General features: G+C 47.6%; 2 protein-coding genes across 4 annotated transcripts; both read left to right on the top strand.

The window, feature by feature from the left end:
- Positions 1-26,842: 26,842 nt before the first annotated feature.
- Positions 26,843-39,459, top strand: LOC123038500 (putative disease resistance protein RGA3). Of its 2 annotated transcripts, XM_044462193.1 has the most exons (8): positions 26,843-27,124; positions 27,208-33,420; positions 33,505-35,553; positions 35,606-35,612; positions 35,754-38,361; positions 38,538-38,684; positions 38,994-39,091; positions 39,235-39,459. In XM_044462193.1, exons 3-5 carry the CDS (start codon positions 33,516-33,518, stop codon positions 38,353-38,355), a joined length of 4,647 nt encoding a protein of 1,548 aa, XP_044318128.1. In that variant the 5' UTR covers positions 26,843-27,124; positions 27,208-33,420; positions 33,505-33,515; the 3' UTR covers positions 38,356-38,361; positions 38,538-38,684; positions 38,994-39,091; positions 39,235-39,459. The 2 variants fall into 2 exon arrangements, with proteins under 2 accessions (XP_044318128.1, XP_044318127.1); XM_044462192.1 differs by lacking the exons at positions 27,208-33,420; positions 38,538-38,684; positions 38,994-39,091; positions 39,235-39,459 and having other exon boundaries at positions 33,505-36,183.
- An 846-nt stretch (positions 39,460-40,305) lies between these two features.
- Positions 40,306-54,958, top strand: LOC123038526 (uncharacterized). Of its 2 annotated transcripts, none has more exons than XM_044462195.1 (13): positions 40,306-40,646; positions 47,637-47,733; positions 47,987-48,093; positions 48,262-48,817; positions 48,904-49,075; positions 49,166-49,375; positions 49,463-49,555; positions 49,675-50,365; positions 53,199-53,247; positions 53,344-53,439; positions 53,525-53,599; positions 53,801-53,848; positions 54,194-54,958. In XM_044462195.1, the coding sequence occupies exons 8-13, from the start codon at positions 50,331-50,333 to the stop codon at positions 54,506-54,508; spliced, it is 618 nt and encodes a 205-aa protein (XP_044318130.1). In that variant the 5' UTR covers positions 40,306-40,646; positions 47,637-47,733; positions 47,987-48,093; positions 48,262-48,817; positions 48,904-49,075; positions 49,166-49,375; positions 49,463-49,555; positions 49,675-50,330; the 3' UTR covers positions 54,509-54,958. The 2 variants fall into 2 exon arrangements, with proteins under 2 accessions (XP_044318130.1, XP_044318129.1); XM_044462194.1 differs by lacking the exon at positions 40,306-40,646 and adding an exon at positions 47,445-47,463.
- The last annotated feature ends 16,488 nt before the right edge of the window (positions 54,959-71,446 follow it).

Raw genomic sequence — 71,446 nt, 5'->3', positions numbered from 1 at the left:
GGATTCCGACAAATGGCTGGAAGCCATGAAATCCAAGATAGGATCCATGTATGAAAACGAAGTATGGACTTTGACTGACTTGCCCGTTGATCGGCGAGCCATAGAAAATAAATGGATCTTTAAGAAGAAGACAGACGCGGATGGTAATGTGACCATCTATAAAGCTCGGCTGGTCGCTAAGGGTTATCGACAAGTTCAAGGGGTTGACTACGATGAGACTTTCTCACCTGTAGCGAGGCTGAAGTCCATCCGAATCATGTTAGCAATTGCCGCATTCTATGATTATGAGATATGGCAAATGGACGTCAAAACGGCATTCCTTAATGGTTTCCTTAAGGAAGAATTGTATATGATGCAGCCTGAAGGTTTTGTCGATCCTAAGAATGCTGACAAGGTGTGCAAGCTCCAACGCTCGATTTATGAGCTGGTGCAAGCATCTCGGAGTTGGAACATTCGCTTTGATGAGATGATCAAAGCGTTTGGGTTTATGCAGACTTATGGAGAAGCCTGCATTTACAAGAAAGTGAGTGGGAGCTCTGTAGCATTTCTCATATTGTATGTGGATGACATACTGTTGATGGGAAATGATATAGAATTCTTGGAAAGCATAAAGGCCTACTTGAACAAGTGTTTTTCAACGAAGGACCTTGGAGAAGCTGCTTATATATTAGGCATCAAGATCTATAGAGATAGATCGAGACGCCTCATTGGTCTTTCATAGAGTACGTACCTTGACAAGATATTGAAGAAGTTCAAAATGGATCAGTCAAAGAAGGGGTTCTTACCTATATTGCAAGGTACGAGATTGAGCACGGCTCAATGCCCGACCACGATAGAAGATAGAGAAAAGATGAGTGTCGTCCCCTATGCCTCGGCCATAGGGTCTATCATGTATGCTATGCTGTGTACCAGACCTGATGTAAACCTTGCCGTAAGTTTGGTAGGAAGGTACCAAAGTAATCCCGGCATGGAACACTGGACAGCGGTCAAGAATATCCTGAAGTACCTGAAAAGGACTAAGGAAATGTTTCTCGTTTATGGAGGTGACGAAGAGCTCGTCGTAAAGGGTTACGTCGATGCTAGCTTCAACACAGATCTGGATGACTCTAAGTCACAAACCGGATACGTGTATATTTTGAATGGTGGGGTAGTAAGCTGGTGCAGTTGCAAGCAAGCGTTGTGGCGGGATCTACATGTGAAGCGGAGTACATGGCAGCCTCAGAGGCAGCACAAGAAGCAGTCTGGGTGAAGGAGTTCATTACCGACCTAGGAGTCATACCCAATGCGTTGGGCCCGATGACTCTCTTCTGTGACAACACTGGAGCTATTGCCCTTGCCAAGGAGCCCAGGTTTCACAGGAAGACCAGGCATATCAAGCGTCGCTTCAACTCCATTCGTGAAAGTATTCAAAATGGAGACATAGATATTTGTAAAGTACATACGAACCTGAATGTAGCAGATCCGTTGACTAAACCTCTCCCTAGAGAAAAACATGATCAACACCAGAACTGCATGGGTGTTCGATTCATCACAATGTAACTAGAATATTGACTCTAGTGCAAGTGGGAGACTGTTGGAAATATGCCCTAGAGGCAACAATAAAATGGTTATTATTATATTTCTTTGTTCATGATAATTGTCTATTGTTCATGCTATAATTGTGTTATCCGGAAATCATAATACATGTGTGAATACATAGACCACAACACGTCCCTAGTGAGCCTCTAGTTGACTAGCTCGTTGATCAAAGGATAGTCATGGTTTCCTGACTATGGACATTAGATGTCATTGATAACGGGATCACATCATTAGGAGAATGATGTGATGGACAAGACCCAATCCTAAGCTTAGCTCAAAGATCGTGTAGTTCGTTTGTTGTAGCTTTTCTGAATGTCAAGTATCCTTTCCTTAGACCATGAGATTGTGCAACTCCCGGATATCGTAGGAGTGCCTTGGGTGTGCCAAATGTCACAACGTAACTGGGTGACTATAAAGGTACATTACAGGTATCTCCGAAAGTGTCTGTTGGGTTCTCCGTATGACGGAGAGGTATCTCTGGGCCCACTCGGTAATGCATGATCATAATGAGCTCAAAGTGATCAAGTGATTGATCACGGGATCATGCATTACGGTATGAGTAAAGTGACTTGCCGGTAACGAGACTGAACAAGGTATTGGGATACCGACGATCGAGTCCCGGGCAAGTAACGTACCGATTGACAAAGGGAATTGTATATGGATTGATTGAATCCTCGACATTGTGGTTCATCCGATGAGATCATCGTGGAGCTTGTGGGAGCCAACATGGGTATCTAGATCCCACTGTTGGTTATTGACCGGAGAGGCTTCTCGGTCATGTCTGCATGTCTCCTGAACCCGTAGGGTGTACACACTTAAGGTTCGATGATGCTAGGGTTGTAGAGATATTAGCACACGGTAACCCCAAAGTTGTTCGGAGTCCCGGGTGAGATCCCGGACGTCACGAGGAGTTCCGAAATGGTCCGGAGGTAAAGATTTATATATAGGAAGTCTAGTTTCAGCCATCGGGAAGGTTTCGGGGTCACCGGTATTGTACCGGGACCACTGGAAGGGTCCCGGGGGTCCACCGGGTGGGGCCACCTATCCCGGAGGGCCCCATGGGCTGAAGTGGGAGGGGAACCGTCCCCTAGTGGGCTGGTGCGCCCCCCCTTGGGCCTCCCCCTGCGCCTAGGGTTAGAAACCCTAGGGGTGGGGGCGCCACCCTTGCCTTGGGGGGCAAGGCACCCCCTTGGCCGCCCCCCTAGGAGATTGGATCTACTAGGGCCGGCTCCCCCCTAGGCACCCTATATATAGTGGGGGGAGGGAGGGCTGCGCACCCAAGCCCCTGGCCGCTCCCTCTCCCTCCCGTGACACTCCTCCATCTCCCAGCGCTTGGCGAAGCCCTGCCGAGATCACTGTTGCTTCCACCACCACGCCGTCGTGCTGCTGGATCTTCATCAACCTCTCCTTCCCCCTTGCTGGATCAAGAAGGAGGATACGTCTCCCAACCGTACGTGTGTTGAACGCGGAGGTGCCGTCCGTTCGGCACTAGGTCATCGGTGATTTGAAGCACGTCGAGTACGACTCCATCAACCCCGTTCTCTTGAACGCTTCCGCTCATGATCTACAAGGGTATGTAGATGCACTCCTCTCTCCCTCGTTGCTAGATGACTCCATAGATTGATCTTGGTGATGCGTAGAAAATTTTAAAATTCTGCTACGTTCCCCAACAGCAGCTTGTAAGCTGAGTGACCAATCTTCTCCAGGATTCTGAATGGTCCGTAGAATTTGGTCGCCAGTTTGAGGCCCATTCGAATATCAAATGCAGCAAGACGATAGGGTTGCATTTTCAAGTAGACCATCTCTCCTGCCTGAAATTGTTTGTCGGTGCGATTCATATCAGCATATTTCTTCATACATTGTTAAGCTACCAGTAAGTTGTGTTTTAGCTGTTGCTGCATCTCTTCTCTTTGCTGTAAGAAGGTAGCTGCATCCACATCACTAGGACCAGGAATTGAAACTTCTCCAAAGAGTGGAGGAGGAAATCCATACAGGCACTGGAATGGGGTGTACTTGGTGGCAGTATGATAGGATGTATTAAACCACCATTCAGCCATAGATAACCATGAATACCACTTCTTTGTTTCATTAAAAACCATACTTCTCAGGTAGGTTTCCAAGCATTGGTTCACTCTCTCTGTCTGGCCATCAGAATGGGGGTGATGAGCTGTACTCATATTAAGTTTAACTCCCAAGGACTTAAACAATGCTTGCCAAAGATTACTGGTAAATATTGTGTCTCTGTCAGTTACTATGGACACTGGTAATCCATGTAATTTCAACACATTGTCAATGAATGTCTGAATGACAGTGTTAACAGTGAAAGGATGTGACAGAGCAATAAAGTGGGAATACTTGGTAAATCTATCAACAACTACCAAGATCACATTCTTTCCTTGAGATTTAGGAAGGCCTTCCAAAAAATCCATGGAAATGTGTCTCCATGCCATATCAAGTATAGGGAGGGGATCAAGCGAACCTGGATAATGACAGTGTTCACCTTTTACTCTCTGACAGACAGGGCATTCCTGTATGAATTTTTCAATATCCTTTTTCATATTTGTCCAATAGAAGATCCTCTTAATTCTATGGTAAGTTGCTCTTACTCCAGAGTGTCCTCCAATTGGAGAAGAATGAAATGTTGACAGTAATTGTTGCTGAAACTCTGTGTCAGCTCCCACATAAATTCTATCTTTATATCTGAGTATACCAGCTGTGTAACTATACAGAGGAAGTGTAGTGGTTCCTGCAGTTAACTGTGCTATGAGATCTTTGCACTTTGTATCTTTGCTGTAAGAGTTTTCTAGTTGTTCAGTCCAACTAGGCACTGCCATAGATATTGCCAAGAGTTGAGGTTTCCTAGAAAGTGCATCAGCAGCTTTGTTTTCCTTCCCTTTCTTGTACTCTATTGTATAAGTGAATTCTAAGAGCTTAAGCATCAATTTGTGTTGGATGCCCTCAGAAATTCTTTGGTTAGTAATATACTTCAGGCTTTGATGATCTGTTTTAATGATCAGTGAAGAGCCTAAAAAGTAATGTCTCCACTTCTTGAGTGATTCCAGAATAGCCACAGCTTCTTTTTCATAAGTGGACAGAGCTGCTGCTTTAGGGCCCAAGGATTTGCTATAATAAGCAATTGGCCTATGTTTCTGCATGAGGACAGCACCAATGCCAGTACCAGAAGCATCACATTCCAACTCAAATGGAATAGTAAAATCTGGCAGTGCTAAAACTGGTACATGAGTTAAGCTGTATTTCAGTTTGTCAAATGCAACTGTTTGGCTGTTAGACCAGAGGAAGGAGTCCTTCTTGAGAAGATCATGCAGAGGCCTGCATATAACACCATAATCCTTAATGAAACGTCTGTAGTAACCAGCCAAACCTAAGAAACTTCTTAGTTCAGTTGTATTGGTTGTTGGGGATCGTAGCAGAAATTTAAAATAATCTAGCAACAAGGGGAAGGGGAGTGCATCTACATACCCTTGTATATCGCTAAGCAGAAGCGTTGCAAGAACGCGGATGAAGGAGTCGTACTCGTAGCGATTCAGATCGCGGTTGATTCCGATCTAAGCGCCGAACCACGGCGCCTCCGCGTTCAACACACGTGCAGCCCGGTGACGTCTCCTACGCCTTGATCCAGCAAGGGGAGAAGGAGAGGTTGGGAAAGACTCCGTCCAGCAGCAGCACGACGGCGTGGTGGTGGTGGTGGAGGAGCTCCAGCAGGGCTTCGCCAAGCACTACGAGAGACAAGGAGGGAGAGGGGTAGGGCTGCGCCAACAGGGGAAGAACTTTGTGTGTTGGGCTGCCCCTTTGCCTCCACTATATATAGGGGGAGAGGGAGGGCTGCACCCCCACCTAGGGTTTCCACCCTAGGGGTGGTGGCAGCCCCAATACCCATCTGGGGTGGCGGCCAAGTGGGGGGAGAGGGAGGCGCACCAGGCATGGGCCTTAGGGCCCATCTGCCCTTAGGGTTTGCCCCCTCTTCTCTCTAGGCGCATGGGCCTTGGTGGGGAGGCACCCCAGCCCACCTAGGGGCTGGTCTCTTCTCACACTTGGCCCATGTATGCCTCCGGGGCCCGTGGCCCCTCCCGGTGGACCCCCGGACCCCTCCGGTGGTCTCGGTACACTATCGGTGATGCCCGGAACACTTCCGGTGGCCAAAATCATACTTCCTATATATCAATCTTTACCTCCGGACCATTCCGGAACTCCTCGTGACGTCCGGGATCTCATCCGGTACTCCAAACAACATTCGGTAACCGCGTACATACTTTCCCTATAACCCTAGCGTCATCGAACCTTAAGTGTGTAGACCCTACGGGTTCGGGAGTCATGCAGACATGGCCGAGACAACTCTCCGGTCAATAACCAACAACGGGATCTGGATACCCATGTTGGCTCCCACATGCTCCATGATGATCTCATCGGATGAACCACGATGTCAAGGATTCAATCAATCCCGTATACAATTCCCTTTGCCTATCGGTACGATACTTGCTCGAGATTCGATCGTCGGTATCCTGATACCTTGTTCAATCTCGTTACCGGCAAGTCTCTTTACTCGTTCCGTAACACATCATCCCGTGATCAACTCCTTGGTCACATTGTGCACATTATGATGATGTCCTATCGAGTGGGCCCAGAGATACCTCTCCGTTTACACGGAGTGACAAATCCCAGTCTTGATTCGTGCCAACCCAACAAACACTTTCGGAGATACCCGTAGTGCACCTTTATAGCCACCCAGTTGAAGGAAATATGCCCTAGAGGCAATAATAAAGTTATTATTTATTTCCTTATATCATGATAAATGTTTATTATTCATGCTAGAATTGTATAAACCGGAAACATAATACATGTGTGAATACATAGACAAAAAGAGTGTCACTAGTATGCCTCTACTTGACTAGCTCGTTAATCAAAGATGGTTATGTTTCCTAACCATGAACAAGGAGTTGTTATTTGATTAATGGGATCACATCATTAGGTGAATGATCTGATTGACATGACCCATTCCGTTAGCTTAGCACCCGATCGTTTAGTATGTTGCTATTGCTTTCTTCATGACTTATACATGTTCCTATGACTATGAGATTATGCAACTCCCGTTTGCCGGAGGAACACTTTGTGTGCTACCAAACGTCACAATGTAAATGGGTGATTATAAAGGTTCTCTACAGGTGTCTCCAAAGGTACATGTTGGGTTGGCATATTTCGAGATTAGGATTTGTCACTCCGATTGTCGGAGAGGTATCTCTGGGCCCTCTCGGTAATGCACATCACATAAGCCTTGCAAGCATTGCAACTAATGAGTTAGTTGCGAGATGATGTATTAGGAACGAGTAAAGAGACTTGCCGGTAATGAGATTGAACTAGGTATTGAGATACCGACGATCGAATCTCGGGCAAGTAACATACCGATGACAAAGGGAACAACGTATGTTGTTATGCGGTCTGACCGATAAAGATCTTCGTAGAATATGTAGGAGCCAATATGAGCATCCAGGTTCCGCTATTGGTTATTGACCGGAGACGAGTCTCGGTCATGTCTACATTGTTCTCGAACCCGTAGGGTCCGCACGCTTAAGGTTTCGATGATAGTTATATTATGAATTTATGAGTTTTGATGTGCCGAAGTTAGTTCGGAGTCCCAGATGTGATCACGGACATGACGAGGAGTCTCGAAATGGTCGAGACATAAAGATTGATATATTGGACGGCTTTATTCGGACACCGGAAGTGTTCCGGGTGATTTCGGAGAAAACCGGAGAGCCGGAGGGTTACCGGAACCCCCACGGGAGAAGTAATGGGCCATATGGGCCTTAGTGGAGAGAGAGAGACGGGCAGCCAAAGGTGGGCCACGCACCTCCTCCCCCCTGGTCCAAATTGGACTAGGAGAGGGGGGGCGGCGCCCCCCTTTCCCTCTCCCTCCCCACTTCTTTCCCCCTCCTAGTAGGAGTCCTACTCCTACTAGGAGGAGGACTCCTCCTTGGCGTGCCATAGAGGGCCGGCCGGCCTCCTCCCCTTGATCCTTTATATACGAGGGCAAGGGGCACCCCTTGACACACAAGTTGATCCACGTGATCATATTCTTAGCCGTGTGCGGTGCCCCTTCCACCATAGTCCTCGATAATATTGTAGCGGTGCTTAGGCGAAGCCCTGCGACGGTAGTGCATCAAGATCGTCACCATGCCGTCGTGCTGACGGAACTCTTCCCCGACACTTTGCTGGATCGGAGTCCGGGGATCATCATCGAGCTGAACGTGTGCTAGAACTCGGAGGTGTCGTAGTTTCGGTACTTGATCGGTCGGGCCGTGGAGACATACGACTACATCAACCAAACGCTTCCGTTGTCGATCTACAAGGGTACGTAGATCACACTCTCCCCTCTCGTTGCTATGCATCACCATGATCTTGCGTGTGCATAGGAAATTTTTTAAAATTACTACGTTCCCCAACAGTGGCATCTGAGCCTAGGTTTTATATGTTGATGTTATGTGCACGAGTAGAACACAAGTGAGTTGTGGGTGATATAAGTCATACTGCTTACCAGCATGTCATACTTTGGTTCGGCGGTATTGTTGGACGAAGCGGCCCGGACCGACATTACGCGTACGCTTACGCGAGACCGGTTCTCCCGACGTGCTTTGCACATAGGTGGCTTGCGGGTGACAGTTTCTCCAACTTTAGTTGAACCGAGTGTGGCTACGCCCGGTCCTTGCGAAGGTTAAAACAACACCAACTTGACAAACTATCGTTGTGGTTTTGATGCGTAGGTAAGATTGGTTCTTGCTTAAGCCCGTAGCAGCCACGTAAAACTTGCAACAACAAAGTAGAGGACGTCTAACTTGTTTTTGCAGGGCATGTTGTGATGTGATATGGTCAAGACATGATGCTAAATTTTATTGTATGAGATGATCATGTTTTGTAACCGAGTTATCGGCAACTGGCAGGAGCCATATGGTTGTCGCTTTATTGTATGCAATGCAATCGCGCTGTAATGCTTTACTTTATCACTAAGCGGTAGCGATAGTCGTGGAAGCATAAGACTGGCAAGACGACAACGATGCTACGATGGAGATCAAGGTGTCGCGCCGGTGACGATGGTGATCACGACGGTGCTTCGAAGATGGAGATCACAAGCACAAGATGATGATGGCCATATCATATCACTTATATTGATTGCATGTGATGTTTATCTTTTATGCATCTTATCTTGCTTTGATTAATGGTAGCATTATAAGATGATCTCTCACTAATTATCAAGAAGTGTTCTCCCTGAGTATGCACCATTGCGAAAGTTCTTCGTGCTGAGACACCACGTGATGATCGGGTGTGATAGGCTCTACGTTCAAATACAACGGGTGCAAAATAGTTGCACACGCGGAATACTCAGGTTATACTTGACAAGCCAAGCATATACAGATATGGCCTCGGAACACGGAGACCGAAAGGTCGAGCGTGAATCATATAGTAGATATGATCAACATAGTGATGTTCACCAATAAAACTACTCCATCTCACGTGATGATTGGACATGGTTTAGTTGATTTGGATCACGTAATCACTTAGAGGATTAGAGGGATGTCTATCTAAGTGGGAGTTCTTTAAGTAAATTAATTGAACCTAAATTTATCATGAAACTTAGTACCTGATAGTATCTTGCTTGTTTATGCTTGATTGTAGATAGATGGCTCGTGATGTTGTTCCGTTGAATTTTAATGCATTCCTTGAGAAAGCAAAGTTGAAAGATGATGGTAGCAATTACACGGACTGGGTCCGTAACTTGAGGATTATCCTCATTGCTGCACAGAAGAATTACGTCCTGGAAGCACCGCTGGGTGCCAGGCCTGCTGCTGGAGCAACACCAGATGTTATGAACGTCTGGCAGAGCAAAGCTGATGACTACTCGATAGTTCAGTGTGCCATGCTTTACGGCTTAGAATCAGGTCTTCAACGATGTTTTGAACGTCATGGAGCATATGAGATGTTTCAGGAGTTGAAGTTAATATTTCAAGCAAATGCCTGGATTGAGAGATATGAAGTCTCCAATAAGTTCTATAGCTGCAAGATGGAGGAGAACAGTTCTGTCAGTGAGCATATACTCAAAATGTTTGGGTATAATAATCACTTGATTCAATTGGGAGTTAATCTTCCAGATGATTGCGTCATTGACAGAATTCTCCAATCACTGCCACCAAGCTACAAGAGCTTCGTGATGAACTATAATATGCAAGGGATGAATAAGACTATTCCCGAGCTCTTCGCAATGCTGAAAGCTGTGGAGGTAGAAATCAAGAAGGAGCATCAAGTGTTGATGGTCAACAAGACCACTAGTTTCAAGAAAAAGGGCAAAGGGAAGAAGAAGGGGAACTTCAAAAATAATGGCAAGCAAGTTGCTGCTCAAGAGAAGAAACCCAAACCTGGACCTAAGCCTGAAACTGAGTGCTTCTACTGCAAGCAGACTGGTCACTGGAAGCGGAACTGCCCCAAGTATTAAGCGGATAAGAAGGATGGCAAGGTGAACAAAGGTATATGTGATATACATGTTATTGATGTGTACCTTACTAATGCTCGCAGTAGCACCTGGGTATTTGATACTGGTTCTGTTGCTAATATTTGCAACTCGAAACAGGGACTACGGATTAAGCGAAGATTGGCTAAGGACGAGGTGACGATGCGCGTGGGAAACGGTTCCAAAGTCGATGTGATCGCAGTCGGCACGCTACCTCTACATCTACCTTCGGGATTAATATTAGACCTAAATAATTGTTATTTGGTGCCAGCGTTAAGCATGAACATTATATCTGGATCTTGTTTGATGCGAGACGGTTATTCATTTAAATCTGAGAATAATGGTTGTTCTATTTATATGAGTAATATCTTTTATGGTCATGCACCCTTAAAGAGTGGTCTATTTTTGTTGAATCTCGATAGTAGTGACACACATATTCATAGTGTTGAAGCCAAAAGATGCAGAGTTGATAATGATAGTGCAACTTATTTGTGGCACTGCCGTTTAGGTCATATCGGTGTAAAGCGCATGAAGAAACTCCATACTGATGGACTTTTGGAACCACTTGAGTATGAACCACTTGGTACTTGCGAACCGTGCCTCATGGGCAAGATGACTAAAACACCGTTCTCCGGTACTATGGAGAGAGCAACAGATTTGTTGGAAATCATACATACAAATGTGTGTGGTCCGATGAATATTGAGGCTCGTGGTGGATATCGTTATTTTCTCACCTTCACAGATGACTTAAGCAGATATGGGTATATCTACTTAATGAAACATAAGTCTGAAACGTTTGAAAAGTTCAAAGAATTTCAGAGTGAAGTTGAAAATCATCGTAACAAGAAAATAGAGTTTCTACTATCTGATCGTGGAGGAGAATATTTGAGTTACGAGTTTGGTGTAAATTTGAAACAATGCGGAATAGTTTCGCAACTCACGCCACCCGGAACACCACAGCGCAATGGTGTGTCCGAACGTCGTAATCGTACTTTACTAGATATGGTGCGATCTATGATGTCTCTTACTGATTTACCACTATCGTTCTGGGGTTATGCTTTGGAGACGGCCGCATTCACGTTAAATAGGGCACCATCAAAATCCGTTGAGACGACGCCTTATGAACTATGGTTTGGCAAGAAACCAAAGTTGTCGTTTCTGAAAGTTTGGGGCTGCGATGCTTATGTGAAAAAGCTTCAACCTGATAAGCTCAAACCCAAATCGGAGAAGTGTGTCTTCATAGGATATCCAAAGGAGACTATTGGATACACCTTCTATCACAGATCCGAAGGCAAGACTTTTGTTGCTAAGTTCGGAAACTTTCTGGAGAAGGAGTTTCTCTCGAAAGAAGTGAGTGGGAGGAAAGTAGAACTTGACGAGGTAACTGTACCTACTCCCTTATTGGAAAGTAGTGCATCACAGAAAACTGTTTCAGTGACACCTACACCAGTCAGTGAGGAAGCTAATGATGATGATCATGAAACTTCAGAACAAGATACTACTTGATAGAGGCAAAGGTGTCCCGTCTTTCGATGAGATGATGGATATCGCTTTGGTGGAAGTCGACTTTGACGATCCGACTACGAACGTGCGAGGACGTCGCGCCTTAGCAATCGCTAAACCAACTCCGAGAGGTTATTGACCACGCCGGAGCACGATCAACCTGACCACGAGGGTCTGTTTCCTGCGAGCAAACGAAGAACAAGCAAGAAACTAAGATTGCAATCTGGATATTGCGAATATAAGATGAAAGCTTTATTGATCAAGGTGGGGTTCTGTGACGCCTTTGTCTGGTCGTTGAACACAAACGAAGTACACGAAGTTGCAGCTATGGCGAACTTTTAATCTAAACAAAACCCAAAGTCTAAACGATGCCCTAAGGGCTGTATATATGGAGGAAGAGGGGGGGAATTTCGTGGCCCTTGGTGGAGGGGTCCGAAATCAACCCTTTCTCTTGTTTCCCCACACATACGGACTCTAAAAATAGCCTATACTTATGTATTTCGAAATTACATGGGCCTGGCCCAATAATAAGGTGACGCAGCACCTAAAATAGCCTCGGGACGAAATTTATGAAGTGGCATCTTGTATATTTCGTCCAAGGCTTCATGCGCCCATTATGGTGGCTTCAAAGTCCTGAAATCATCACTTGTAACTCCGTTCTTGTTCCCCTTGCGCATGCCATCATCTCCATGCTTGTTCTTGCTCCAATGTTCATCCTTCTCCAAGCTAGGCCCTTCATTTGTAAGCAAAACAAATGTATCCAATTTAGGCAGCATCATATTCTCATGAACATTAGAATCATTACCAAGAAACGAAAGTACCTGGTAATTTAGTTGGCGTGCACGAGCTCTAGTAATTGGTCCAGTATGTATAGCAGCAGGGGCTGTGGGTGTAACAATTGTATTGATGTCCTCATCACTACTGAACCTCGTAGATCAACCAGAGTGAGATCCGCGCCAGAGTGGTACGATAATCCTATTCTGGAAGTCATGCTACTAGATCATGATGAACCTACGAACTATGAAGAAGCAATGGTGAGCCCAGATTCCACAAAATGGCTTGAAGCCATGAAATCTGAGATGGGATCCATGTATGAGAACAAAGTATGGACTTTGGTTGACTTGCTCGATGATCGGCAAGCAATTGAGAATAAATGGATCTTCAAGAAGAAGACTGACGCTGACGGTAATATTACTGTCTACAAAGCTCGACTTGTCGCAAAAGGTTTTCGGCAAGTTCAAGGAATTGACTACGATGAGACCTTCTCACCCGTAGCGATGCTTAAGTCTGTCCGAATCATGTTAGCAATTGCCGCATTTTATGATTATGAAATTTGGCAGATGGATGACAAAACTGCATTCCTGAATGGATTTCTGGAAGAAGAGTTGTATATGATGCAACTAGAAGGTTTTCTCGATCCAAAGGGAGCTAACAAAGTGTGCAAGCTCCAGCGATCCATTTATGGACTGGTGCAAGCCTCTCGGAGTTGGAATAAACGCTTTGATAGTGTGATCAAAGCATTTGGTTTTATACAGACTTTTGGAGAAGCCTGTATTTACAAGAAAGTGAGTGGGAGCTCTGCAGCATTTCTGATATTATATGTGGATGACATATTACTAATTGGAAATGATATAGAATTTCTGGATAGCATAAAGGGATACTTGAATAAGAGTTTTTCAATGAAAGACCTCGGTGAAGCTGCTTACATATTAGGCATTAAGATCTATAGAGGTAGATCAAGACGCTTAATTGGACTTTCACAAAGCACATACCTTGACAAAGTTTTGAAGAAGTTCAAAATGGATCAAGCAAAGAAAGGGTTCTTGCCTGTGTTACAAGGTGTGAAGTTGAGCAAGACTCAATGCCCGACCACTGCAGAAGATAGAGAGAAAATGAAAGATGTTCCCTATGCTTCAGCCATAGGCTCTATCATGTATGCAATGCTGTGTACCAGACCTGATGTGTGCCTTGCTATAAGTCTAGCGGGGAGGTACCGAAGTGATCCAGGAGTGGATCACTGGACAGCGGTCAAGAACATCCTGAAATACCTGAAAAGGACTAAGGATATGTTTCTCATATATGGAGGTGACAAAGAGCTCATCGTAAAAGGTTACGTTGATGCAAGCTTTGACACTGATCCGGACGATTCTAAATCGCAAACCGGATACGTGTTTACATTAAACGGTGGAGCTGTCAGTTGGTGCAGTTCTAAACAAAGCGTTGTAGCGGGATTTACATGTGAAGCGGAGTACATAGCTGCTTCGAAAGCAGCAAATGAAGGAGTCTGGATGAAGGAGTTCATATCCGATCTAGGTGTCATACCTAGTGCATCGGGTCCAATGAAAATCTTTTGTGACAATACTGGTGCAATTGCCTTGGCAAAGGAATCCAGATTTCACAAGAGAACCAATCACATCAAGAGACGCTTCAATTCCATCCGGGATCTAGTCCAGGTGGGAGATATAGAGATTTGCAAGATACATACGGATCTGAATGTTGCAGACCCATTGACTAAGCCTCTTCCACGAGCAAAACATGATCAGCACCAAGGCTCCATGGGTGTTAGAATCATTACTGTGTAATCTAGATTATTGACTCTAGTGCAAGTGGGAGACTGAAGGAAATATGCCCTAGAGGCAATAATAAAGTTATTATTTATTTCCTTATATCATGATAAATGTTTATTATTCATGCTAGAATTGTATTAACCGGAAACATAATACATGTGTGAATACATAGACAAAAAGAGTGTCACTAGTATGCCTCTACTTGACTAGCTCGTTAATCAAAGATGGTTATGTTTCCTAACCATGAACAAGGAGTTGTTATTTGATTAACGAGATCACATCATTAGGTGAATGATCTGATTGACATGACCCATTCCATTAGCTTAGCACCCGATCGTTTAGTATGTTGCTATTGCTTTCTTCATGACTTATACATGTTCCTATGACTATGAGATTATGCAACTCCCGTTTGCCGGAGGAACACTTTGTGTGCTACCAAACGTCACAACGTAAATGGGTGATTATAAAGGTGCTCTATAGGTGTCTCCAAAGGTACATGTTGGGTTGGCGTATTTCGAGATTAGGATTTGTCACTCCGATTGTCAGAGAGGTATCTCTGGGCCCTCTCGGTAATGCACATCACATAAGCCTTGCAAGCATTGCAACTAATGAGTTAGTTGCGAGATGATGTATTACGGAACGAGTAAAGAGACTTGCCGGTAACGATATTGAACTAGGTATTGAGATACCGACGATCGAATCTCGGGCAAGTAACATACCGATGACAAAGGGAACAACGTATGTTGTTATGCGGTCTGACCGATAAAGATCTTCGTAGAATATGTAGGAGCCAATATGAGCATCCAGGTTCCGCTATTGGTTATTGACCGGAGACGACTCTCGGTCATGTCTACATTGTTCTCGAACCCGTAGGGTCCGCACGCTTAAGGTTTCGATGATAGTTATATTATGAATTTATGAGTTTTGATGTACCGAATTTAGTTCGGAGTCCCGGATGTGATCACGGACATGACGAGGAGTCTCGAAATGGTCGAGACATAAAGATTGATATATTGGACGGCTTTATTCAGACACCGGAAGTGTTCCGGGTGATTTCGGAGAAAACCGGAGAGCCGGAGGGTTACCGGAACCCCCCCGGGAGAAGTAATGGGCCGTATGGGCCTTAGTGGAGAGAGAGAGGGGCAGCCAAAGGTGGGCCACGCGCCTCCTCCCCCCTGGTCCGAATTGGACTAGGAGAGGGGGGCGGCGCCCCCCTTTCCCTCTCCCTCCCCACTTCTTTCCCCCTCCTAGTAGGAGTCCTACTCCTACTAGGAGGAGGACTCCTCCTTGGCGCGCCATAGAGGGCTGGCCGACCTCCTCCCCTTGATCCTTTATATACGGGGGCAGGGGGCACCCCTTGACACACAAGTTGATCCACGTGATCATATTATTAGCCGTGTGTGGTGCCCCCTTCCACCATAGTCCTCGATAATATTGTAGCGGTGCTTAGGCGAAGCCCTGCGACGGTAGTGCATCAAGATCGTCACCACGCCGTCGTGCTGACGGAACTCTTCCCCGACACTTTGTTGGATCGGAGTCTGGGGATCGTCATCGAGCTGAACGTGTGCTAGAACTCGGAGGTGCCGTAGTTTCGGTACTTGATCGGTCGGGCCGTGGAGACGTACGACTAGATCAACCAAACGCTTCCGTTGTCGATCTACAAGGGTACGTAGATCACACTCTCCCCTCTTGTTGCTATGCATCACCATGATCTTGCGTGTGCGTAGGAATTTTTTTGAAATTACTATGTTCCCCAACACCAGTTACGTTGTGACGTTTGGCACACCCAAAGCACTCCTACGGTATCCGGGAGTTGCACAATCTCATGGTCTAAGGAAATGATACTTGACATTAGAAAAGCTTTAGCATACGAACTACACAATCTTGTGCTAGGCTTAGGATTGGGTCTTGTCCATCACATCATTCTCCTAATGATGTGATCCCTTTATCAACGACATCCAATGTCCATGGTCAGGAAACCGTAACCATCTATTGGTCAACGAGCTAGTCAACTAGAGGCTTACTAGGGACATGGTGTTGTCTATGTATCCACACATGTATCTGAGTTTCCTATCAATACAATTCTAGCATGGATAATAAACGATTATCATGAACAATGAAATATAATATAATAATAACTAATTTATTATTGCCTCTAGGGCATATTTCCAACAGTCTCCCACTTGCACTAGAGTCAATAATCTAGGTCACATCGCCATGTGATTAACACTCACAGGTCACATCGCCATGTGACCAACATCCAAAGAGTTTACTAGAGTCACTAATCTAGTTCACATCACTATGTGATTAACACTCAATGAGTTCTGGGTTTGATCATGTTATGCTTGTGAGAGAGGTTGTAGTCAACGGGTCTGCCATATTCAGATCCTTATGTATTTCGCAAAACTTTATGTCATATCGTAGATGCTGCTACCACGTTCCACTTGGAGCTATTCCAAATTGTTGCTCCATTATACGTATCCGGTATCTCTACTCAGAGCTATCCGGATAGGTGTTAAGCTTGCATCGACGTAACTCTTTACGTCGAACTCTTTATCACCTCCATAACCGAGAAACATTTCCTTATTCCTCTAAGGATAATTTTTAACCGCTATCCGGTGATCCACTCCTAGATCAACTTTGTACCCTCTTGCCAGACATGTGGCAAGGCACACATCAGGTGCGGTACTCAGCATGGCATACCGTATAGAGCCTATGACAAAAGCATATGGGACGACCTTCATCCTTCCTCTTTCTTCTGCCGTGGTCAATCTTCAAGTCTTACTCAACTTCACACCTTACAACTCAGGCAAGAACCCCTTCTTTGACTGATCTATTTTGAACTCCTTCAAAAACATGTCAAGGTGTGTGTTCTTTGAAAGTATCATCAGGCGTCTTGATCTATCTCTATAGATCTTGATGCCCAATATGTAAGCAAATTTATCTAGGTCTTCCTTTGAAAAACACTCTTCAAACAACTGTTTATGCTTTCCAGAAATTCTACATTATTTCGGATCAATAATATGTCATCCACATATACTTATCAGAAATGTTGTAGTGCTCCCACTCACTTTCTTGTAAATACAAGTTTCTAGCAAACATTGTATAAACCTAAAAGCTTTGATCACTCTATCAAAGCATATATTTCGACTCCGAGATGCTCGCTCTAGTCCATAGACGGATCGCTAGAGCTAGCATACCTTTTAGCATCCTTAGGATCGACAAAAACTTTGATTGTATCACATACAACTCTTTCTTACAAAAACTGGTAAGAAAACTTGTTTTTGACATCCATCTGTCAGATTTCATAATCGAAAAATACAGCTAATGCTAACATGATTCCGACGGACTTAAGCATCGCTACGGGTGAGAAATTCTCATCGTAGTCAACTCCTTGAACTTGTGAAAAGACTCTTTCCCACAAGTCGAGCTTCATAGACGGTAACATTACTGCCCACGTCCGTCTTCTTCTTAAAGATCCATTTATCTCAATGACTCGCCGATCATCGGGCAAGTCCACCAAAGTCCATACTTTGTTCTGATACATGGATCCTATCTCGGATTTCATGGCTTCTAACCATTTGTCGGAATAAGGGCACACCATCGCTTCTCCACAGCTCGTAGGTTCATTGTTGTCTAACAACATGATATCTAAGACAGGATTACCGTACCACTCAGGAGTAGTACATATCCTTGTCGATCTACGAGGTTCGATAGCAACTTGATCTGAAGCTTCATGATCACTATCATTAACTTCCTATTCAACAGATGTAGGCGCCACAGAAAACATCTTTCTGTGTTGCATCACTTTCTGGTTGAAGTAAAGGTTCGACAACCTCATCAAGTTCTATCTTCCTCCCACTCAATTCTTTCGAGAGAAACTCCTTCTCGAGAAAGGACCAGTTCTTAGCGACAAACAATTTTCCCTCGGATCTGAGATAGAAGGTATACCCAACTGTCACCTTTGGGTATCCTATGAAGACGTGTTTGTCCGCTTTTGGGTTCGAGCTTCTCCGGCTAAAGCCTTAAGCATCGCAGCCCCAAACATTAAGAAACGACAATTTTTGATTTCTTGCCAAACCATATTCATACGACGTCGTCTCAACGGACTTAGATGGTGTCCTATCTAAAGTGAATGCAGCTGTCTCTAACGCATATCCTCAAAATAAAAACGGTAGATCGGTAAGTCACACCATATCTCATAAGGTTCGATTACGACGTCCGGACACACCATTACCCTGTGGTGTTCTAGGTGGCTTCAACTGTGAAACAATTCCACAATGTCTTAAGTGATTGCCAAACTCATAACTCAGAAATTCTCATCAATCAAATCGTAGGAATTTGATCTTCTTGTTATGATGGTTCTTAACTTCACTCTGAAATCGCTTAAACTTTTCAAATGTTTCAGACTTGTGCTTCATTAAGTAAATATACCTATATCTACTCAAATCGTCAGTGAAGATGAGAAAATAGTGATATCCACCGCACGCTTCAATTCTCATTGGATCACACGCATCAACATGTATGAATTCCAACAAGTCACTTGCCCGTTTTATTTTACCTGAAAACGGGGTCTTAGTCATCCTGCCCATGAGGCATGGCTTGCATGTGTCAAGCGATTTAAAATCAAGTGACTCCAAACATCCATCGACATGGAGTTTCTTCATGCATCTTACGCCAATATGACCTAAGCGGCAGTGCCACAAGAAAGTGGTACTACCATTATTAACTCTACATCTTTTGGCGTGAACATGTGTATCACCACGACCGAGATTCACTGAACCATTCACATAGGGTGCATGCCCATGAAAGGTATTATTCATGTAAACAGAATAACCATTATTCTCTAACTTAAATGAATAACCGTATTGCAATGAGCATGATCTAATCATATTCATGCTCAACGTAGACACCTGATAACATTTATCTAGGTTCAATACTAATCCCGAAGGCAGATGGAGCATGCGATGGTGATCTCATCAACTTTGGAAACACTTCCAACACACATCGTCACCTCGCCCTTAGCCAGTCTCCGTTTAGTCCGTAGCTTTTGCTTCAAGTCACCAATAACAGCAACTGAACCGGTATCTAATACCCAGGTGCTACCAGGAGTACTAATGAGGTACACTTAATAACACGTATATACTTTGTTGAAGTTGCCAGCCTTCTTATCTACCATGCATTTGGGGTAGTTCCGCTACCAGTGATCGTTCCCCTTACAATAGAAGCACTTAGTCTTGGGTTTCGGTTCAACCTTGGGTTCCTTCACTGGAGCGGCAACTGGTTTGCCATCCATGAAGTTTCCCTTCTAGCCCTTGCCCTTCTTGAAACCAGTGGTCTTGTTAAACTATCAACACTTGATGCTCCTTCTTGATTTCTACCTTTTGCGGTCTTAAGCACCGCGAACAGCTCCGGGATCAACTCCATCCCTTGCATGTCATAGTTCATAATGAAGATCTAGTAGCTTAGTGATAGTGGCTAGAGAACTCTATCAATCACTATCTTATCTGGAAGTTTAACTCCCACTTGATTTAAGTGATTGTAGCACCCAGACATTCTCAGCACATGCTCACTAGCTGAGCTATTCTCCTCCATCTTGTTGGCAAAAGAACTTGTCAGAGGTCTCATACCTCTCAACACGGGCATGAGCCTGAAATCCCAATTTCAGCTCTTGGAACATCTCATATGTCTTATGGCGTTCAAAACGTCATTGGAATCCCGATTCTAAGTCGTAAAGTATGGTGCACTAAACTATCAAGTAGTCATCAGGATGTGTCTGTCAGGTGTTCACAACATCCACAGACGTCGTTGTAGGGGTTTGCACATCGAGCGGTGCATCAAAGACGTAAGCCTTCTGTATAGTAGTGAGGACACTCCTTGGACTATGGACCCAGTCCACATCATTGCTTACAATATCTTTCAACTTAGTCTTTCTCTAGGAATGTATTGAAACAGGGAGCTACAACGTGAGCTATTTATCTACAACATATTTGCAAAGACAATTTAGACTATGTTCATGATAATTAAGTTCATCTAATCAAATTATTTAATGAACTCCCACTCAGATAGACATCCCTCTAGTCATCTAAGTGAAACATGATCCGAGTCAACTAGACCGTGTCCGATCATCACGTGAGACGGACTAGTCAACATCGGTGAACATCTTCATGTTGATCGTATCTTCTATACGACTCATGCTCGACCTTTCGGTCTCCCGTGTTCCGAGGCCATGTCTGTACATGCTAGGCTCGTCAAGTCAACCTAAGTGTATTGTGTGTGTAAATCTGGCTTACACCCGTTGTATTCGAACGTTAGAATCTATCACACCCGATCATCACGTGGTGCTTCGAAACAACAAACCTTCGCAATGGTGCACAGTTAGGGGGAACACTTTCTTGAAATTATTACGAGGGATCATCTTATTTAAGCTACCGCCGTTCTAAGCAAATAAGATGTAAAACATGATAAACATCACATGCAATTAAATAGTGACATGATATGGCCAATATCATTTTGCTCCTTATGATCTCCATCTTTGGGGCTCCATGATCATCGTTGTCACCGGCATGACACCATGATCTCCATCACCGTGTCTTCTTGAAGTTGTCTCGTCATCTATTACTTCTACTACTATGGCTAACGCTTTAGCAATAAAGTAAAGTAATTACATGACGTTTATGTTGACACGCAGGTCATAAATAAATTAAGACAACTCCTATGGCTCCAGCCGGTTATCATACTCATCGACATGCAAGTCGTGATTCCTATTACAAGAACATGATCAATCTCATACATCACATATATCATTCATCACATCCTTTTGGCCATATCACATCACACGGCACATGCTGCAAAAACAAGTTAGACGTCCTCTAATTGTTGTTGCAAGTTTTTATGTGCCTGCTATAGGTTTCTAGCAAGAACGTTTCTTACCTACGCCAAAACCACAACGTGATATGCCAATTTCTATTTACCCTTCATAAGGACCCTTTTCGTCGAATCCGATCCGACTAAAGTGGGAGAGACAGACACCCGCTAGCCACCTTATGCAACTAGTGCATGTCAGTCGGTGGAACCTGTCTCACGTAAGAGTACATGTAAGGTCGGTCCGGGCCGCTTCATCCCACGATGCCGCCGAATCAAGATAAGACTAGTAACGGCAAGTAAATTGACAAAATCGACGCCCACAACAACTTGTGTTCTACTCGTGCATAGAAACTACGCATAGACCTAGCTCTGATACCACTGTTGGGGATCGTAGCAGAAATTTAAAATTTTCTACGCATCACCAAGATCAATCTATGGAGTAATCTAGCAACGAGGGGAAGGGGAGTGCATCTACATACCCTTGTAGATCGCTAAGCGGAAGCGTTGCAAGAACGCGGATGAAGGAGTCGTACTCGTAGCGATTCAGATCGCGGTTGATTCCGATCTAAGCACCGAACCACGGCGCCTCCACGTTCAACACACTTGCAGCCCGGTGACGTCTCCTACGCCTTGATCCAGCAAGGGGAGAAGGAGAGGTTGGGAAAGACTCCGTCCAGTAGCAGCACGACGGCGTGGTGGTGGTGGAGGAGCGCGGGACTCCAGCAGGGCTTCGCCAAGCACTACGAGAGACGAGGAGGAAGAGGGGGTAGGGTTGCGCCAACAGGGGAAGAACTTCGTGTGTTGGCTGCCCCTTTGCCTCCACTATATATAGGGGGAGAGGGAGGGCCGCGCCCCCACCTAGGGTTTCCACCCTAGGGGTGGCGGCAGCCCCAATCCCCATCTGGGGTGGCGACCAAGTGGGGGGGAGAGGGAGGCGCACCAGGCATGGGCCTTAGGGCCCATCTGCCCTTAGGGTTTGCCCCCTCTTCTCTCTAGGCGCATGGGCCTTGGTGGGGAGGCACCCCAGCCCACCTAGGGGCTGGTCTCTTCTCACACTTGGCCCATGTATGCCTCCGGGGCCCGTGGCCCCTCCCGGTGGACCCCCGGACCCCTCCGGTGGTCCCGGTACACTACCGATGATGCCCGGAACACTTCCGGTGGCCAAAACCATACTTTCTATATATCAATCTTTACCTCTGGACCATTCCGGAACTCCTCGTGACGTCCGGGATCTCATCCGGGACTCCGAACAACATTCGGTAACCACGTACATACTTTCCCTATAACCCTAGCATCATCGAACCTTAAGTGTGTAGACCCTACGAGTTTGGGAGTCATGCAGACATGGCCGAGACAACTCTCCGGTCAATAACCAATAACGGAATCTGGATACCCATGTTGGCTCCCACATGCTCCACGATGATCTCATCGGATGAACCATGATGTCAAGGATTCAATCAATCCCGTATACAATTCCCTTTGTCTATCGGTACGATACTTGCCCGAGATTCGATCGTCGGTATCTCGATACCTTGTTCAATCTCGTTACCGGCAAGTCTCTTTACTCGTTTCGTAACACATCATCCCGTGATCAACTCCTTGGTCACATTGTGCACATTATGATGATGTCCTACCGAGTGGGCCCAGAGATACCTCTCCGTTTACACGGAGTGACAAATCCCAGTCTCGATTCGTGCCAACCCAACAGACACTTTCGGAGATACCCGTAGTGCACCTTTATAGCCACCCAGTTATGTTGTGACGTTTGGCACACCCAAAGCACTCCTACGATATCCGGGAGTTGCACAATCTCATGGTCTAAGGAAATGATACTTGACATTAGAAAAGCTTTAGCATACGAACTACACGATCTTGTGCTAGGCTTAGGATTGGGTCTTGTCCATCACATCATTCTCCTAATGATGTGATCCCGTTATCAACGACATCCAATGTCCATGGTCAGGAAACCGTAACCATCTATTGATCAACGAGCTAATCAACTAGAGGCTTACTAGGACATGGTGTTGTCTATGTATCCACACATGTATCTGAGTTTCCTATCAATACAATTCTAGCATGGATAATAAACGATTATCATGAACAATGAAATATAATATAATAATAACTAATTTATTATTGCCTCCAGGGCATATTTCCAACATTGGTTGGGGTGCTCCACTGTTGCACTACTTGAATTTTCTCAGGATCAGTTACCACTCCTTGTGCAGATAAGATGTGGCCAAGATATTCCACTATTGGTGTGCCAAAAGTGCATTTGGATCTGTTCAATAACAGTTTGTTGGCCTTTAAGATGTCTAGGACCAGTTTGAGATGTTGTTGATGCTCTTCAAGATTTTTGCTGAATATGAGGATATCATCAAAGAACACTAGTACAAATTTTCTCAAATATGGAGCAAATAATTTGTTCATGAGGGCTTGGAATGTGGCTGGAGCATTAGTGAGCCCAAAGGGCATGACCAGAAACTAATAGTGGCCAGAATAAGTCCTGAAAGCTGTTTTATGAATATCCTCCTGTTTCATCCTGATTTGGTGATAACCTGACTTTAAATCCAATTTACTGAAAATTGCTGCTCCATGTAGTTCATCCAGTAAGTCCTCTATGACAGGTATAGGGAATTTGTTCTTTATGGTTTGAGCATTTAGTTTCCTGTAATCTATGCACAACCTCCAAGTTCCTCCTTTTTTCCTGACCAAAATCGCAGGAGATGCATAAGGACTCACACTATGTTGGATTATGTGTCTGGAGAGCAAAATCTTGATCTGTTGTTCCATCTCATTTTTCTGCAGATGAGGAACTCTGTAAGGTCTGACATTAGGAGGTGTAGAATTCTCTTTAAGAGGGATGGAGTGATCACATTCTTTGAATGGGGGAAGAGTAGTAGGTTCCTCAAACAGTGAATCATACTGCTCCAGTACTGCTTGTATTTCCTTTGTGGGTGGAGGGGATGGCACCACATTCTGTGGAAGAGCTATCATGAAGTTTCAAGCTCATGGCAAATCCTACTGCTCCTTCAGCACACAACTTATCTAGTTTCTCTGCTGAAATGAGTTTAGGAGTATCTGACAGTGTGCAGTCTAAGAATGTTACCGGTCTGATCTTGTCCTTTGTGATGGTAACTGTTCTAGCATCAAAATCCAAGGAAATTGGGTTGTGTTTCTTGAGCATATCACAACCTATGACCACATCATATCCCTGAAGATCCAGAACTGCCAAATCATTAGTGAATATTTCGTGCCAATCTTGAAAGTTGTTTCAGGGGCATGTGCTCCTGTGGTTAAGGATCCACCACCAGCTATTGTCACTTTTTGTGTTGGGTTAGTGATTAACTGGCAAGCAGATTTGAGTGCAAACTTCAGGTCAATAAAAGTGTTAGTGCTCCCAGTGTCAACTAAGGCCACTCCATTTCTTCCTCCTATTGTAATGTGCACAGCCAATGTGGACTCAGAAGTGTTTCCTGAAACTGCTTGTGCAGAGATGTGCATGCAACCAGTTGGATGTTCAGTCAGATGACCCTCAGCAGTGAGAACTGCAAGTTGAGCTTCTTCTTCAGGAGACATTTCTTCAGTATTGCTTTCTCCAGTGATAATATGTAGAGTTTGTGCTTGTTTGCATTTGTGACCAGGAACCCATGGCCCATTGCATCTCCAACATACACCTGGTTTCTTGGTTGCTGGTGCTGCTGGAGGTAACTGCACATTAGTGGTAGGAGGAGGAGCACTAGTTTTCTGATGACCAACTTGAAACTGCAGTTGTTTATCTTGGTGGTTGAGATAGGACTGGTACTTTGCTTGTAACCCACTCTCATAATCCCTTGCCAACCAATAAGCTTGGTTAAGAGTAGTAGGTCTCTGTGGCCTTAAATTGCACCTTATGCTTGGTTTCAATCCATTGACAAAACTCACTATGTAATAGTTTTCCTGCAGGTAGGGATGTTCATCTCTGACTACTGCCATTATTTCTTCAAACTTATCAGTATAAGCAGCCACAGAAAGTGTGCTCTGTTTCAGATTATGAAATTTCTCTAAAATTTCATATATGCTAGAGTTAGCCAATCTGTCACATAATGCTCTGCAAAAGTCAGGCCAGGGCAGTTTGTGATTGTCCATTTGAGCACTTCTAACCCAATTATCAGCTCGTCCAATTATGTAAGTTAGGGCCAAATTTACTTTGCATTCATCAGGAGTTTGAGCAAGTTGGAAATATTTGTTGACCTGTCTAATCCAGCCTAAAGGATTTTCCCCATTGAAAGTAGGAAAGTCCAATTTGGGTCCCTTAGAAATACTCTTCATGAACTGTGCTGCTCTGTCAGTTTGATACTGCAAGGAATTGTTGGCTTGAGGCTGTGTTGTTCTATCAGGCAGATTGTGCAACAGTTGTTTTGGCTGTCCAAGTGGGGGAACCACTTGTTGTCCCTGGAGATTGGTTGTTTGTGTCCCCTGTTCCTGTTGAGGCTGTTTGGAAAGATCAGTTTGAGTGACCATTGTAATAACTCCAGGGGAATCAGGGGAGGGAGGGTTGGGTTTTCCTGATTTCATCTCCCTCAAGATGGAAAAAAATTTCTTGCTGCACTTTGGAATTATTCTCGACTAGGAGCTCAACCTTGCCCAATTGCTTTTCCAAAGATTCTACTGTCTGTAACCGCGTGTGAACTTGGTCGATTTGGTCCTGCATCTTGTCCTGTTTCAGCCCCAACGCCGAGAGCTCGGTCTGCATGGCTTCGAGCTCTTCCGAGATCTCGTCCATGTGCTTCGTTCTGGTAGGCATGATGGTCACCACAGCTCTGAAATTTTACAGCAGCTCTTGTCTGAACCCTTGCCGGTGACCACTCACTTGCTTCAAGAACTGCACGCCTCGCTCGCCTCCGATGCTACACGAATCAGGGATACGCTACGGGATTTTACTGCAGTGGAATTGCTCCGACCGTAACCGAGTTTCTCCCCAATTTGCAGCCGAACAATGCCTACTCCAGGCCGCCTCTGATCTGGTGTCTACACCGCCGCCGGGACCTGACACGGAATCGAGGGATTTTACGAGAGATCCCAACCCCAATGCGTGGCCAGATCCGATTCGCCTCTGAGGATTCACTGGCTCATGATACCAATTGACAAGACCAACAATCAAATTGAACACACGATTCTACTCGAACTAGCCCCGGCTTTGTCTATTACAGAGATAATTGACAAATACAACTCAGTTCGAGGATCAGATCTGAATTCTACAGGGATAGCTAGGGTTCTAGAGCTACGCTAGGTAATACATCTTGTAGAATGGGGAAAAGATGCTTCCAGAGGCGTGGAGAGGGGGCTTAATAGCTGGCGGAGCAGGTAGAGTCGCTGTCGCGTGCCGTTCCGTTACTATAGCTGTCCAGTGGGTGGCGGCAATGGCGTGACTGTGAACAGGAGAGCTGGGTAGCCGTTGATCGCCAGAACGCTTCATCTGGGTCGTCCATTTCCCAAGTGCATAACGGTTCGAGCGCGGTGTTGATTTCTTCAGAGTTTCTGTTTCCTTCTTCAGTTAGGCATTGCAGAGAAGCAGAGTCCTGACAATAACTTTGTACTAATTTTATACTAATTCGGCGATAATTAATATGGATCCAAAGGAGTAATGAAGATAACGCCCCCTGCAAAAAAAGGAGATAATGTATTATATACATATTTTATTTACAGCTTTAAATCACGTGACAGACTTTAAAATGAAATTGTTTTATCAACAAGGCATATGCCCTAGAAAAACCACAAAAATGAGATAAAAATAGACTGGAAAAATATTTTTCCCAGCCTCGCGTGTATAGCCTTTTCACGCTGGTGTCCCGGGCTCTCGGCTCGACCTTCTCGCTCGCGAATGGCGCCCGCGTCGTCATCACTCTCCCCCCCCACACCGCTTGCCTCCTGCTCAGCCCAAACTTCCCTGCTCGCCACCGGTTCCGCCTCGCTTTCCAGTGCGTCGGCTAGCCGCTCTACAGGTCCTCCGCCTCGCTTTCCAGTGCGTCGGTGGCCTCGAAATGCTGCCTGGGAGGTGTTCGACGGAATGCTCCTGCGGGTCGGAAGCACAGCTGGCCTCGTAGCCTTGCAGGTAAGGATTGCTCTGTTCCTCTGTTCATTATTGCAAATTACAATGGCGTCTGAGGTTGAGTAATCCAAGGACTGGCTGGGCAGCCATCCGGTGGTTGCCCAAATTCACTTGCAGAATTAAACGCTGGTGGTCGTTAAAACAGCAAGGAGTTAAAAAGGGAATGGCCCGCAAGTAAACATGAAGGAGGCTGCTAGGTCCCGGTCGACGGGGCCAAATTTTGGCCGGTCACCTCGCGGCCGTCCGATTCAGCCCGTAGCAACCGATTGGTTAGTCGTTGGATCTTCGTATATCTCCTCTCACACATCTCGCGGGGGAAAAGGAAATCTCCGGCGTGCATCGCTCACGCAGCACGCCATCCCTGCAACGCCATTCCAACGCCCCATCGCCTTGGCCATGGTCGTCGAGCTCCTCGCGAGGGGTGTCGCCATGGCTGCCAGGGCACCGCCATGGCCTTGGTTGTCAAGCCTCGCCGCCGAGGCACGGCCATGCCGGTCCCAGCTCCCGCCGACCGCGATCATAGCACCGTTGTAATCGTTTGCAGACCGCTGCCTAGGGTGTTTCAGCACCGTGACTGGTTGCAGCATTTGTTGACATCGGTCGTAGCAAACGGCATTGCCGGTTGTATCACTGGGCTCGCCCCTAGTCGCCACCATTGCAGCTTTTGTCGATGCTGGTTGCAGCTGTGCCCGTGGCCGGTCCCAGCTTTTTCGATGCAAGTTGCAGCTTTGTCTCGACATCACTAGTAGCAACCGCCATTGCTCGTTGTAGCATCTCGCGGTCATGGTTCCAACTCTACTGCCGGCTTGCTCTAGCAATTATACACCACGGTTGCAGCAACGACGACAGCCTGTTGCAGCATCTCGGGCCGACAGTTCCAATAAATCCGGCCATTGGTTGTAGCAGGGTCATCTGCTGGTTGCAGCTTTTCCGTCATATGTTGCTTCCAGTCAGCTGTCAAATGCAACATGGCCAGGGGTGGTGTGGTGCCAGCATCCCAATCTACCCGGGGCTGGCTGTTCCTAGTGCATGCTCCGAGCTCGGGCGCCTTGGAGTTGGATTTGCCGGCTCTAGGCCACCTCCGGTCATGCCAAGGCGGGGTCTTGTGGGCTAGATGGGCGGCGTCCTCACGTTATGGCATCGGTGAGGGATCGTGACGTCTTCGGGAGGGACCGTTATGCCGTTGGACGGATCGACACTGTTGGCCATGGGCATGGATGCGTGTGAGCTCGCCTAGGTCGGGGCTTGGTTGATGGCGGCCGTTGGCAGTCACTGGATCGTGTCCCCCTCGGTCCACTGGGACTGGCTGGGGATGCCAGCGTGGGCGTTTCCTACGGTGGAGTGTGCTGATGTCGGGCTAGGAGTGGATGGAGTGCCTCTGCTCCTTCGACCTTGGTTGGTGTGCTGTGGCGGGGGCGATTGACGGGTATCTCGAGAAATGGATGCCGGGTCGGCGGCCCGGGTGGAGGTCCATATGGTTGGCTCTTCGGCGGGCACCATGGGGCGGCGATGGCTATGCTTCTTGGTTGTGTGGGCGGCAAGGGGTGTAGCGGTTGGGGGCTTGGGCTCATTTCCTGTCTTCGACAGTAGTGATGTCCAGATCCAAAACTGGAGGCTTGTGCTCGCCGCAGTGGTTCTGGGTGCCTCATCGTGGCATGGGTGAGCTGCCGAGCGAAAACTCCGTGCTTTGGCGCCGGCGTCGGCCATGCTTGCAGGCGCCGCTCACCTCTTGAGGCCGTCGTTGTGGTTCGAGGTGAAGACCTCTCTCCTTCCTGGACTAAGCAACGGCGACGCTTAGCGTCGTCCTCCCTCCTCAGGGCGTTGTCGTGGAGCCTAGGTGACCTAGTGCGTGTCGTGTCGTGTTTTCAGGCCTACCTGTATTAGTTTTTGGTAGCATTCTCGTGTTTGTGTGTGTTGTCCGGTTATCCTAGGATCTGCTTTGTAAGAGGGCCTCCTCATTCCGTTGTATCGGCTGGCCGTGTACTGTGATATTTGCTTTATATATAAAGCGGGGCGTGAGCCTGTTTCGAGGGAGGGTTTCACCCTCTTAGCTATCTCACTAGATAACCGTTACTAGTTACTTATCTCTCACCTATAACCGAAAAAGGCTTTCGCCCCGCTTTATAAATAAAGCAAACCGCCACTGAGCACACATACATGGACTAGTTCAAACACACGCACCCAAGTCACACAATCAAGTACAAAGGTTATGCTGAGGTCACAGCTCAACAAGCCCAAAAAAGACTAAAAGAAAAGAGCTGAGGCGCCAGGGGACCAAACACGCGTCTAGTCGGGATCCGGCGGAGGCGGTGGGGAGAGACGGACGACCATCGAGCGGAGGTCGGCGATGAAGGCAGAGATGGCGTCGCGGTCATCCGGGCGGCTAAGCGGCCGCCAGAGCTGCAAGAAACCAGACAGTTTGAAGATAGCGTCAGTAGCCCGTCGTAGAGGAGCACGCTGGATCACGAGCTTATTACGGATCGTCCAGAGGGTCCAAGCGATGACCCCAATTTCAAGCCACCTAATGTGGCGAGAAGCCAGGGGGGAGGCCTGGAGCTCCGTATACAGGTTGGGGAAGTTGGCGTGGCACCAATTTCCACCCACCACCTCGCGGAAACAGCTCCAAACGAATTGCGCGGACACACAGGAAAAGAAGATGTGATTCGAGTCTTCGGGGGTGGCGCAAAGCGGGCAAAGGCCAGAGCCCGGACCATTGCGTTTGCGAACCTCAACGCCAGACGGGATCCGACCGCGAATCCACTGCCACATGAAGATCCGGATTTTCAGAGGTAGGCGGATGGACCACACCGTGGCTAGGGGGGAGGAGCGGAGGATGGGGCGATGGCCTGGTACAACGACTTGGTGGAGAATTGGCCCGAAGGCTCGAGCCGCCATCTAACCTGATCCGGGCCACCGTCCACCACAGGCTCACGGAGAGCCACGCAATCTAGCAACTCACGCCAAGCGGAGGATTCCGGGGGGCCAAAAGGCCTCCGGAAAGCGAGGCGCCCTAAGTCAATAAGGGCCCTCTCAACTGAGATCAAGGGGTCAACCGCGATGGAGAAGAGGTCGGGGAAGCGCGCGGCAAAAGGGGGGGTCTCCGGCCCACCGATCAAACCAGAACATAGTTGCCGAGCCGGACCCCACCGAGATGGAAGTCCTGATGCGAAGGACAGGGAGAAGCTGGACGACCGATTGCCAGAACTACGAGCCGCCAGATCTCTGACAAAAGGCAAGGGGCTGTCCACGCAAGTACTTATTCCGGATGATGTCGAGCCAGAGGCCACCATGGCCTTGCGAGATGCGCCAGAGCCATCGGGACAGGAGGGCGATATTCATGAGCTTGGAACACATGATACCGAGGCCGCCCTGTTCCCTAGGCTTGCAAATGTCAGGCCAGCTGACCGTATGATATTTCTGCTTATTGTGGTCGCCGGCCCAATAGAAGCGGGACTGGATTTTGGTGATCTCATGGTGCAGAGTCTCATGGAGGCTGTAGAAGCTCATGAGGAACAGGAGGAGGCTGGAGAGGGATGAGTTAATGAGAATGGTCCGAGCCGCCTTAGACAGCCATCTACCCTGCCAAGGTTCGATGCGTGTCTGAAGCTTGGTCACGGTCAGGCGTAGATCTGCGAGGTGAGCCGAGAGTCGCTAATAGGCCTTCCCAAGTAGGTCGTGGGGAATGAACCAAGGCGGCAGTTGAGCCGGTTAGCGATGGCAAGGGACTCGGCCTCAGAGTATCCCATCACCATCACATCACTCTTGTCGAAGTTTATCTTAAGGCCAGACATTTGTTGGAAGCAGAGAAGAAGGAACTTAAGATTGGGGATGTCCAACTCAAAGCCTTCGATCATGATGATGGTGTCATCGGCGTACTGGAGGAGGGAAATCCCAGAGCCGCCAGCCAGGTGGTGTGTGATCCCGCGAATGTGGTCAGCAGCCTTCGCTTTGTCCAGGATGGCGGCAAGCGCGTCCACCACCATATTGAACGGGAAAGGGGAGAAGGGATCGCCTTGTCTAACCCCACAGTGTGGGGAAGTAGGGGCCAATCTCCCCATTAATGTTCACGGCAGTGCGACCGCAAGAGACCATCTGCATAACCCTGGTAATCCAGCGGTCGTCAAAGCCCTTTCGGAGCAAAACTTCCCGAAGGAAGGGCCAACTAACAGTGTCATAGGCCTTATGGAAATCAATCTTCAAGAAAACCACCTTGAGGTGTTTAGATCGGACCTCATGGAGTACTTCATGAAGAACTAGCACCCCATCCAGGATATACCGCCCCTGAATGAAGGCGGACTGGTTGGGGTGGGTAATGTGGTCAGCGAGGAGGGTCACCCTATTGGCGTACCCTTTAGCCAGAATCCGGAAGATCACGTTGATGACCGTGATTGGACGAAACTGGCGGATGTCAGAGGCACCCGGAACCTTCGGGATGAGCGAAATGATTCCATAGTTGAGGCGCCCGAGGTCAATGGACCCAACATAGAACTCCTTGAAGATGGCCATGATCTCAAGTTTAATCACATTCCAGAAGGCCTGGAAGAATTTCACCGGAAGGCCGTCGGGACCCGGAGCGGAGGTGGGGTTCATGCCTCGAATGGCAGCCCAAACCTCGCCCTCGGAGAAAGGGGCCGTGAGGGCCGCATTCTCCTTCATCCGAAACCAGCTGGGCGTCGGTCCAGCAATCAGGAGCCAGGGAGAGGCCGCTCCTAGGAGCAGCAGAGAACAGGGATCTATAGAAGCCGTCGACATGGCTACGAATGTCACGGGGGTCCTGCAGGAGGGAGACACCATCCCAGAGGAGGGGGATGGTGTTGCGCCTACGCCGGCCGTTCGCGATGGCCGAAAGTAGGCCGTGTTCGCGTCGCCTTTCAAGACCCATTTTTGGGCCCCGCGGAGGCGCCAATACGCCTCCTCATCAGAGTAGATGACGGAGAGCTGGTCTTCTAAGTCGTAGTGAGAGAGCCACTCATCCGGAGAGAGGCCGCTGGAATCAGCACGAAGATCTAGGGCTTGGATGGCGGCCAACAAGGCCTTCTTACGCTCGCGGAGGTCACGCCCCAAGTTAGCGCCCCATCCCTTCATGAACTGTCGGCCACGCTTGGCACAAAAATGCCAACAATCAATGGCCGAGGGGGGACGAGGGTGGGGGTGACCACGGGCTTCCACCCAGCGGGTGCCAACAGCCTCCACAAAACCGATTTGGGACAGCCAAAATGTCTCAAAGCGGAATCGATGGGGAATCGGCGAAGGAGAGGAGGAGGGGCACGTGGTCGGAGCCGATCCTGGTGATGGCACGAAGGGAGGCAAGATGGCAACGGAGGTCCCATTTCGGGGAAACTAGAACCTTGTCCAGCACGGACTGGGTTGGGGAGGCCTGACGATTGGTCCAGGTAAACCTGGCACCAATTCTATCAATCTCGCGGAGGCCGAGATCGGCAATGAAATCATTAAACATTTGCATCCATGCAAAGTTAACGTTCGCGTTGCTCTTGTCCTCCGCGAAACGGAGGAGATTGAAATCGCCTCCAACGACCACCGGAAGAGAAGCTGCCTAAATTTTCCGGTGGATCTCCTTGAGGAAGGAAGCAGACCTACTATGGTCGGCCGGTCCGTAGACAATGATGACCTCCCACTTAAAATTAAGCGACCGTTCGAAGAGTTCCATGCTCAGAAAGAATTGCCCCCGGAGAAGCGGCCGAAATTTTCCGGTGGATCTCCTCGAGGAAGGAAGCAGACCTACTATGGTCGGCCGGTCCGTAGACAATGATGACCTCTCACCTATAAATACTCTTTCTGTACTAGATGGAGAAACTATTAATGCACTGGATAAAAAAAGTTGTAGGTTGATTAGCACAGTGACATACCCTTTAGAAAAAAATCCAGATGAATGTTTTATAGCAAAATAAAAAATAAAGAAAAGAAACAAGAGTAGACGATGCGATGCCTATGAAACAAGTGTGGGTTTGGTGCTTGTGCTTGCCGTTGCTTTAGAATTTGTGATGCCTTGGTGTCCAGAAAGGAAAAGAATAAGAATCAAATAAAGGAAAACTCCACCGGCAGCTTATAAAGAATCAAATGAAGGAAAGGAACACTCCACCAACAGCTAACGATTGATCCCTGCCTCTCTTCCCACGACCTCTTCCCTGCGCGCGCCTACATATACCCTCTCCACGCAACCAGCGCCGGCAAAAACAGTATTGAGAGAGCCACGCCGGATTCGCATTCTCGATCATTGTCTTCCGTCGCAGCTTGATCATCGTCTTCGCTGCAGGGAGCCACACACCGGATTCACATTCGTAAGTAGTATGTACATACTTTTTCAAGCTTGTCCCCAAACTTTCGCAACAACAACTAACATCTGCATCTCGAAATGGTTCCAGCTGGCGTTGCGATGGACTTCGCCGTGGACGCTGCGCTCTGGGTGTTGGGCAAGGCTCTGGCCCCGGTCACGGACGGCCTGCTGGAGCCATGGGCGGCCAGCGCCGGGCTTGGCCACAACATCGACGCCCTCAAGATGGAGCTCCTCTACGCTCAGGGGATGCTCGACAACACGCAGGGCAGGGAATTTCGAAGCCCCGCGCTCAAGGAGCTTCTACACAAGCTCCGGGAGCTCGCGTACAGGGCTGACGACGTGCTTGACGAGCTTGACTACTTCCGCATCCAGGACGCGCTCGAAGGCACTTACCACGCCACCGCCGACTTGGATGCACAGGGCTGCATTGATGGCCTCGTCCTCAATGCTCGGCACACTGCCAGGGCCACCGCTCATAAGCTCAGGCTCTCACCATGTTCGCCTGGTGCTAGTGCTAGCCGTGGCGATCCCGGCGACGAAGCAGAAGGTGGGGGGAAACAAGGATGCCTGTTTAGCATCCGCACTCGTGGCAGGCATCAAATCAGCTCCCCACCAGCGTCACCCACCAACAATGGTGGATGCATTTCCAAGGTTATTTCTCGTGCTCGCAGCTCTGCCCACATTATCGGTAAGAATCTCACATGCTACTCTTTCCCGTCCGTCGACCACGATGACGATACCATGTTGGAACGACGGTTCCTTTGTGGCGCCTGGCAGTCCAAGGCAGTACAGAGAAATCATGTAGTGCAAACTCCAAAAAAGGAATTTGATAGGGTGGGGATGTCCCATAAGATGATAGAAATAGTGGAGCAGCTGAAAGCCCTATGTGGAAAGGTCTCCACCATCCTCAGTCTAGAGCTATTGGGTTCTAGTCGTACCTCTAACCAAGACAGTACTATGAACAGACCCAAAACCACCCCAAATATTGTAGAGTCTGAGTTATATGGGAGGGATGGCCAGAAAAAGAGCATCGTGGATGATATTACACATGGTAAGTATTGTACAGATGAACTTACTGTGGTTCCACTTGTTGGTCCGGGTGGTATTGGGAAGACAACACTCACACAACACATATTTAGAGAACTCGAGAGTTCTTTCCAAGTTTCAGTTTGGATATGTGTCTCTCTCGATTTTAATGCAGATAGGTTGATACAAGAGATTGTGAACAAGCTCCCTAAAGTGAACGGTGAAAAGGATAATGCTAGCAACCAAGAGTTAATTGAACAAAGATTAAAATCTAAGCGGTTGTTGCTTGTTTTAGATGATGTGTGGACATATCATGAGGATGAGTGGAAAAAACTATTAGCTCCATTGAAACATAATGATGGAGAAAAGGGTAATGTGGTTATAGTCACTACACGAATTCCAAAGGTAGCAAGTATGGTCACCACAACTAATTCTTCAATCAACGTGGAACGTTTAAGTCATGAGGATACTATGTCTTTCTTCGAAGTATGTGTATTTGGTGACCAACGACCATGGGAAGACCATCCTGAATTACGTGATGTTGGGAATAGAATAGTAACAAAATTGAAGGGTTTCCCTCTTGCAGCAAAAACAGTTGGTAGGTTACTAAGAAACCAGCTTACCTTGGACCACTGGACAAGAGTTGCAGAAAGTAGAGAATGGGAATTACAGACCAACGACATTGACATTATGCCTGCCCTAAAGCTTAGCTATGATTATCTCCCTTTTCATCTACAACAATGTTTTTCCTATTGTGCATTGTTTCCAGAAGATTATGAATTTGGTAGCAAAGAGTTGACTCACTTCTGGATAGGACTAGGCATTATAAGGTCACATGATAAGGCCAAAAGAACAGAAGGTGTTGCACTGTGCTATTTAGATGACTTGGTAAATCATGGATTCTTTAGAAAGAATGAGAAAGAAAATGGTCCTCGTTATGTTATTCATGACCTACTGCATGACTTGGCAGTGAAGGTTTCATCATATGAATGCCTTTGCATATATAGTTCTAATGTGAGGTCCATACAAATTCCTGCATCTGTACGTCACTTGTCCATTATTGTAGAAAATACCGATGTCAAAGATATAATCACTTTTAAAGAATACAACAGTTATTTGAGTGCACCTATGTTTTTAAGGCGACGCCTTACCGCCTTAGGGAGGGGGGGCGCTTTGGCGCCTAGGCGACGCCTAGGCGGGCGCTTTGGACGCCTAGGCGCCCAAAGCGGTCGATTTTCCAAAGCGGAGGGGGAGCGCTTCGACGCCTAGGCGTCGCCTAGGCGTCGCCTTAGGGACGCCTTTAAAACATAGGAGTGCACTAGGTAAAAGATTGAAAGTTCAGAACTTACGCACTTTAGTGTTGTTTGGTGAATACCATGGAAACTTTGCCAAAACTTTTAGGGGTTTATTTAGGGAAGCTAGAGCCTTGCGCACTATTTTTCTGTCTGGTGCATCATATTCTGTGGACGCTGTGTTGCTGGACTTTTCAGAACTTGTCCATCTTCGCTACCTAAGGATCAAATCAGTTCGTAATAAGGACATGTGCTTACCTAGTGCATTGTTTAGATCCTATCACTTAGAGGTAATTGATCTAGAAAGTTGGGGCGGCAGCTTTGGTTCAACAAGTCAAATGAGCAGCCTTGTAAAATTGCGTCATTTTGGTGTGCCGGAAGATAGTCTTAAACTTCACTCTAGCATATGCGAGGTTGAGAAACTTAAATTCCTAGAGGAACTGAGGAGATTTGAAGTGGGAAAAGAAACCAAGGGTTTTGAACTAAGTCAACTAGGAGAACTGACAGAGCTTGGAGGATCACTTGGCATTTATAATCTCGAAAAGGTGCAGAAAAAAGACGAGGCAAATGAACTAAAACTGATACACAAAAACCACTTGCACAAGTTAATACTAGAATGGTGTATTGATGGACCTAACAAGAATGCAGAACAAGAAGAACATGTCATTGAAAGTCTCGTACCACACAGTAATCTGCAAGACCTATGCATTAGAGGACATGGAGGTGCTAATTGCCCATCATGGTTGGGCAGGTACCTCTCAGTTGAAAATTTAGAATCTCTTTCCCTATGTGACGTATCTTGGAGCACACTTCCCCCTCTAGGGAAGTTGGGGTTCGTTGCTGGTGAAGAGTGGCAGAGTCATGTCTCAAGCCAAAGTTTCCATATTTTGAAAAGGCTGGAAATAGTTAACATACCAAAACTACAAAAATGGGCTGGAAACGAACCTTGTCATTTGTTCTCTGTTCTAGAGGTGGTCATCTTTATAGATTGCCCTGAACTCGTGGAATTGCCATTTTCACACCCTAGTAGCTATCAAGCAAAGCACGACGAGAATATGTCTTGGTTTCCTAAACTACGGGAGCTCAAGATTATACGCTGCCCCAAATTGGCGTCATTGCCTCCAATTCCTTGGACCAAAGCTCCATGCTCAGTTGAGATAGAACAAACAGGACCAGTATTTGGGAAGCTAGTGTACTCGAAGAACTACAAATCGGAATTGAGTTTGAAAGTTGAGGGAAAAGACTGTCAGCATGGTGCGTTGTGGAATGGGCTGGCATTCCATAATCTAGCTGATCTGAAAGACCTGAAGGTGACGAAGTGCCCTCCCCTGCCACTGATTCATCTCCAGAAGCTAAAATCTCTCAAGTCCCTGTGGATAACCGGTATGAGCAACTCATTGCTGCTGTTTGAAGGTGAAGGCTATAATACTGAATGCCCGCTTCCAGTTGAACATATACGGATCGAGGACTGTGGTACTGATGGAAAGGAACTGACACTACTGTTGTCTTATTTCCCGAAGCTCACTGTGTTAGTAATGAGAAGTTGTGAGAAGATAACAGAGCTTGGTGTGGCGGTGCTTCAGACGGAGATGACGACACCATCATCTTCAGGTAATGAAGTTGAAATTGAGCATGCACAAGATGGGCACCATCAGACAAGAGGAGAGGAGGTAGAAGATGCAGCAGCAGGAGGAGGTCTGCTGCTCCTACCTCGCCAACTACAGGAGTTGAACATCGATGCATGCAAAGAGCTGCGGTTACTCTCTGCTTCACTTGGCAAGGACAGCACACACGGAGGAGGGCTCCAGAGTCTCTGCTCCCTCCAATGGTTGGGCATATCTGGTTGCCCCAGGTTCCTCTCGTCCTATTCGTCCTGCGCCTCATCTTGTTTCCCCTTCCCGACCTCCCTGCAACAACTCATGGTGTGGCGCGTGGAGGGCATGGAGACGCTGGCTCCCCTCTCAAATCTCATCTCTCTCACCAGTTTATACATGCCTGATTGTGGGGATCTAAGAGGCGAGGGCTTCTGGCCTCTCATCGCCCAGGGCCACCTCACACGATTAAACATCTGTGGAACCCCAAAATTCTTCACTGGTTCAGAGCCCTCATGGCCGCATGACCAAGAGATTCCTTCCTCTTCATCCAAACTCGAAAATCTGTCGACAGATGACTGGGCGGGAGTCCTTACTGTGCCCATCTGCAGACTCCTCTCTTCCGCCCTCACTGAGTTAAACTTTTGTTACAACGAAGAGGTGGAGCGCTTAACAGAGGAGCAAGAGGAGGCCCTTTACCTCCTCAATAGCCTCCAGAAACTTGTGTTTTCTCACTGCAGGAAGCTGCAGCACCTCCCTATGGGGCTAACCAAGCTTGCCAGCCTCAAGATATTACAGATCCGGTGGTGTCCAGCCATTCAGTTGCTGCCCAAGCACGGACTGCCAAGTTCTCTACAAGAATTATATATCAGAAACTGTCCGGCCATCAAATCTCTGCCCAAGGACGGCCTGCCAAGTTCACTACGAAAATTACAAGTATTTGATGGCATCAGCGAGGAGCTTAAAAGGCAGTGCCGCAAGTTAAAAGGAACCATTCCAATCATCATAGACTATGCCATCTACTACTAATCCAAGGTAACTGACATTTGATGGCTTGTACTCATTCCCCACTTTCCCACCCTCAAATTCACGTTACTTTCCATAACTAATCTCGTAAGTAAGCATCAGAGTAGTTGTCTTTTTGTTTGCTTCACCGCAGTTACTGCCATGCCATCTGAATAACCCACTTTTTTAATCTTCTGAATGTGCAGGGTTCTTCTCGGATTTGTACATTCTTCTAGCCTAGTCTTATAGATCCAGTTCTCTTTCTATCCAAGCACAGTTCATGAAGTTGCTGCCCTTGAAAGCATGAAGGTTTCAAATTATTATAGCACCCGTCCATTATTATACTGGTTATGGTTAGTATATATATGAATAATTATCCCCTACTCCCGTACACCACTTCTTCAGCACTGTTTACAAATTTAACACGTCGATTTGTTGTGATGTGTCTTGTTATTTTGGTTACCTGAGAAAGTTTCCATTTCATATGTTTCAGTTGTTCTACTTACTATTGGAACTGAACAAATGCTTCCTTGCTTGCATCCATCCCCAACTCCCACCACTTTCCATCACATTTTCCTGATCCCACACACGTCAACATTTTCATTTTATCTGTTTCGCTTACCGCATAATCTGAACAATGTGAGTTTCAATCTACCATTCAGGCCTCTGCTATGGAGCTCTAAAAATTGTTCTACCTTTGAAGAACCTTTGCACAATTTTGGACGCCAAGACCTTGTGTGGCATCGCCTACATAACTATGGTATGTATATGTAAGAACACCACTTTACCCCTTTGGAAGTTAATCCATGGTGACCCCACACGTTGAGACATTTTGGTTTACTTTGGATTACATGTTACTGCATAGTCTGAATGATGTATGTTATCTTTCAATCTACTTCGCAGGGATCAGTCTTGGAGTTGTACATTCTTATAGCCTTGGAGAGCTCTCTCCTTCTACGAAAAAAGCTAAAAAACAGAAAAAGAAAAAAAGAGAAAAGAGAAAAAAAGAAAAAGAAAAAAGAAAAAAGAGAAAAAGAGAAAAGGGAAAAAATAAAAGGAAAAAAGGAAAAAGAAAAAAAAGAAAAAAGGAAAAGAAAGGAAATGCTTTAAAAAAAGAGAGTAAAGCTTTCCATCTGTTCAGTGTCCGCACGTGTGGTAGTCTTGTGACTTTATGTGAGGTGTTTGTGTAGTTGTTTTATGTTCTTTCACAGCAAAAGTAGTAATTCTAATTGTGTAGGGTTGTTTGTCTGATAGTTGTGTTGCATATTTGGAAATCAACATCCAGTAGTAACTCCCAACAAAAGGAAAGGGAAATGGAAATTTGCAAGGGAAAGAATTATATCCATTATGTGGTTTTTGTGTGGTATCTAGTTGAAAAGGGAGAAATATTAACTGACTATGAGTTCCGGGACTGAGAGAAGCTGCAGCGCCTAACCAAGCTTGAGATTACAGATCAGAGACTGTCCAGTTGCTGCCCAAGGACATCCTCTGAACCCTTCTGCAAGAATTAGTGATCGAGCGTTGTCCGTTCGTCAAATCTCCTGCCCAAGGACGGCCTGACAAGTTCACTATGGAAATTAGAAGTTTTTAGTGGCATCAGCGAGGAGCTAAAAAGGAAGTGCCGCAAGTTAAAAGGAATCATTCCTATAATCAAAGGCTACACCTAATCCAAGGTAAGATTTAATTCCTTGTTTGTACACAATCCCAGTTCCCACCCACAAATTTACATTACTTTCCGTAGTTATCTTTTTGTTTGCTCCACCGCAGTCACTGTTGTGCCGTCTGAATAACCCACTTGTTCTAATCTTCTTTATGTGTAGGGCTCTTCTTGGATTTATACATTCTTCTAGCTTAGCCTTGTAGACCCAGTTCTTTGTGTCCAAGCACAGTTCCTGAAGTTGCTGCCCATGCATGCATGAAGATCCCCCTTTATAGCATCCATCCATTGCTAAACTGGTTAGTATATGAATTATCATCCATTACTCCCATACTTCAGTTCATGCATTGTTTGCAAATTTAATCCGTAGTTGTGCCGTGCGGCCTGTGTCTCATTAATTTGGTTACGTCGGAAGTTTACCCTTCATGTTTTGAGTTGTTCTAGTTACGACCGGAATTGAACAAATACTTCCTTGCTTGTGTCCATTCCCAACTCCCACCACTTTCCATTGATTTTCCATGATCTCATCTCTCTCAAGGATTGCCTCCGGAGTTGTCTGCAATATTTGAGATCTCCTACTTTTATATCCAAGGACGACCTCCTAAGTTCACCAGAAGCATGACATGTCTGTGGTGACAGCAGCAAGGAGCTAAAAAAGGTAGCGTAGAAAAGGAACAATTCCAATAATGAGAGATGTTGAAATTTTTTTTCTTGAATTTTCAACCGGGGGGGGGGGGGGGGGGGGGGAGAGTTTCCCCCACCTGAATATATTAATCAAGAAAGCAAAAAACCCCCAGAGATTACAAGCATCAACCAAGATGCCTAGCAAGAGAATTACACAAGGGGGAACAACAAGAACAAACTGAAGGGGGCACCGAGCTGCCCGCTCGTCCCTTGCTACCCCAGGGCCATTAACCAAGTATCAACATGGCCCCGGTCATCCGTTTTCAGGCGCCCACGCCACAGGAGAGCGTCTTCCCGGCAGCCCCGCAGCAACCGAGCGAGAGAGGGCCGCCGCCCCTGAAATACAACCGCATTCCTATGTTTCCACAAGTGCCAACAACAGAGCATGGTGAAGTCTCGGGCAGAGCCGACGACCGAGCTCGCCGAAGAAGCCAGCAGATCCAGGCAGTTAACCGCTGCGCCATTGACCTTGATGCCAACATGTCTCCAGAAAGTCGCCGCGAACGGGCAGGAGAAGACCAGATGGTCCGCGCTCTCCGGCTCCCTTTCACAGATTGGGCACCCGACCCCATCCGCTTCGACAATGTGCTTCTTCAGCAGCACATCTCTGGTGTGAATGCGTCGCTGCGCCATCAGCCAACAGAAGAATTTGACTCTGGACGGCACACACGCATCCCAGATGAACTGAGCCCAATGTAAGGTCCTCCCCCCGAACCTCAGCAGCCGGTATGCTCTGGCTGACGACAGGCGCCCACACGGGGCGGTGATGTGGATGAGCGACCGCACGTCCTCCCCGCCCCGGACCGGCGTGGTTGAGATCATGGTTGAGACCACGGCCAACTCCTGTTCCCCGACCCGTGTGAGGCGCGGCACAAGGTGTCGGCGGAGCCCATCGGCTCGTACTTGCCAGACCGTCACCTCCACCGAAACAGAGTGTGAGAAGAGCGCAGGGAATGCCGCCGCAATAGGACCGCATGGCAGCTAGCGGTCCCTCCAGAAGGAGACAGTGCGGCCATCCATCACCTCCACCGAAGAGAGCGTGCGGTACAGGGGGATTAGCCTGGCTAGGGCCACTCCCTGCTCTCCCAGGGCACGACCACCATTTCCAAGCAGCGATCGCCCGTTTGCCTCCGCCCAGACCCAAGCCGCCCACCTCAAACGTTGAGCAACATGGAGCCTATGAACCATTTTCAGCAAGAGGCATTCATTTTGGGCCGCAAGGCTGCGAACCCCCAGCCCTCATTCACTTTTCGTGCGGCAAACCCGGTCCCAGGCAACCAAGCATTGTGCTCCCGAGGCTCTCTCAGCAACATTCCCCAGAAAGTCCCTCCGCATGGCATCCAGCTCTCTGATCAAAGCTGGGGGGAGGAGCAGGGCAGCCATGGCATAGGTTGGTAAGGCGTCCAGAACCGCGTTGATAAGGACCAAACGCGCAGCGGGTGAGAGTAGGCGCGCCGCCCAGCCAGCAAGATATTTATCGACTCTTGCGAGCATCGGCAAAAAATCTGCGAATTTCAGTTTTTCCCACGACAGCGGCAACCCGAGATAGGTTTGCGGGAAGGCTCCAACCACGCAGCCCAGCGCCCGAACGACCACATCCTGTGTCTCTTGATCAACATGAACTGGGACGAGCGTGCTTTTGGCAAAATTGATCCGCAGCCCAGTCGCCTCAGCAAACATATCCAGGATTTGACGGAGACGAACCGCGCCCTCCTCGTCCGCCCTCATGAGAACCAACGCGTCGTCGGCATATTGGAGCACAACGGCGGGGGAGCCGGGCACAAGCGGATGCCTCATGACTGTATCCTGACGGATCAGCTGCTGCAGCACGTCTGCAACGATCAGGAAGAGGTAAGGTGAGATCGGATCCCCCTGGCGTAGACCACACTTCATTGCAAACCATTTCCCAGGCACCCCATTCAGCAAGACCGCCGAGCGGGATGAATGGAGGATCTCGTCAATCCAGTCACACCAAACAGTCGGGAAGCCACGGACCTCCATGATAGAACGGAGACTCTCCCAGTTAACCGAGTCAAAAGCCTTGGAGAAGTCCAGCTTCAACACAACCGCAGGCGTTTTTCTTCTGTGGCAGCATTGGACTAATTCAGTGGCATAGACAAAATTTTCAGAGATACTCCTCCCTTTCACGAATCCAGACTGGTCTTCATCAATCAGATCCACAATTTGCTTTTGAAGCCTGGTCGTCAGCCCTCGGCACAATATCTTGACATCTCCGTTTTGCAGGGAGACAGGCCGGAAATCAGCCGGCGTCGGCACACCGGTTGTCTTGGGGAGGAGAGCCACATAAGCTCGGTTAATCCCATCCAGGGAGGCAGAACCGGACCAAAGATCATCGAACAGCCTCTGAAGATCATCAGCCACTTCGCGCCAAGCCGCTTGGTAAAAGGCAGGCCCCAGCCCGTCGGGCCCAGGCGCACTGGTGCGGTCCAGCGCCTCGACCGCGGCCTTAACTTCCGCGCGGGCGAATGGAGCGATGAGAGGCGGGCCGTCCACCCGCGCCGACTGGGCGTAAAGCCCAGAGAGGGAGAAACGCCAGACGGGCCGCCGCGCTCGAGCTAAGAGGCCGGTGAAGAAGCCCAGCAGCGCGGCGGCCTTTCCTGCATGATCCACCACTCGAACCCCTTCGACTTCCAGGGCGGCGACCGTATTGCAACGACGGCGGTGAGAGGTGGACGCGTGGAAGAACTGAGTGTTCTCGTCCCCCTCGCAGACCGCCCGCCTCTTCCCGTGTTGGCGCCAGTGAGCACATTGGCGGAGAATCGAGCTCGCAAGTGCCTGACGCGTGTCACCTCTCAGCGTTGATTCTTCTGCAGACAAAGAACGGTTTTCCTCCACAAAATCAAAGAACCCGATCAAGAACCGGCAGTCGTTATCAAAAGCAGGAATGAACCGGTGACGCTTTTTCCAAGCCTTGGATGCAAACCTAAATGCTTTCTTTTTGGCTGAAAGAACCCCAGCCGCGCCCGTGCCTCGGACCGAGTTAACCCAAGAAGGGAGTGGAAGGGAGGAAGAGGGGGTCGGTTAACCAAGCATTTTCGAAGAAGAAGCGAGAGGGGGCGGGGACTTTGGTGGAAGCAGCCACCAAGAGTGGGACATGATCAGACGTGGTGCGTGGAAAGGAGGAGAGGGTCGAGTCGGGGAAGGTCGCGCCCCACCTATTGTCGAAAAACGCCCTGTCCAAGCGAGCCAAGGTCGGGGGGTTCTGCCGATTTGTCCATGTGTACAGACGATCCGAAAGATGCAGCTCGTGAAGGGCAGCAGAGTTTATCAAAGAGTTAAACTTAGCGGCACGCCTGACGTCAAAGCGATCATTATTTTTCTCTGACGGATCACGGATAAGATTGAAATCCCCAAGAACGAGCCAGGCATCCGAGACATTAGCAGGCAAAGCAACCATGTCTCCCACGAAATCATCCACGAGGGAGTGATCAGAGGGCCCGTACACATTGGTAATCGTCATACGCGCGGCCGAGGAAGTGCAGGCCAGCGTGACAGTGAGAGAGAAACACGATTCAGAGGAGGAAACCAGGGAGTAACGCGCAGGATCCCAGGCCGTCACCACACCTCCACGGCTCCCATCCGCATCCTTGGTGATAAACTCCGAGAGGCGCCCTGGAAGGAAAGTAGCAGCCTTGCGGGAGTCTAAGGCAGACAGCTTACTTTCCTGAAGGCAAACAAGACTAGGGTTGGCAGAGATCACAAGGTTCTTGACAACATCACATTTGTCATTGGAACCCAAACCCTGGACATACCAGAACAACACACGGACAGTCCTAACAGAGTTACTTCCCATTACAACAACACGCACCGTAGCAACACGAATTAAGGGAAACACTAGCGTAGTGCAGGAAAGAGCGAAGAAAAGATACAAGCCAGCCCGAGGGGAGGCGGATAAAAGACGACTCACGGCTTGCCATCGCCAGAGCAGTGACAAAGGTAGGGCGTTAATATCAGCAGGGGCAGGCACCGGGGCAGTGGGAATGGAAGCAGCCGAGCGAAGCCCCGCCACCCTTTTCTTGCTTAAGGGGGCAAGAACGCCATCAAGGATCTTATCTTTCTCTGCCTTCGCCTTGAGCCTGGGAGAGCACCCCGTTAGAGCTTCTTTCAGGGCTTTGAGCCTGACGGCTTTGGCTTCGACGCTGACCCAAGCCGCACTCTCCTTCCCAGCCAGACGGAGACTGCGCCGGGCTTCGCCTCCAGCTCCCGTCACCTCGGCAGCAGGCAGGTCCTCGTCCAGCTCTACAATGGTCACCGTAGAGCGGGAGGTCATCGAGCCAGAGACGGGCGAATCGAGGAGGAGAGGAGAGGCGGGAGGAGGGCCCAGGCGGGGAGGAAGGAGGGGGGGAGCGCTGCCCTGGCCGGGGAGAGGCGGCGCTCCAAGTACACGCAGCACCGAAGCGAGCCGCCGCCCGCCCCCACGACCGCGCCCCCGGAAGGGAGGAGCGTTGACGATGCCGCTGCGCCCCCGCCCTGCTGGCGTCCCCTGGAGGACGGGAAAGTTGTGTGCAAAAGGCGGCGGGGGGTCATGGAAGAAGGGTAGGTACAGCCCATCTCTGGAGAAGGAGTCGGAGACGGCCCACGCGCGCACCGGCCAGACGGAGATCACCCGGACACCCCATCGATTGCCGATAGGCCAGATGTCATAGGGCACATCCCGCGGGTTGCAGAGGCGCACCACAACCCTCACCGTGGCCAGCTCGCGCCCCGCCAGAACCAGCGGGTCAATCTCAAGCACCTTGCCAAAGGGCGCGAAGGCCGCCGCGATGCCGACAGGATTCGGGTGCTCGGAGGGGAAGCAAGTGGCGGCGAGGAGGGCACACGTCCCCACATGCACCTCCGTACGGGCATATTGCTCCTCGCGGTGGAGATCGATGCGCGCGCCCTCGTGCATGAAAGGTTGGTGGCGCATGGCTTCCTCACGGTCTGCCGGGGTGGCAAAGCGCAGGTACATGGCCCCGATCGACGAAGGGATGGTCTCGGGGAGGATGTGCCCGATGTCACGTAGGAGAGCAGCCTGCACCGCCACCGTGTCGTTGCAGAAGGCATTTGGAGGCTCGATGGTGACCACCGCGAGCCGCAAGGCCGCGGAGTAGTCGCCGTCCGGCATGAAGACCTCAACAGAGTCCGGGCGGCGGGACTCAGCAGCAATGGAGCATCCCGACGACCGAGAGGACTCCGAGGCCTCCAGCACCCCCGTGATAGAAGTAGGAGCGCTGCCGGACCCCGACCCGTCGGAGCCGGGAGCAGGGCGCTCAGCCGCAAGCCCCTGACCATGGTCGCCGCTCAGGACCGGCTCGGGGTGGCTCGTCACCGGAGAGGAGGGTACGAGGGACGGCGGCGGAGAAGACACCACAGCAGAGGTGGAAATGTCGCGAAACCGCGGTTCCTTGCACACTTCGGGGACGCTCTCCGCCAATGAACTAGGGCCCCCAGTTTCGAACCCCCCAAGGAGGGGCACGTTAACCAGGGCCCGGGCAGCACGGGCGGCGGCAGAGGGGTACGGAGTGGCGGGGCGCCGGGCAGGAGGAGGTGGCGGCGGAGGGCATCGGCCTGGGTGAGGAGGTGCAGGTGGCATGGCGGGGCGAGGACTTGCGAGGGGATGCCATGACGCAACACGGTGATCCGGCGCGGTGGCCCGAGACACGGCAGCGTCGGCAACGAACAGGGTCGCGGCAGTCCCTGATGAAATGGAGAGTGGAGAGGCAGCGGAAACACCCCGAGAGCGATAGCGGAGGGATGAAAGGGCGCGGGGGAGGTTTTTGGCTATGGTTAGTGGAGAGGAGCGCGTCCCGATATGGGCTTCCCCTCGCACCCGCAGGGGTAGTAAACGCCGACGAGACAGCCGCCGCTGAGCCATCACTCCCCCTGCAGTCAATGCCCGGCGAACAGCCGCTACGGACAGCGGAGTTGTCGCACTGGGATGCGACCAAACTTGCCGGGAGATCGGGTGCAGGATGGGCAGGAGATTTCTCGGGCGTTCTCGACGAATCAGCGAGCGAAACGTTAGTCCGCGGTAGGGGGAGCAAACCGAGGGAATTAAACCCTGAGGGGATGGGGCACCAAATCTCTAAAAGCCTATGGCGGCTAGCCTTAGCCCCTCCCGCAGTAACACCCGCTTGGTGACCTCGGCCAGCCACGCGCGAAGCGCTAGCCACGCGCACAGCGTGCTCCCGGGCCCTGGCCGCAGCAGCGTAGGCCCCACTCTTAGAGACGAACAGCGCGAGGTTGATGGCGTGCAAGAGGCCAGGGCCGACGGCGACGAGGAACTCGGCGACGGCGGGACTAGCAACCTCGACAGAGAAGACCAGAGCACGGTCGGGGGAGGCGATGAGCTTTTCATCTGGCGAGCAGAAGAAGTAGGAGAGAAGGTTCGCTACCCCGCTCGCCGAAAAGCACTTCGCCGGGAAAGGAGCAACGACCCAGAGAACAGGGGGGGGGGGCAGCACAGGGAAGGCCACCGTGTGTGAGGTGAGGAACGAGGCCAGCACACGCTGGCGGAAGGCAATGCCAGGACGCGGAACCGAGGCACAGGGGAGAGCATGGGACGAACAACCGACAGAGAGCGAGTTAGGGTTACCTCCAGGGCAGGAGCCAGCAGCCAGAGCGGCGTGAGGGTGGCTGGGGACGACTGCCGGACTTGGGGAGGACGGTGGAGGAGGGGCAGCAGCCGCGCCCGCGGACGCCGGGGGGTCGCCTGGCGGGTCGCCAGAGCCTTCACTCTCCATCATCTTTACTAATAAATTAAGTTCCTTGTTGAATTTCAATCAATGGTAACAAACAAGTTCCTTGTTAGAACTTCTGATCAGTTCCTACCCAAATATTTCTATCGTGTTTACTAATAAATTAAGTTCGAAAGCACCAGAGAAATTCTCTTTATGTTTTCATCACCACAATATTGTCATTTTCATCTGACCCCACACAGGTTAATATTCTCTATGTGCAGAGCCATTCTTGGATGCGCACATTCTTCTAGCCTTGCCTTGTTATGTCTTTCACGAAGTTGGCAATCCATCTGTAAATGCCTCCATGTACATAAACTGGTTAGTGTATGCATAGTCATCTGCTTTATAAATTTAATCTGTATGTAGCAGTTCTGCATGTTGTTCGCCTTTCATGTGTTTTGAGTTGTCATGGACCATGACTGAATACTAAAGTTCAAATGCTTGCTCATTTGTATCCAACCCTTCCCACCAATTTCAAGTTTTTTTAGACAATGAAAACTTTTATTACGCCTATCCCCTGCATCATAGATGCATATATAGCCTCACTTAATCTGAACCATGTCGTTTTCAGCCTACTTTGCAGGCCTCTGCATGGAGTCGCAAATTCTTCTGCCCTTGCATTCACACATAGTGTGTGCTTCATGTCCTTGGGTGGTATCACCTCCCTGTGCAGATATGGTATGTATATGCAAGTCCACACTTTATACCTCATAAAACTAATCCATGATATTTACCTTGTTTCTTCATAACCCACAGGTTACACCCAAGTCATATTGCTTTGGTTGTGATTTCCTTATAACAACAAAATCTAAAGTGTTCCTTACCTCATTTAAATCTACTTTGCAGGGATCTGTCCTGGACTTGGGCTTTCTCATAGCCTTGTAGAAATCTCTTCATTCTTCTGGCAAAAAAAAAAGAAAAAGAAGAAAAAGAAGAAAAAAAGAAGAAAAGAAAAAAGAAAGCAAAAAAGAAAAAAGAGAAAAAAGGACAAAGGAAAAAAGAAAAAGGAAAAAAGAAAAGGAAAGAAAAAAAAAGAAGTTTTTTACCTAAAAAATCCAAACATTCAAAGTTAACACATATTGTTTTGTGGTATCTTTAAAATGGGTAGTTGTGTCACTGTATGATGTTCTTTCAAGAAAAAAAGGTAGCGGCATTGTTCGATTTCGAGTTCCAAACTTTCTTACTCAGAAATAGGACCTGTTGCCTGATAGTTGTGTTTAAAATTAGGAAACCAACAAGGGAGTATTAGGTTCTTGTAAAAGAAAAGAAAAGAAAGGAAAAGAGGAAACACGCGAACCAAAAGAAAGAAGAGTAAAACAGGGGAAATAGTAGCAGACTCCTTTGGGCTGGATTAATGAAGTATGCACCCTGCAGCATGTTAGACTGGACCTGAATTAATAAGGTATGTGTTATTTGCAAATTATGAGGTATGTGTTAGACTGGACATGAGTAAAATCTATTAAAATTACACAATGATTTATTTTGTAGATCAGCCTCCTTAGAAGCAAAAGTATGTGCAGAAGTTGTGGTTAGTTCAGGTTGTCTTCTGCCACTGCAATGGCCATAAAAGTAACGGTACTGTCCGGTGAATGCAATCTGTTCCAAGCACTTTTGTACCACAGCCAGGATTATATGTTTCTTGAACTGCATGTGCACAATGGTGAGTATATTTAGATTTTAGTTTATCTTTGAAATTCTCGCCTTGTGTGACATCCTTTATGACTTGTTCTGTACTATTGCTTTGCGGCAGTGAACTGAAACATCTTCAGCTTAGACTATCCGATCCACCCGTAAAAAAAAACTATCCGATGAATCGGAAAATGCTGCCATGAATATACTACCAGACCAAAATACTCCTTCAGATGAAAGTAACAGTATTGTTCGGTGAATGCAATCTGTTCCAGGCGCTTTTGTAACAAAGCCAGGATTATATAATTCTTGAACTGCATGGTACACAATGGTGAGTACATTTAGACCTTAGTTTATTTCAGAATTCCTCGCCTTGTGCATCCTTTATGACTTGTTCTGTTCTGTTCCATTGCTGCAGTGACCCGAATCATCTTCAGCTTGGACTAGTTTAATCATCAATCGGGAAATGCGGCCATGAATATGCGATCAAGCCAAAACCTTCCTTCATATGGTGTGTGATGTACTCCGATCTAGTGATGTTCTCAGTTTGGTATCATAATGCAAAGTATTTACCTTAGCAAAATGGTGAGAAGTCCTTACAGTGTTTGTTGACGACCTCTTTATTAGCAGATAAAACATGGAAGGTACCGGCGAAATGGTTGGCATTTTCTTCACAAAAGGAAAATGCTGCCCATCTGGTTTGCATGGCGTCTTCAGTGTCTCACTCTGGAAATCCTACTCTGCTGGGTTCTCTTGAGAAAGGGAAACAAAGGGAAAATGTGAAAAAACCTAAAAAGGGAAGAAAGAGAAGTGGGGAATATAACATATAAAAGCAACTCTCCATCTGCCCACACTTTGCACAAGTGGGCTGAGATGTGCGAAATGCAGAGAGCCGAAGACCCATCCCTCAACCAAAACCCCTGTGGCTCCATGCTGTGGCGGTGTAGAGAATCGTCAGAAGTTTGGCATGCTGGCGAAGGGTGTTGGGTGAGTAGCGGCGATGCCAACGACTTGGTAGTGAGCGATCCATGGCGGCGGTGAAGGAAGAGCATAGAGGTGACATTCCTGTTTGGTCTGAGTCCGTGTTACCCCCCTTAAAGTTGAAGCCACATCCAGTGACATGGACTTCAGATATCCTTGCTGGTCAGGGGTGCTCGATAGAAGACACAGTCAACAGAGTGCTTCTTGATGTAGACTTTGGTACTAGATGAAGAACAGGTTCATCCGGGGTATTCGGTGGTCAGTTCATCGCAGCTAGAAGCACAAAGGTGTGTTCTGGTGCGCGGATGCGTGAGCGTGCGGGGATGGATGGTGTACAATGGTGAGTACAGTTTTAGACCTTAGTTTATTTCAGAAATTCCTCGCCTTGTGCATCCTTCATGACTTGTTCTGCCTAAAATCTAAAAAGCGGCCGCGCGGTGAACGGAGAGAACGAGCGGCCGAACGAGAGCCGCTCGATCTCGTCCCGATCGACGGCACGCTGTGTCCAGGTGTCCTCTGGTCAGTTGGTGGGGCTGCGCCGCTCGGACCCGCGCGTGGACTGGTCGCCTGGTCCGATTGCGCCGCGCCGCGCGAGATAAGCCCCCCGTGGGACCCACATGTCATAGAGTATTAGGCAGTTCTCCAGCGTATTAGCCGCTCGTGCGTAGTGGTTGATGGTTTCGAATTTTGTGCCATTACCCCGTCCACCCCCCACCTCTCGCCGCCCATTCCTCCTCTTTCCCCCTCTCCCCCTTTGCTTTAGCTGTTGGTTGGTGCTCGGAGGCGGTTCCATCCGCCGGGTTGTGGTCGACGGCGGGGCGCGCCACGAGGGTCGTTGTCCGCGGCGGCACATGTACTGCTCCTACGCGCGCTCCTTGTTCTTCGTCCTGCTTGTTTCTCCACTCGCCCGCCCTCCTTTTTTCTGGTGAGGTCGCTCGTTTTTTGGTGAGGTCGCGGTCGTTGTCAGGGAGGTCGAGGTAGAGGTCGAACTCGAGGTCGCGGTTGGGGTTAGGGAGGTCGAACTCATTTTTCGGCGAGGTTGAGGTCACCCCCGCGGACTACTTCGTTTAGGAAACCGCCGGATTGGCAGGGGTGGGCTAGGGTTGTGCTCATCCCGTTGTTTTTGCGTTGCAGTAGGGGGGAGAGCTCGTGCATACACGTACGGGATGAGCGGTTCATGGAGGATGAGTGGTTCGCGGCGATAGAGCCGCGTCTGTGGATTGTAGCCTCGCGGTGGATCTGGTGTTTTTGATTAGTGTTTTTCCCCCGCGGTGTGCAACTCTGTTCCCTTGCATGCAAATTAGGAGCAGTAGTAGACAATGTTTGAGATAATATAGCCAATCTGCCAGCCTTGTGGTGGTTCTTTTGGGTCATGTGTTTTCCCCTGTTGTGTGCAATTAGGGATCATTATCTGTGCAAATTAGTACCTATGCTTACCAATTTCCCAATATTCTCTATCCAAGCTGCCAGCCTTTTGTTATTGATCTGGTGTGAGCGCCAGGTGTCGCCTGGGGAATGCGTTTGTTGTTGGTGTAGGTGGTTGTTGGATTTGAGCTCGAGGCAGACGTCCGCGGCTGCCCTCTGCTATCCTCCCTCTCTCTGTCTCGTTGCCGGTGGCGAGGTGGTGTCTAGGTCGACGGGCGGCGGATGTGGCGGGCTGCATAGAGGGGGAGCCCTTGCTGTGTTTTGCTTCGTTTTTGTGCGGTAGTGGTGGTGGTGGTTTTTGTCCCGCGATTCATCCTTGATTCGCTGTTCATGGCCGCTGCGGGAAGTTTATGAAATGGGTGGCTATGCATTTGCAGTTCTGTGAACTTGGTGTCTCTTAGTTGTGTTCGAGTTTGCAGAAGTTGCTGTGTAGTTGGTAGACACTTGTGTTCCAGTTGCACAAGTTGTTCGTTTTTAGTTGGATATATGCTTGAACTAGTTGGTATTCATTTTTTAGTCCGGTTGCACAAGTTGATGTACCCAGTTGGCTGATTTTGAAGTTGTTGTACAGATATTGTTAGATGTGCGTAATGCTGTGCGCAATGTATTGGCTGATTTGAAGTTGTTGTACAAAGATTTAGGTAGAGAGGATTTTCTATTAGTTGCACAAAATTCTATCCAGTTGGCTTCATTCATATAGTAGTTGGTTGTCCCTATGTTTTGCAGTTGCACCAGTTTGTGCTAGTTGGGTGTCTACACACTGTTCAGTTGCACAAGTTGCCTGCTCAGTTGGCTGCATCACTTATACTAGTTGGCTGTCCATATGTTCTACACCTGCACTAGTTGTCCCGCTTAGTTGGTTTGCTGTTTTGCACTAGGTTGACCGTCTATATGTTGTTCATTTGCACAATTAGTTGGCTGCATCCATATACTAGTTGGCTGTATATATGCTGTTTTTGAGTTGCACAAGTTGCTCTGCTTTTCGTATTCGAGTTGCCAATATGGTCTACCCATTCTGTCAGTCTTGTTGTGTATGTGGTTGTTTATGTGTGTTTCCCCTGTTGTGTGCAACCAGGGTCCATTATTTGTGCAAATTAGTTACAATGCCTGCCAATTTTCCAATATTGTATATTCTTGTTGCACAAGTTCTGTTTTTGTCCCAGTTGCACAAGTTATCATAATGAGCTTGTTGCCTTTAGTTAACTATTTTCTGCCTAGTTATTACTTTGCCATAGTTAAACTTTAGTTGGTTTATATGATTTCTCCTAGTCCTTCAAGTTTTATGCTGAGTTCATGTTGCTGTTTGTTAGATGTGCGCATGTTGTGTGCAATGCAATGGCTGATTGAACTTGTTGTATATGTTTGTAGTTGCACAAAATTCTTCTCAGTTGGCTGCATCCATATATTAGTTGGTTGTCCATATGCTCTGCAGTTGCACTAGTTGTCTTGGTTAGTTGGTTTACTGTTCCTAACTGTTTGTACTAGCTGGTTGTCTACACGCTATTCAGTTGCACAAGTTGCCTATTGATTTGGCTGCATCATTATACTAGTTAGCTGTCCATGTGTTTTACAATGGTACTAGTTGCCCTGCTTAGTTTGCTTGTTGTTTTGTGCTAGGTTGTCTGTCTACACGTTCTTCAGTTGCACAAGTTGCCTGATTAGTTGGCTGCATCCATGTACTACTTGGTTCTGTACTTCATTTTGCGCATCTTCTAATTATGTTTTCTTTTCTTGTATTTTCCCCACAGGCTAAAAATGGTTATAATAGGAGGAGGAGCTGATGGCAATGAAGGAGATGTATTTTTCTCATTTTTTCTGCATATTTGAGTTGTTTTCAACCTATCCATGTATGCTTATATCCTTTTTTTCATGTTTTTTTGGTTGCTTAATTAGGGTTCTGGAAGTCAGTCCCTTTGTCGAAGGACAAAGCGTGCTGCTAATCGCCAGCCACGCCCAAAACGTACTGTTGAGGAGGGAGAGGAAGTTGAGGTAAGGGCATACTGATTACACATTCACCTTATTTTGGGTCATATAATAATTTTTTTCCCACACCCATGTTTTTTTATTTTCTTAGGATGTTGATCGGTTTCGGGTTGTAAAGCGGACTAAACGTGCAGCAGCAGCAGGGCGAGCTGAATCATCTACTAGGGTAAGTAAATCCTTGAATATCAATGCTTCTCGGGGTTTTAGGGGCTGATGAATTTATGATGCAGTTGGCACAACTTTTTTTTGTTCTAGTTGCTCAATTACCATCTTGTAGTTGACATCACTAGTCATCTTGATGTACATATAGTTTTCACAGAAGTTGACATCTTTGTAGTTGACATCATTTGTCACCATTTTTGTGCAGGCAATAGTTGGTGGAGGAGCTGCCTCATCTTCCGCAGCAGATGCTGAGGTATGTGGTTTTTTGTGTGTGTGTTTATGAGCTATTGAATTGTTTCTTGCAAACCTGTTTTTTAGTTGTTGTTATCTTCTTCCCAACATCATGCTTTATCGTTGCACATCCCCTAGAACTTTCTGTAGTTGTCAGGTCTAGTATGTTTTCCTAGCTTTCTTGCTGTTTGCACACTGGTAGTCTTTAGTTGCCATGATGAGCTTTCTTGGTTGCACAAAAACGCCATATCAGTTGGTATGATTCATTTTATGTTTATATAGTTTTTTGCAATACTGATCCACACGATCATTGCTAGTTTTTTCATAGTTCAGTTTTCTGTCCTGTGTTTAATTTTTTCATCATCAGTCCAGCGTTGAAGGAGTTGAGGTGCCTGCCTGGGAAGATGTGGAGCGACCATCACAAGCTGGCAGGTTAAGGGTATCACCAGGGCGGTTTGTGAAGTTCAACAGCTTGCTATCCCCGCCACAGAAGTCAAAGCTAGTTTCAAGGTTGTTTGGGGGCCTCTTGAACTTATCAGATACACTTCCAGGGGACTTCAGTAAATTCCTGGTGCAGTCCTACCAGCCAAAGACATCTGAAATGGTGTTCCCAGGTAGGGGAAGTATCCGTGTCGATGCTGACAGTGTTCAAAGGGTGTTTGATCTTCCTAAAGGGGTCTAAAAGTCAGTTATAAAGTTGACAAGGATACAACTAGGAGATTCAGAGAGACTTTCAACATAACTGGAAGTTCTCATCCCCAGATTAGTACATGGACCAAGATGATTTCGGATATGGGGGGGAGAACGGATGACACATTCTTTATGGCTTGGCTTGCGGTTGCATTCAACACTTTTCTAGCACCAACCACTGCCCTGAGGCTGAGCCCAAAGTGCTACGGACTCGTGCTAGATCATGGAAACCTCAAGAACATGAATATCTGCCTTTTTGTAGTAGAACACATCAATGAAGCTTTTCGGAACATGGACCACGCGAAGCATGTTAGAGTTATAATATAAGTCATGTACCCCTTTGTATTTATCCTGTTGTATAAGGGGTTTCCTGCATATGTTCCACACCTGTACATGTATATATATCGGCCTATGGCCTCATGGGAATACAAGTTGCATATTCCTAACATGGTATTAGAGCTAGGTCAATTTTTTGCACGCTGCAACTCGTGCTATTGATCCGTCGACCGTAGCCGCCGGCCTCGATCTCTTGTTTCCGCTCGTCTGGCTCCCGATCGAAGCTCTCCCTCGATCTCCCGGAGTCTCCCGTATCGGATCGATCTAGTACGGCTTGTCTCATTCCCGATCGAAGCCCCCCTTCGATCTCCTGGAGTCTTTGATCGGATCGATCCCCAGCCGGCCTCGCTCCCCAGCCGGCCCGCTCGTCCCGCTTGGCAGCTGGCCTGCTAGTCCCGGTTGTAGCTCCCAGCCGGCCTGCCCGCTCGTCCTGCTTGTAGCTCCCAGCCAGCCGGCCTGCCCGCCGTCCTGCTTGCAGCTCCCAGCCAGCCGGCCTGATCTCCTGCTCCCGCCGGCCCTAGTCCCTGCTTTTCTTCAGCCGCCGACTGCCAGCTGCCCCTTGATAAAAAAAATGTCTGCTGCATCGGGCTATGTTGCTGTCCCTCGCTGTCTGGTGATCTTTGATGGTACTAACTACACCGAGTTTATTGGGTTCATGCGCATTCACATGCGTGGCATCCGTCTCTGGGGTGTTCTTTCTGGCGAGGTCTGCTGTCCGCCACATCCGGTTCCTCCGGTTGCCCCTATTCCGCTGACTCCATTGGTTCTTCCTACGGATGCTAATCAGGCCGCCAAGGATGCGGCTAAGCTTGCTGATGAGGCTGCTGATCGTTCTTATGATGAGAGGGTTTTGGCTTATGAGGAGGCTCTTCAGACGTATCATGGTGCTCTGTCTGTTTACACCCAGTGGCTTGATGATGATGCTCGTGGTGCAGCTGTTCTCACTGCTAGTGTTCTGCCTCAATTTGCTTCTGAGTTTCTGGGTCTTCCTACTGTCTTTGAGATGTGGACCAGTCTTCGTCAGCGCTATGAGCCCTCTGGTGATGCCTTATACCTTTCTGTGGTCCGTCAGGAGCATGCTCTTCAGCAGGGTGACTCTACTGTTGATGACTTCTATGCACAGAGTTCTGCTATCTGGCGCCAGCTTGATTCTCTCCGCAGTGCTGGTTGTCGTACTTGCCCCTGTTGCCAGGCTGTCCAGGCCAATTTGGAGTTTCATCGCGTCTACGAGTTCCTGTCTCGGCTCCGTAAGGAGTTTGAGCCCCGGCGTGCTCAGTTGTTTTCTCGTGGCCGTATTTCTCTCATGGAGGCGCTTTCTGAGATTCGTGCGGAGGAGACTCGCTTACATGGTGCTGGTTTGCTGGAGGTTCCCTCTGTGCTCGCTACTCGGTCTTCTTCCACGCCACCTGCTGCACCGACCCCTTCTCGCTCGAGTGCTCCGCCGCTCTTGCCCACTCCTTCTAGAGGCTCAGGTCGCCCCGTCCACATTGCGATTACTGCAACAATGATGGTCATATTGAGTCTCAGTGCTACACGAAGAGGAAACACCTGCGCAAGGCGCGATCATCATCTTCAGGGACTTCGTCATCTACCTCGACAGCTTCAGCCATTGCTTTGACTGAGCAAGATATTCTGAGACTTAAGCGTCTGCTCGCGGCTTCAAGTTCTTCCTCGATGGGTACTGCTGGTTCTGTGACTGATGCTTCCCGCACTGAGCAACCGCCCTCTACACAGTCAGGTACATCCCCATGGGTTCTGGACTTTGGAGCTTCTTTTCATATGTCTTCTCATTCTTCCACTTTGTCCTCTCTTCGATCACTGGATTCTCCTGCTCATGTCTTCACTGCTGATGGTACTCCACTTTCTGTTGCTAGTAGAGGCAATCTTACCACTCCTTATTCTGTTCCTGATGTTGCTCATGTTCCTCGACTTACCATGAATCTGTTTTCTGCCGGTCAACTTACTGATTCTGGTTGTCGCGTCATCCTTGACGTTGACTCTTGTTCTGTCCAGGACCATCGCACGCACACTCTGGTTGGGGCTGGCCCTCGCCGCCGTGATTCTCAGGGTCTTTGGGAGTTGGACTGGCTTCATGTTCCTTCCGCTGCCACCACCATCGCCAGTTCCTCCGCTTCAGTCGCCTCCGTTACTGGTTCCTTCAAGCAGTGGCATCATCGACTTGGTCATCTGTGTGGTTCTCGGTTGTCGTCTTTAGTTCGTCGAGGTCTTCTGGGGTCTGTCTCAGGAGATGTCTCTTTAGAGTGTCAGGGTTGTCGTCTTGGCAAGCAGATTCAGTTACCATATTCACATAGTGAGTCAGTGTCTAAGCGTCCTTTCGATTTAGTCCATTCTGATGTATGGGGTCCGGCTCCTTTCGCTTCGAAAGGTGGTCATAAATACTATATTATTTTCATAGATGATTTCTCTCGTTACACATGGCTTTATTTCATGACTTCTCGTAGTGAGGTGTTGTCTATTTATAAGCGTTTTGCTGCCATGGTTCATACTCAGTTCTCTTCACCCATTCGTGTTTTTCGTGCTGACTCCGCTGGCGAGTATATCTCTAAGATGTTGCGTGGTGTTCTTGCTGAGCAAGGAACTCTCTCTCAATTCTCTTGTCCTGGTGCTCATGCTCAGAATGGTGTGGCTGAGCGAAAGCATCGACATCTTCTTGAGACGGCTTGTGCATTGATGATTGCTGCCTCTCTCCCGCCTCATTTTTGGGTTGAGGCCGTCTCCACCTCCACCTATCTTATCAATATACAGCCTTCCGCTGCTCTACAGGGTGGTGTTCCTTTCGAGCGTCTTTTTGATCGTTCTCCCGATTATTCGATGCTTCACTTGTTTGGTTGTGTTTGCTATGTTCTTCTTGCTCCTCGCGAACGCACCAAACTGACCGCTCAGTCTGTTGAGTGTGTCTTCTTAGGATACAGTGATGAGTATAAGGGCTATCGTTGTTGGGATCCTATCGGTCGTCAGATGCGTATCTCTCGAGACGTGACTTTTGATGAGTCTCGTCCCTTCTACCCACGCCCATCTTCCTCGACTTTTTCAGTGGAGGATATCTCTTTCCTCACCTTTTCTGACTCACCTATCACCCCCGTCGAGCCTGTGCCTCTTCGTTCCACTCCCTCTGCTTCTCCACCTCCAGTCGATTTGCAGCCACCATCTTCCTCGGTCTCCTCGCCTAGCATGTCACCGGATTCTACACCTTCATGTCCGGTGACTTCTTCGTCGCCACCCCCGATTCTACCTTGGCGATTCCTCCTTCTATTATTCCATCTTTTCCTTAGCATTACACTCGTCGTTCATGACCTATGGATGCCTCCGTGGATGAGTCGTCATCTTCCTCTCAGCCTACTTATGGCTTGTGTTCTTGTCCTTGTCCGCCTATTGATCGCTTTGGATTTCCCACCGCTGGTGCTGCTGTTCTTGAGCTGACTTCTTATCATCAGGATGTTGTTCATCCTGAATGGCAGTTTGCGATGGCAGAGGAGATTGCTGCTCTTGAACGCACTGGTACCTGGGATCTTGTTTCTCTTCCTCCCGGAGTCCATCCCATCACTTGTAAGTGGGTCTACAAGGTTAAGACTCGCTCCGATGGTTCTCTTGAGCGTCACAAAGCTCGTCTTGTGGCTCGTGGTTTTCAGCAGGAGCATGGTCGTGATTATGACGAGACTTTTGCTCCTGTGGCCCATATGACCACCGTTCGTACACTTCTTGCCGTTGCCTCTGCATGCCACTGGTCTATCTCTCAGCTTGATGTTAAGAATGCCTTTCTTAATGGTGAGCTACGTGAGGAGGTGTACATGCAGCCACCACCTGGGTATTCTGTTCCCGACGGCATGGTATGTCGTCTTCGTCGCTCTCTCTATGGCCTTAAGCAAGCCCCTCGTGCCTGGTTTGAGCGTTTTGCCCCTGTGGTCACTGCCGCTGGTTTTTTAGCAAGTGCTCATGATCCAGCATTGTTTATTCACCTTTCTCCTCGTGGTCGGACTCTTCTTCTTCTCTATGTTGATGACATGATCATCACTGGGGATGACCCCGAGTATAGTGCCTTTGTAAAGGCCCGTCTTAGTGAGCAGTTTCTTATGTCTGATCTTGGACCTCTTCGCTACTTTCTTGGGATTGAAGTCTCTTATACCTCTGATGGCTTTTTTATATCCCAGGAAAAGTATATCCAGGATCTTCTTGCTCGTGCTGCTCTTACTGACGAGCGCATTGTTGAGACTCCTATGGAGCTCAATCTTCACCTCCGTGCTACTGATGGTGATCCTCTCCCTGACCCGATGCGTTATCGTCATCTTGTTGGCAGTCTTGTCTATCTAGCTGTCACTCGTCCGGACATCTCTTATCCGGTTCATATTCTGAGTCAGTTCGTCTCTGCTCCCACATCGGTTCACTATAGTCATCTCCTTCGTGTTCTTCGATATCTTCGGGGCATGATCTGTCACAGTCTATTCTTTCCTCGCTCTAGTTCTTTACAGCTTCAGGCCTATTCAGATGCTACGTGGGCTAGTGATCCTTCAGATCGCCGTTTACTTTCTGCTTACTGTGTTTTTCTTGGTGGTTCTCTCATTGCCTGGAAGACGAAGAAACAAATTGCAGTTTCCCGTTTGAGTGTCGAGGCTGAGTTGCGAGCAACGGCTCTTTTGATGGCAGAGGTGACTTGGTTATGGTGGTTACTTCAGGATTTTGGTGTTGCTGTCACTACACCGACTCTGCTCTTATCTGATAGTACATGTGCTATTAGCATTGCGCGCGATCCTGTGAAGCATGAGCTCACCAAGCATATTGGTGTTTATGCTTTCTATGTGCGCGCTGGTGTGCAGGATCAGGTTATTGCTCTTTAGTATGTGCCTTCTGAGTTACAGTTGGCGGATTTCCTGACGAAGGCCCAGACTAGAGCACAACATGGCTTTTATCTCTCCAAACTCAGTGTTGTTCATCCACCATGAGTTTGAGGGGGGGGGGTGTTAGAGTTATAATTTAAGTCATGTACCCCTTTGTATTTATCCTGTTGTATAAGGGGTTTCCTGCATATGTTCCACACTTGTACATGTATATATATCGGCCTATGGCCTCATGGGAATACAAGTTGCATATTCCTAACAAAGCAAACTGTTTGTTGTTGCTTGTATCACTTGATGGTGAGTGGAAACTAGCACTTCAATGTGTTTTTCTTCTTTTTGTGCAGTCATAGTTTCTGAAAAATACCCCATCATAAAAACTGAAATTTGGTTTCTCTTTTTTGGTTCTGCGGTAGATCATGTACCTTGACGCGCTCGTTCATGACATCCCAGTAAGCAACTGTGCTATAGATCGAATGCATGGGACAGTAACCTAATTGCCAAGGTGATCAAGAAGGACACGATCTCTCCTGGTGTGTTCGGCAAATTACAAGTGAGTTCCCTTTTTTTCAACAGTGGCTATTTTTATGTTCTATTCATTTCTGCCCAGTTTTAATTCCTTGGTAGGTGCATATATGATTTTGAGACTAGCTTTTCGACACTTCTTGGTAGTTGCGCAAAAACTGTAATCAGTTGGCACAATAATGCGTGTAGTTGCATAGCTTGTAGCTCTAGTTTGGCATGTGGTCACATGTTTCAAGTTGCACAGTTTTACTTATCTTGTTGCACAGATGTGTGACAACAGTTGGCAGAAAATTCAATTGCTGATTGAACTAGTTTTTGGTTTAGTTGCACAAAATTCTACCCAGTTTTAATGTTCTATTCATTTCTGCCCAGTTTTAATTCCTTGGTAGGTGCATATATGATTTTGAGACTAGCTTTTCGACACTTCTTGGTAGTTGCGCAAAAACTGTAATCAGTTGGCACAATAATGCGTGTAGTTGCATAGCTTGTAGCTCTAGTTTGGCATGTGGTCACATGTTTCAAGTTGCACAGTTTTACTTATCTTGTTGCACAGATGTGTGACAACAGTTGGCAGAAAATTCAATTGCTGATTGAACTAGTTTTTGGTTTAGTTGCACAAAATTCTACCCAGTTGGTTGCATCCCTTTTTTTAGTTGGCTGTTCACATGTTCTGCACTTTGCATTAGTTGTCTTCCCGTTTGCACTAGGTTAGTTGTCTATTAGTTTGCTTAGTTGGGGGTTTGCTGTCCTTATGCTCTATAGTTGTTTGCATATGTTGTTCAGTTGCACAAGTTGGTAGAAGTTTAGGTAGACATTTTTTGGTAGTTGCGCAAAAACTGTAATTAGATGGCACAATAATGCATGTAGTTGCACATCTTGTAGCTTCTAGTTTTTGGCATCTGGTCACATGTTCATTTTTGTATGAGACATCATATGTTTCAAGTTGCACAGTTTTACTTATCTTGTTGCACAAATGTGTGACAACAGTTGGCAGAAACATTTTTTTCAGGTGACCTCTTGGGGTGCACTTTTTTTTGGTTTAGTGCAGTTGCATTCATCTAGAATCCTGTCTGCCCAGCATTTTTTGTTGTAGTTGCACAAGTTATAACATTCTGTTTTTCCTTCAACACAATATCTGCTTTGATAACCTTGTCCTCTTCTTTTTTTCCTTTTTACATCAGCTTAAAGAGGAGTATAGGGGTACGGAGCAGACACCGTTGTTTGGTGGTCTTTTGCAAGCTCGAGCATTCGTTGCATCCAAATTACCACTAACGTACAATCCCCAGGTAAGCCTTTTGCATAAATCAGTTTCGATCATTTACCAACATTTCTTTTTTAAAACTGTTTATAATTGAATGAGTACTCAATTTTTTGATGCAGAAAAAGGCAAAGATTGCCAAAGTGGTCAATGACTTGTGCAAGGAAGTAACTGAACAGGTTGGCACCTTCATTGAAGCAGTTGCCAAGATCGATGATGAGGAACCGGATGTTGATCCATATGTACAGCAGACATCAATGGGAACCGCTCCGTCACACCATGCTCCAAAAAGGAAGAGACGGGTTTCACCTATACCAGAAGAAGAAGAGTTTGATGAGGAGGAGTCAGACGAAGATGATGAAATGGAAGTACCACAAGATGTTGAAGACGACGGGGAGACAGATGAGGATGAATCAGAGGAGGATGACAAAGAGGAGGAGGACCAAGAAAAAGAGGATGATGATGATGATGAGGAGGAGGAGGAGGAGGAGGAGGAAGAGGAGGAGGAGGAGGAGGAGGAGGAAGAGGAGGAGGACAAAGGAAAAGAGGACAAAGGAGAGGAGGAGGGCAAGGAAGAAGATAGTGAGGCAGAGGAGGAGGACCGAGAAAATGAGGCCAAAGAAGGAGATGGAAACAAAGCTGCAGCAATCGATGGTAGTGAGACTTTCTCACCCGTAGCGAAGCTGAAGTCCGTCTGAATCATGTTAGCAATTGCCACATTCTATGATTATGAGATATGGCAAATGGACGTCAAAACGACATTCCTTAATAGTTTCCTTAAGGAAAAATTGTATATGATGCAGTGAGAAGGTTTTGTCGATCCTAAGAATGCTGACAAGGTGTGGAAGCTCCAACGCTCAATCTATGGGCTGGTGCAAGCATCTCAGAGTTGGAACATTCGATTTGATGAGATGATCAAAGCGTATGGGTTTACGCAGACTTATGGAGAAGCCTGTGTTTACAAGAAAGTGAGTGGGAGCTCTGTAGCATTTCTCATATTATATGTGGATGACATACTATTGATGGGAAATGATATAGAATTCTTGGAAAGCATAAAGGCCTACTTGAACAAGTGTTTTTCAATAAAGGACCTTGGAGAAGCTGCTTATACATTAGGCATCAAGATCTATAGAGATAGATCGAGACGCCTCATTGGTCTTTCACAAAGCACGTACCTTGACAAGATATTGAAGAAGTTCAATATGGATCAGTCCAAGAAGGGGTTCTTGCCTGTATTGCAAGGTATGAGATTGAGCATGGCTCAATGCCCGACCACGGCAGAAGATAGAGAAAAGATGAGTGTCGTCCCCTATGCCTCGGCCATAGGGTCTATTACGTATGCCATGCTGTGTACCAGACCTGATGTAAACCTTGCCGTAAGTTTGGTAGGAAGGTACCAAAGTAATCCCGACATGGAACACTGGACAGTGGTCAAGAATATCCTGAAGTACCTGAAGAGGACTAAGGATATGTTTCTCGTTTATGGAGGTGACGAAGAGCTCGTCGTAAAGGGTTACATCGATGCTAGCTTCGACACAGATCTGGATGACTCCAAGTCACAAACCGGATACGTGTATATTTTGAATGGTGGGGCAGTCAGCTGGTGCAGTTGCAAGCAAAGCGTCGTGGCGGGATCTACATGTGAAGCGGAGTATATGGCAGCCTCGGAGGCAGCACAAGAAGCAATCTGGATGAAGGAGTTCATTACCGACCTAGGAGTTATTCCCAATGCGTCGGGCCCGATGACTCTCTTTTGTGACAACACTGAAGCTATTGCCCTTTCCAAGGAGCCCAGGTTTCACAGGAAGACCAGGCATATCAAGCGTCGCTTCAACTCCATTCGTGAAAATATTCAAAATGGAGACATAGATATTTGTAAAGTGCATACGGACCTGAATGTCGTAGATCCGTTGACTAAACCTCTTCCTCGAGCAAACCATGATCAACACCAGAACTCTATGGGTGTTCAATTCATCACAATGTAACTAGATTATTGACTCTAGTGCAAGTGGGAGACTGTTGGAAATATGCCCTAGAGGCAATAATAAAATGGTTATTATTATATTTCCTTGTTCATGATAATTGTCTATTGTTCATGCTATAATTGTATTATCCAAAAATCGTAATACATGTGTGAATACATAGACCACAACATGTCCCTAGTGAGCCTCTAGTTTACTAGCTCATTGATCAACAGATGGTCATGGTTTCCTGACCATGGACATTGGATGTCATTGATAACGGGATCACATCATTAGGGGAATGATGTGATGGACAAGACCCAATCCTAAGCATAGCACAAGATCGTGTAGTTCGTCTGCTAGAGCTTTTCTAATGTTAGTATCATTTCCTTAGACCATGAGATTGTGCAACTCCCGGATACCGTAGGAGTGCTTTGGGTGTACCAAACGTCACAACGTAACTAGGTGGCTATAAAGGTGCACTACAGGTATCTCCGAAAGTGTCTCTTGGGTTGGCACGAGTCGAGACTGGGATTTGTCACTCCGTATGACGGAGAGGTATCTCTGGGCCCACTCGGTAATGCATCATCATAATGAGCTCATTGTGACTAAGTAGTTGGTCACGGGATCATGCATTACGGAACGACTAAAGTGACTTGCCGGTAACGAGATTGAACGAGGTATTGGGATATCGACGATCGAATCTCGGGCAAGTAACGTATCGATTGACAAAGGGAATTGTATACAGGATTGCTTGAATCCTTGACATCATGGTTCATCCGATGAGATCATCGTGGAACATGTGGGAGCCAACATGGGTATCCAGATCCTACTGTTGGTTATTGTCCGGAGAGTTGTCTCGGTCATGTCTGCATGGTTCCCGAACCCGTAGGGTCTACGCACTTAAGGTTCGATGACGCTAGGGTTATTAGGAAGATTTGTATGTGATTACCGAATGTTGTTCGGAGTCCCAGATGAGATCCCAGACGTCATGAGGAGTTCCAGAATAGTCCGGAGGTGAAGATTTATATATGGGAAGTCATCATACGGTCACCGGAAATATTCGGGGGTATACCGGTATTGTACCGGGACCACCGGAGGGGTTCCGGGGGTCCACTGGGAGGGTCCACCTTCCCTGGAGGGCCTTATGGGCTGTAGGTGGAAGGGAACCAACCCCTAGTGGGCTGGGCGCCATCCCCCCTAGGGCCCATGCGCCTAGGGTTTGGGGGAACCCTAAAGGGGGGAGCCCCCTTGCTTGGGGGCAAGCCCCCTCCCCCTTGGCCGCCGCCCCCCCCTCTAGATCTCATCTAGAGGGGCCGGCCCCATTCTTCCTTCTCCCTATAAATAGAGGGGCGAGGGGAGGGCTGCAGCACCACATCCAAGGCGTAGCCCCTCCCCTCCCCAACACCTCTCCTCCTCTGCGTGAGCTTGGCGAAGCCCTGCCGGAGAACTGCCACTCCATCACCACCATGCCGTCATGCTGCGGTTGGAGCCTTCTTCCTCAACCTCTCCCTCCTCCTTGCTGGATCAAGGCGCGGGAGACATCACCGGGCTGCACGTGTGTTGAACACGGAGGCACCGTTGTTCGGTGCTTAGATCAGATTCGACCGCGATCTGAATCGCTATGTGTACGACTCCTCCAACCGCGTTCTTGCAACGCTTCCGACTCGCGATCTTCAAGGGTATGAAGATGCACTCCCCTCTCTCTCGTTGCTAGTTACTCCATAGATTGATCTTGGTGATGCGTAGAATTTTTTTAATTTCTGCAACGATCCCCAACACAAGATGGATCCAATGGAAGCAGTGACAGTTCAGATGATGATAATGACAATGCCCCTGGTTCTGGTGGTACAGGCGGCAACACAACCAGATCTGCCAACCCTGCCAGCAGAAGCAACTCAATGAGCAGCCGGAGCACACTACAGATGTTGATTGACAAAATTTGCTGGAAAGACAAGAATCTGCCAAAGTCAAAGAAAAATGATGAAGCGGAGTCTCGGGGCAGCATTGACATGTTCAAGCTGTGCAACATGAGGCCAGCTTTGCCAACCAGCTTCCCTGTGCCAGATTTCCACGAGCGGGAGTTGTGTGACAAGATTAATTTTGCTGTTGACCAGAAACTGTTCTTCTTGAGTGAGGCTGAAAAGAATCCAGTTGACATGTTGGAAGCAGGGAAGGGTCTTGATTGAGTTCATTCGAAGGAGAAATACAAGGAATATTTGAAGCAGCTTCCAGATATCAGCTCCAGCAAGAGCAAGGCAGCATCTGTGGCAAACCCTCATGTGGTCCACAAGAGCAAAGGAGTTACAATGAAGAAGAATCTGAAGTTGCCTCAAACCAAGCAACAGATGCCGAGGGCAGATGCAGAAATAAATGTGGACAAGGAAGCTGTGGCGCAAACTGTTGTGCCAATTGTAGTGATCAGAGAGCCAACCACCACTAAAGATGTGTCAGCAATACCTGTTGAGCCTACAACCATCACAAGAGCTCAACAGATCAAGGGGAAGATTCCTCTGTCAACAGCCCCACCTAAACCAGCTAAGCGCCCGCAAAAGATTGTCAAGTTTGCCAAGTGCACAAAGGAAGAACAGGGCAGGGAAGGTGTGGGGTCCAGACACGAGACAGAACAACGTGCCACAGCCAACGCTGCAGGACTGCCAAGTTCTGCTAGTTTGGTGCCAACTCAGGCTGCAAAGGTGCCAACTGAAGATACCAGTGTGCCAACTGAAGTGGTCATAGTCAAAACTAGCAGAGTTGTCCAGGAAGACTCAACTGCAACCGCAAGCCCCAAGGTGACAATCATACAGATTCTTCAATGCCAAACACGGAAGGAGGTTGTTAATCTGTCAAACGGTCGTCTCCAAGAGCTACCGCAGAGCATTCAAGCAAGTCTGCATCACCAAGAGCTGATTTTCACAACAGTTTAACACAGGAGGAGGTGTTCAACATTGTAAGCAGGTTCAAGCCTCCCAGGCCGCCAAATACAACATTACTGCGAATCAGGTCAGCGAATGATGCACCTGTGAATGTGCCGCAAGAAGATGCCCCTGGCCTTCAACCCATACGCAGATCAAATTCTTGCAGCTATCATGGTGATGGGTACTGCGATGAACCAACATTCGACCTGGGCCTAGATGATGATGCTGGGCATGCTGCAACACTTGCTCCAGCAGCACAAACAGGGGAAGCAAATGTGGTTGTCATAGACGAGGATGAGTTGGACCCAGCAACAGCGAATGAAGGATGCGTTGCTGCTGATGCTGGCAAGGGATTAGCTCACCAGCCAGATGTTGGATCACCAGACAGCTGCCACACCCCGATATGCGGAAAACCAGTAGTTGGCACGAGCAGTTCTTCAGGACTACCTGTTGCACGAAGACAGAGGAGGGTAATAAGGCCCAGAGCATCTCAAAGGTCTCCATTCATTGACTACAACAAAAATAAGACCTTCAACTCAAACGAGGCAGTCAACAAGCTTTACGCTGCCACTATGTATTGGGTCAGGCATATTCCAGGAGTAGATGATGAGAATACCAGGCAAGCCAACTCCCCACAACCTATGTACATATTTTTTTTCAGTTGCACAGTACAACCCACTTAGTTGCACAGCAAGCAGAGCATGTTGCACAGAATAGTGGTTTGAATTGCACACTTTTTGTTTTTTTAATTTCAAAGCAGAGCATGTTGCACAGAATAGTGCTTTAAATTGCACACTTTTTATTTTTAAATTGCAAAGCAGAGTGGTGTAGTTGGGTAGGGCACGGGCACTTGTATTTGCTACGGTGTTCGAAAGCTAGCAGGGGATACACGTCCAGGGCGCCCGTTAGGGCGATGGAGAGCGGTTGTTCATTGTACAGGGCTGTTGCTGTCAAGGGCAGGGGGTTTGAGATCTGTTCATGATTTCTCCTAGTTCTTCTTCAAAATCTATGTCGAGTTCAAGTTCTATGTTGTTCTTCCTAGTTGGCTGCAACCACATATTAGGTGGTTGTCCATATGCTCTTCTGTTGCACTAGTTGTCTTACTGTTTGTACTAGTCGGTTGTCTACACGCTGTTCAGGTGCACAAGTTTTTCCTACTGAGTTGGCTGCATCACTATACTAGTTGGTTGTCCATGTGTTCTACACCGCACACTACTTGCCCTGCTTAGTTTGCTTGCTGTTTTGTGCTAGGTTGGCTGTCTACGCGTTGTTCAGTTTGCACAAGTTGCCTGATTAGTTGGCTGCATCCATGTACTAGTTTGGTTGTCCACATGTTTTGCTTTTTTGCACTAGTTGGTTTGTCTATTAGTACTAGGTTGGTTTCCTGTTTGTCTAGTTGGCTTCCTGTTTTGTACTAGGTTGGTTTGTTTATTAGTCTACTTAGTTGGGGGTTGGCTGTCTTTTTTAGTCTACTAGATGATGAGAACAATAGGCAAGCCAACTCCCCATAGCCTATATACATATCTTTTTTCAGTTGCACAGTACCACCCACTTACTTGCACAGCAAGCAAAGCATGTTGCACAGAATAGTGCTTTAAATTGCAGACTATTATTTTTTTAATTGCACATTTTTTCTTTCTTTATGTGACCCTTCAAGCTAACTTTGTCTTTCTTTTATGCAGCCCTGCGATAATCAAGTATGGTAATTTCTTCATTACTCTGAAGGAGTTAGTTGATTCAATGAAGCCAAAGCAGTGGCTTTCAAGAGTTGTTATTGAGACTGGAATCATACACATCATGAATAACTTACCAGAAGGGTCAAATAAAGTTGTCATGCCACTGAGGTTTTCTGTAAGTTTTTCAAAAACTTTATACCCTCTTCCTTTTTTTGTACCACTTTTGTTGACCAACCAGGGAGTCTTTTTCATCCCCTAGTGCTTGAGCCATGTTTATAATTTTTTTGTAGATCAATTTACAGAAGGGTATCTACAATATGAATGAGATAAATAAGAAGTTTGAACACAAGAACCATCTCGACAAGAAAGATTTGGTGAGTGTTGTGCCCACATGATCCATCTCATATTTTGGCACTCACAGCATGTTCATTTGCACATGACGCATCTATTAGTTGGCAAATACCTTCTGCCAACCTGTTTCAACTTTCACATCTCATTTTTTGTAGTGTTTTTTCTTACCTACAGTGTGTATCTGTATCTGAATCGTTCACGCGTGCATGTCATGCTGCCAGTGCTTGAGTGCGCTAATGTAAACAACCGCGAAGGAGGCGGGCATTATTGGGTCTTCAACATCAACCTGAGGGATGGACGTTTCGAAGTCCTTGATTCAAACAGAAAGCTAGAAGACATTGAGTTGATGGACATCGCCTCTACGATTGCGGGGGCAATACGCCAGCTATGGAGGAAGCATTACCCAAAGCAGAGCATTGAGCACTTCCAGCTTATTGACATTGACGTACCGTAGCAGATTAGCAAGTAAGACAAGAAGCATTACATTGTTCTTTATTTTTTTCAATCAATCTGTAGTATTTTTAAATTTCCTACTTGTACAATATTTATTTTTTAAGACACAAAACTAGTTAGCAATCTGTTTTTCATTTTTATGACTTTCTCAGTTGAACATCAGTAGTTGCACAGTGCCACATAATTAGTTGCACAGTGCCACATAAGTAGTTGCACAGGAACACATAATTAGTTGCACAGTGCCAAAGAGTATATTGTCTTATTGGTTTTAAAAGCCTCCAACATTTTTTTCTTTTTCCCCACTGCAGCAATGAGTGCGGTCTGTTCGCACTGCTTAACGCCACTGAGTGGAACGGGAGCCTACTGCCCAACTATGATCCCAAGGAAGATCTCAACCTCAGGAAGAAGCTGGCATATGATTAGGTCACGAGCCCGCACAACTCTGCCCCATGGAGGAAGGTGCTGAGATTCGAAAAGTACTAGGTCGGTACACTTTTTTATTCTTTTGCCATTTTTTATGCCTTACATGTTTGCACAATTTTTATAAACATTTTGTAGTTGCATACTAGTAGTATTTCTTTTGCAACTAAATGTCATCACTTTTGTTCACACATTACGAGAACTGGGCATACAATTGTTCGACAAGTAAATATTTAAATGATTTGCCAACAAAGGCACAAATAGCAACCATTTTTACACAGTGCATTAACTAATTCAAGGAAAACAACTTAGAGAGGAGAAAGCATAGTTGTTGTATGTCCACTTTTTGCCCCCTAAATTGCTCAAAAACCATCAGTCTTTTCCTTTTTCCCCTTTTTGATACAAACGATACAATAGAATCACAGCATCCTGAGTGGACACACACCAGCAGTGTGCTCTGTAGATTGGCAGTGGCTGCATTTGTTTTTCTTCTTTGGGTGTAGCTCCAACGCCGATTTGTACCGTCGAATCTTCACCCTACCCTTTGTAGTAGACCTCGGAGGATCCCTAGGCACAAAATCATCATAGGCTTGTGCTGGGGATGGAGCCTCCAACTTGGAAGGACCATAACGAGCTTGTGTTTGATCACCTGTGGAATAATCATATAAAAAGTTTAGTTTTTTCACACAACCATGACTGATGTTCTCTGCAACCACACAACTTATTCTGTGCAACTAATTGGTTGTTGTGTGCAAATTAAGTTAAAAAGAAAACATGTAGTAGCACGACCCGTCATGCCACTTGGTTGGTAATCACCTGTAGCCAGAACAGGAAAAAGCAAGTTTGTTTGTTTGTCTTGATGCTTGAACTAACAGAGCGCGCGCAACTGGGTAGCCTATTCTGAGCAACTGGGCACCATGATGTGCGCAACTGAAATCACACACACACTTGCTTGGGGAGTTGGGGCAGGTAATTACCTGGACGACGAGCCCTTTGAGTACTCCCTGTAGTGCCATTGGGAGGAGCACGCGGGGCACTGCTTGTTGGGCCAGTCAGGGAAGGAGGTGGAGGACCATGCTGTGTAGGGCCTGGAGGTGGAGGAGGTCCTCGAGGGTTGCCATCAACTATAGCCAGAACAGGAAAACCCAATTAGTTGTTTTATCTTGGTGCGCAACTGGGTAGCATGATCTGTGCAACTAGGCACCATGATGTGTGCAACTGAAATCACACACCTAGTTAGATGGGGGTGTTGGGCAGGTAATTACCTAGATGATGAGGCCCGTGAGTACTCCCTGTAGGGTCATTGGGAGGAGCACGCGGGGCACTGCTTGTTGGGCCAGGCGGGGGAGGAGGTGGAGCACCATGACGTGTAGGGCCTAGAGGTGGAGGTGGTCCTCGAGGGTTGCCATCATTTGATGGCCCCGTGGCAGTAGTCGGTTTTTTCTTTTTCTTGGACTTGTTCAGGTGGCCGATCTCGGTACGCGTTGTGCGCATATGCTTGTATACAATAGCTTGTGCTGGATCAGAACCACTCGCAAACTTTGCTAGTTTTTGAAAATCGTATATCATGTTCCTCTCCCTTATCTGCTTCTTTGATTGAGGCATTTCATCCGGTTGCTCATAACCAGTCCCTGGCGCACTAGTTACAACAGTAGGTGTCCATCGTCTTAGCAGGTACCTTTCCGGTATGACATCAACTCTAATATGGCTGAACACCTTAAGGATGTGGCAACAGAGGATGCCGTCCTTGTCCATTTTACAATACTCACACAAATAGGAATCCTCCTCCACCCTTGCCTGCACCAAGTAGTTTCGAGAACCATATTTAGCAACAAATTCCTGGTTCGGTCTGAGCTCAAATATATCAGCACCAACTTGGAATGCATTATAACGTCCAATCAGCTCAAACTCTTCTCTAAACTTGCAGTGAAGGTCCCTAGTGTAGGTTTTGTAAGCTTGCTTCTCTATTGGGAAGTTGGACCACATCTCAATCTCAAGGTGTTCTGTCCTGTAATCATTGCAGCCTTCCTTGGCAAGGATGTGGTTCGAATTTTTTCATATTGCTTGATGAAGTTCAGCATCGAGTTGTGTGGATTCACATATCTTTTTAGGACGGCGTTGAATCCCTCACTATGATGTGTAGACTGCAGGAAGGGGAAGAACCTGTGTTTGAAGTAGCACG

This window comes from Triticum aestivum, chromosome 1A (assembly GCF_018294505.1).
Source record: "Triticum aestivum cultivar Chinese Spring chromosome 1A, IWGSC CS RefSeq v2.1, whole genome shotgun sequence".
Taxonomy (NCBI): Eukaryota; Viridiplantae; Streptophyta; class Magnoliopsida; order Poales; family Poaceae; genus Triticum; species Triticum aestivum.
Note: the sequence above shows the minus strand (reverse complement) of the source record. Positions and strands in the feature narration are given on the sequence as shown.

Bases quoted from the DNA above. Each gene is read 5' to 3' on its own strand.
- LOC123038500 (XM_044462193.1), top strand. From the start codon at position 33,516: ATGGACTTCGCCGTGGACGCTGCGCTCTGGGTGTTGGGCAAGGCTCTG.
- LOC123038526 (XM_044462195.1), top strand. From the start codon at position 50,331: ATGCGTGAGCGTGCGGGGATGGATGGTGTACAATG. The intron at 53,248-53,343 runs GTATTTTTCTCA...TTGCTTAATTAG, and splicing joins CTGATGGCAATGAAGGAGAT to GGTTCTGGAAGTCAGTCCCT. The intron at 53,440-53,524 runs GTAAGGGCATAC...TTATTTTCTTAG, and splicing joins AGGAGGGAGAGGAAGTTGAG to GATGTTGATCGGTTTCGGGT.